The sequence below is a fragment of the Lactuca saligna genome, chromosome 4 (assembly GCF_052625555.1).
Source record: "Lactuca saligna cultivar CGN05327 chromosome 4, ASM5262555v1, whole genome shotgun sequence".
In the NCBI taxonomy this organism is placed as follows: domain Eukaryota; kingdom Viridiplantae; phylum Streptophyta; class Magnoliopsida; order Asterales; family Asteraceae; genus Lactuca; species Lactuca saligna.
Window position 1 is genome coordinate 72,409,449 of NC_136420.1, and position 72,089 is coordinate 72,481,537.

General features: G+C 33.9%; 1 protein-coding gene across 1 annotated transcript; it reads right to left on the reverse strand.

Annotated features, from left to right (window-relative positions):
* Positions 1–2,526: 2,526 nt before the first annotated feature.
* LOC145042131 (cysteine-rich receptor-like protein kinase 15) lies at positions 2,527–27,582 on the reverse strand. Its single transcript, XM_078990509.1, has 7 exons — positions 26,645–27,582; positions 18,596–18,751; positions 18,335–18,459; positions 18,030–18,240; positions 8,084–8,321; positions 3,231–3,381; positions 2,527–3,029 (listed from the first exon to the last, which is right to left on the reverse strand). Exons 1-7 carry the CDS (start codon positions 27,477–27,479, stop codon positions 2,652–2,654), a joined length of 2,094 nt encoding a protein of 697 aa, XP_078846635.1. The 5' UTR covers positions 27,480–27,582; the 3' UTR covers positions 2,527–2,651.
* Positions 27,583–72,089: the final 44,507 nt, after the last annotated feature.

A 72,089-nucleotide genomic window follows, 5' to 3' on the forward strand; every position in this document is an offset into this window, starting at 1 on the left:
AGCCAATTTCCATGGATTTTCTTCCCACATGCCTTACCCCCTTCACTCTTTCTCTTTTCTTACACTCCATCGCAAAGGTACATGAATAGTACCTGATTTGACTTAGAGAGAACGGCCTTCTTGGCCAGAAGGTGTTTCCTTCTACTATAAATAGAAGTCACCTCCTCCTTCAACCATCACTATCTCAACTCTCTCTTCCTACTCTCTTAAATCTCTCTCACTTCTTCCTCTCCCAAACCACTCTTTCTTCTTTCTCTCTCCAATATCCCAAGTCTTCCATATCTCTCTCAAGTCTTGCAATTCTCTCCCGAATCTCTCTTAGTAACAAACACCACAATTCTAACCTCTCCTTTAAACACCAACATCATCCCATCTCTACCTTTGTTGAAATCAGATCGAAACAGAAGAAGAAAACCAAGAACATCAAGCCCATTTCAGAATTTCCTTTTCTGCCTCAGAACCATTCAGCCTCGAAACCACTCAAACTTGGAACCATCCAGAGGTATGGAATCTTCTGCTTCAGAACTGCTCACCTTCGAAATTCACTGCTGAGCTTCGGAACCTGCCACTTCGGATCCTTCAACCTTATGAACTTCTACCACTTTTGGAGCTTTTGACATCGGATTTTATACCCATCTCAGAACTTTTATAGCTTTGGATTTTTCCTTTCTCGGAATTTCAACAAGCCTCGGGACTTTTTCATCTCGGAACATCTACACCTTTGAATTTCTACCACTTTGGGTGTCCTCCATCATCATCAAAGGCTTCTATAGTCTGTTCATTCATGAAGGCTAAGCTAACCTCGGAAATTCAAATTCACAACAACACGCCACAATTCTCATAATCTAATACTTAAAAATAACCAGTTAACCGCATATCGAGGTGAGTGTTACGACCCCACTTTTACATTTTTTTTTTTTGGGGGTGGGGGGGGGGGGGGAGTACATGTACTACTTGTAATATATATTATATATTTCCTAAATGCTTTGTTTATACAAACACCATCACTATTTTTATGCAAAATAAATCACAAAAAAAAAAAAAATTACTACGCTACTACTTACGGTATGGGGAATCTGGTTTGAAGGGTCGCATGAGTTGTTGGATTTTAGAACAACTTAATTTCCAAAATGATCCTGCCTCGGTGTTTCATGGTTGGCCCTCATCTGTATATGGTAGTATGTGTACTAAGTAATATTTATCATACAAAATACACATGAAATAGCATTGTTTTGTGTAAACACTTTACCAATTTGAGAGTTAATTGTTTAAACACTTACATGTTATGTAAAAAAATTGTTTTAAACATCAATATTTACATATGTAATATTGTTAAGATAATACAACTAATAAAAATAACATATATATTTCGACTACAAATGTGCTTGACTGTATAGACGGTTATCAACATGGTAGTTTCAATATATCTCATACATACACAAAAATATATAAGTTTATATTTTTATATGAGTTATAGAACTCTTATCTTAGGCTTGTTTATGTGCTTGTACTCAAAGTTTTATGAACTGTTTAACCAAGTATTGTACATTGTTACACTTATGCTTATCAAATATACTTGTCAACCATTTGTTTATCCGAATTTAAAGTGCTAAGTACAAGCTTGGCAGATAACTTTATCCGTATATATGTATGTCTTTTTATCCGTTATCCGTACAGTTCCAATACGATAAACTTAACTAGATTTCATTATCTAGAAACCATAATTCATATGTCTATCCATACTGTTTCGTTACTATACATTTGACTAGATGTTTGTCACCTGGAAACCATAATTTATATGTCCATCCATACCATTGCGTTACTATAAACTTAACTATATGTTTATTACCTAGAAACTATATTTTATATGTTTATCTGTACAAATCCATTACTATACACTGGACTACACTTTTATTACCTAGCAACCATGTTTTATATTTCTATCTTTGTCAAGCATTCTTCCAAAAATAGTTTCCTCACAAAGGAAATATTTTTAGTCTTTTTAAATGTATTATATTGCGGTTATGCAGAAAACCTATGACACTCACCAACCTTTGTGTTGACCCTCAAACTTACATGTATTCTCAGGGGATCATTAGACAAGCTTTCAGATGGAAGATTTGCCGTGGATTACAAACGATTTAGCTATCTAGTTTTTGTTATCTGCCTACTTATTTAAGGAAACTACAATCTATTATCACTTCTAAGAACCTTGTATTCAAACCTTATATATGTTGTTTTGTTTATCATTGTACTTGTACTATATATTCAATTTATTTGTGATCCATGAACTTTGTTACACTCCCGGTGTGTTCCGTTGGTGTCGTGGGTGTAATAATAAAGGTCTATGATAGGGATTGAAAGGGTGGAATCAAAAACCAAACATGAGATATCAGATTCACTGAGTTGTGTTCTATATACTATGAGATATCAGATTGAAAGGGTGTAATAATAAAGGTCTATGAGTTGTGTTCTATATACTATGATAGGTGGCTTAGTCAAAGCCAAGAAGTAGGAAGAAGGAAATTAAAAATTATTTTTTATGCTATATATTACATCCAGGTTTAAACTAGCAAGTTCAAAATAGTAGCCTTAATGAAAATGAAATAAATAAGAAATATATGTAACCATATCAAGTGCAATGTAAAAGCTTATCTAGGAATGATCTCGGATATTGAAACATCATTTACTGAAACTTGAGACGATCTTGATTTTGATTTTGATATTTGAGGTTTTCCAAAACCACTACTTCCTGAATTCGATGAACTAAATTCCTTAAGAAGTGGCATTTCAGGATCAATGGTACTATGCATGAAAAAAGCTGGTTTTGATGGTAGGGGAAGCGTGAGAGAGAAGCTATTAAGCATAAGAACAACTGAAGCCATGGTTGGCCTATCGATAACATTTTCTTGGACACATAATAACCCAATGTGTATACTTCTAATGACGTCACGTAATGAACCTGATCCTGTTTTCAATGTAGCATCTATTATATCTGCCACCGTCCCATTTCGCCAACTTTTCCATGCCTAAAACACATCCAAAAAGTTGTTAACATTATGATTTGTACAACTTCGCAATTCTAAAAATAACAATGTAAAAAATTCTTTCGAAAAACTAACAATTCATAAAAAATAAGTGTAATGTTTTGTATCTCTTTTATTAAAAAAAATTTATACACTTCTAAATATTTTAATTTTTAGTTATGTTGTGAAAAGGTGGATACTTACAAAGCTCATAAGATCTTCAACGTTATCTCCACTCCGAAAGCATTGGTTTTTTTGACCTGTTACCATCTCGAGTACTAATACTCCAAAACTAAACACATCCGACTTCACTGAGAATTGCCCATGCATGGCATATTCAGGTGCCATGTAACCGCTATATAAAAGAGAACAGTGAATGAGAAAAAAAATTAGTATGTGCATACGTTACTAGAAGAAAAAACCTAATTTTTTCAGAACCCATCGCAAATGGATTTACAGACATATTTCATTGGAATTTTTCTGTTGGCAAAAGCCTTTAGTTAATTGTTTGTGATGGATTTCTGATAGAATTTGTGACACACACACGCACGCATGCACGCACACACACACACATTTCCGATAGAATTTGTCACTGTTTTTGCTCCTCCCATGAAAAAACAGGTTCTGCATAAGAGCTATAGCTGGTTTGTTGTCTACATACATCCTGACACATTCTTCTTTCTAAACTGTCAATTCTTTTAGAAGACTCCTTAGCCAAAGTGCTTGGCATGTTGTCGTATTTACTGCCATAAATTTTGCCTCGCAAGAAGATAGAGCCACATTGTGTTGTTTTTTAGACGACCATGTGATTGGATTTCCAGATAGATAGAAAAGCATTCTTGTTGTACCCTTTCTACCATCAATATCCATTCCATAACTACTACCGTTGAATCCAATAAGCTTTCTATCACCACTTTTATTGTACATTAAAACAAAGTTAGTCGTCCCCTTTATGTACCTTAAAATATGTTTGTCTGCTTTGAGATGACTCTCCATTGGTCACTCCATGTATCTGCTTACTACTCCAACTGAGTAGCTCAAATCCGGTCTTGAGTGAATGAGGTAACGAAGGCTACCAATGAGGCATCAGTAGTCGGTGGCATTGACTGGTACTACATCTTCATCTTGCGTTAATGTGAGCCTTGGTTCCATTGGGTATTTCGATAGGTTACAATCTCCCATACCGACTATTTGTAATATGTTCTTAGCATACCCGGTTTGGCTAATTGCTATACCCTGTTTGTCTTGTTGGACTTCTATACCTAGGTAGGAGGATAAAGTTCCCAAATCACTCATGTCAAAGATCTTTAGCATCCGCCTTTTGAACTCAACCACCAACTCCTTACTTGTACTTATCACGATTAATTTGTCGACATAAACACCAACAATCAAGGTGTTGTTTGACTTCTAGACCTTGTATACGACATATTCCTATGGGCGTCTTTGAAATCCCATCTCTTTCAAGGTCTTGTCAAGTCGTTCATTCCAAGCTCTTAGAGCTTAACGCAAACCATATAGTGCCTTGTTAAGCTTGTAGACCATGTTTTATATTCTTGCAATGTCAAAACCTGTTGGTTGGGTAACATACACCTCTTCCTATAGGATTCCACTCAAGAACACGGATTTTACATCCAAGTGATGGACTTTCCACCCTTCACTTGCTGCCAATGCCAATAACATGCAAATTTTTTCCGAACGAGCCATCGGTGCAAAGGCCTCATCAAAATCGACAACCTTTTGTTGTACATAGCCATTGCAACAATTATTGCTTTCTATTTTGTGACTCTCCCTTCTGTATTCTTCTTCGATTTGAATACCCGCTTCAATGCTATTGCCTTTTGCCTTTTTGGAAGGTGAGTTAACTTCCATGTATTGTTGTTTTCAACCAATTTCGTCTCTTGTTCCATTAAATTTCTCCAATCCTTATCAGTTTAAGCTTCTTCATAGGTAGTGGGTTCTTTAACTACATACATCAGAATTTCTAAATCGTCTTCCAGCTCCTGTGTTTCATTGTAGATATCTGTCAAGGAACAAAATCCTCAAACAAGTGTATCGTCGTATGGTGTTTGGTCTATGAGTTCTTCTAATGATGGTGTCATAGAGTCTCCAGGGCTAATTGGGATTTAACTCACGAGAGGCAATTAATCATACGGTGTCGATGATGACTGATCTCCACTGGATGGCAAAATAGGGCTTCCACTTTCTCCTAATACTAGATCGAATTCCTCCATCCTATTTTGGGCTATTCCTTCACTCGGAAATTTGAACCCAAACATTTCTTAGAATTGGGCCTTCATAATGGACCTTAGCCCAATCCCATTGTCTTTTTTCTTTGAATAACACATCTCTTGCTACATATATTCTATTTCATTTAAGGAAATATAGTTGGAAAGCCTTGCTTCCTTCTTTGTTTCCCAAACACACCATTCTTTCACTTTTATCACGCAAATTTAGGAGTTTGTTCGTTGGTATCTTTGTGTGAGCAACGCAACCAAACACCTTAAAATGCTACAGAGTTGGTTTATTCCCTTGTAAACCATCATATGGGGTCATATCTTTTACACCTCTTATTGGGACTCGATTGAGATTTTATACATCATGGCGAATAGCATCTACCTCTAATGTTTTAGGGACATTCATGGCCTTCAATAAAGATCTTGTGGCTTCAAGGAATGTTTGATTTCTATGTTCTACTACTCCGTTATGTTGTGGGGAGTAGGGTGTTGCCAGTTGTCTCTTAATTCCTTCCTTTCTAAAAAAACCAATGAATTCATTGGACGTGAATTCACCTCCTCGGTCTGTACATAGTGTTTTCAGCTTGTTTTGCCCTTCACTTTTGACCAACGTCTAGAATCTCTTGAAGGCATAGAAGGCTTCATTTTTGGTTTTGATCATCAACACCCACATGTACCTACTATAGATGTCTATAATTAGAAGGAAGTATCAGTTGCCTGCTCGTGCTTGGGGTGTTATAGGACCATACAAGTGTGCATGTACCAGTTCAAGTGGAGAACTAGCTCGCCACTATGCTTCTTTTGGTAACGGATATCGAGTCTATTTGGCAACTAGACATCCTTCACAAATCTATGTCGGATGGTGAATTTTTGTCACTCTCCGTACTAGATCCTTTTCAACCATAGACTTGATGAAGGAAGTTCATGTGACCTAATCTTGCATGACATAGCCACGCAGTATCACCTAGGATCGCACTGAGACACACAGATTGTGTTGTATGCAAAGCTATTATACAACCTATTCTTTAAACGTTATACCTTCATTTTTAACTGGTTTCCTGCATCATGGACCCTTAAAAATTCATGAAGCATCTTGATCTTGTATCCCACTTCTGTCATCTATCCTAGGCTAAGTATATTACCTTGAAAATCTAGGATGTAATATTCTTCATAGATGAGTTGTTACTCTTCATTTTTATATTCCAAGAGAATATACCTCTTCCTTTGATCTGAATTGTAGACCTGTCCCTAAATCGCACATGTCCTATTACTCTTTGATTAAGTTCTGCAAAGTAATCTCACACCCCCGTCATGTTATTGCTTGCACCATTATCCAAGTACCATCTATCCTTCTAATTTCCTTTTGTTGCTGGGAAAACTTTATATTTATTGAGCAATACCCAGTCATCTATATCTTCACCCCATACAGTTAACAAAAGATCATGCTCCACTTCATGTACCTGTGTGAGATTAACATCGGCTCCCTTCCTCTTGGGATTTGGGCACTCTGATGCAAAATGCCCAAACAAGTGACAGTTGAAGCGCTTTATGTGACTCTTATCTCTTCCCTTTCCTTGACTATTGTTTATATCTTGTGATGGTTAGTGATTTCCTCAACCTCTTCTACACCTTGAGCCTCTTCTTTTATAGTAGCCTCATCGACCTCCCACTCACTATGAGATGAGCCACGACCTCTTCCAACCGAACAGCAGAGGCTTTATTTGATTTTTGACCCATTTTCCATTCAGATCAAGTGAGCAACAAAACCAGTTCAACATTAGTGTTTTCACTAAAAACTTTCAACCGATCCTCATAAGCTTTGAGTCTTCCTATAGCTTCTTCAAATGAAATCGTATCGAAATCTGATGTATCCAAATCTAAATATTGTTCAATCAAGACCACAAATTCTAGATACTTTTCAGGGAAAGAATCAAGTAGTTTCCTCACCAAAGTACTATCTTCTATTGTTGCACCAAGGATGATGTATTTCAAGTTTATCCAACTCAACTTTCCTACAAATTCTTCTATGGAATCTCCTACTTTCATCTTCAGTGCATCAACCTCACTTTTGAGTGTGTTTAATCTCTCCTTTTGCACTCGATTTGCACCCAGGTACCGAATACTTAATGATTCCTACACTTCTTTTGTAGTTTACTTCTTGGATACATGCATGATAATATCCTCTGTTATTGCTTGGAAGATGTAGGCACATGCCATCTTATTCTTCTTCTCTTCCTCAATCACACTCCAACTGTTAGTTCTATGGATTCCCAAATATCTTGAGCATCCATAATGGCCTCCCTCTTGTTTGCCCTTGTGGTATAGTTTGTTGAAGTCAGCACTGGCACTAGAATGACACTCCACCGTTATCTTTTCTGACCTGCTAGCTAGAACCTATCATGTTATTGTATCTAATGTATTTTGGCATAAATCGGAAAGATCTGATGCCAAGTTATGGTTTAGGCCCTTTGTCTGGATCAATAAAAGGTTACACCCAAACTGAGTAAGTAACAGAGGTGCAGAAAAGATTCCACCTTTTTTTTATTGTTGAATTCGATTAAAACAAAAAGAAAGCTACAATACTTAAATAAAGGACAAAGCAAAACTGAAAAACTAAACTGCACCAATCGTGTGCTCCTAAAAAGGTGGCAATTAAGCCACTTATTCCTATTGACAAGGGCAACCAAGAGACCAAGTTAGAATTAATTTTCCCATTATAGTCATAAAAAATAAACCACCTATTTTTTGATGAGGTTTGTAGCAGAAGGGAAAAAAAATCATAAAGATGGTGTATTTAATTTCATATGAATGAAGTGTACTTACTAGGTTCCGACAATTCGACTAGTGTCACCTTGAGTTTCTTCTGGTTTAAACAGTCTGGCCATCCCAAAATCCGCAATTTTAGGAATCATTTCTGCATCTAACAAAACATTACTAGCTTTCATATCACGGTGAATTATCCTTAAACGAGAATCTTCATGAAGGTATAAAAGTCCCTTCGCAATGCCTTTGATGATCTTGTATCTCTTTTCCCAATCAAGAAGTGTGCGTTTAGTTGGATCTACAAGTGCCATCATATATTAGAGATTGTATATTAATGATATTTATAACATTAAAATTACAAAACTGTTGTAAAGAAATTGATAAACACAATAATAAAACACAATTGATTAAGGGTAAGCTCTTATTATAGCATAGAGAATTGCTCAAACTATGTTACAATCATTCATTGCTAAAACCTCTCGTATTCGATATCCTAATCTTGATATTTATATATAGTAATCTACTTATAGTCTTACTCGATCTCTAATTATCATATGGAGGTATCGTTGCTTGATCCATAAGAAACCTCTATTGACTTGAACACTAAGCAACTTCCAAGGATTCATTCTTGTAGAACGATCGACCCTCCTATACCTCATCATGTAAGGAATGGTATTATTGGAAATTAGCCAACATTCACCCTCTAATTTTCAAATGGAAATTGAGAGATCTTTCATACCTAGAAGCTTATGCATTTCAACAAATTTTATCGTTGCAAGTGCTTTTGTTGAAATTTAAGCTTGTTTCTCTTTCCTGCTAATATGCTCCATTGTAACTTCTTTTAATTCAACTCTTTTGCATATGTAATGAAAACGAGATTTGATATACTTACTTCAATCATAAAAGACTGGAGTTTTGACCAACGTGATTGCATATGTGTTGCCTACTTTAATCACCATTTCTTGTACTTGCGATTAATTATTTCGTCAAGAAGGTCTTATAACTAAACTTCTTGAAAACTTGTTGCAGACATGACCATGTACTCAACTTCATAAGGTGATAATGCCACAGTCTCTTGTTTCTATGAACACCATATAATAAGTGACTCACCAAAGTAAAAAACTATCATGTGGTACTTCTTCAATCATCTTGTTCGATATTATGATTGCTATCACTATATCCGACTAGCTTTACTAGTTGATTACGACTATAATGAATTCCATACACAACAGTTCCTCTTACATACTGTAGTATCTACTTTATGGCTACCATACACGATTTTTTGGGGAATTGAATATATATAGTGACTAGTAATACCTACTACATATGCAACATTAGGCCTTGTTTGAAGAAGATATCTTAGCTTCCTACAAAACTTCGATATTCAGTTGTGTCAATTTCTCCCTCTTCGTCACCTTTCTAGAATTTAATATTGGTATCCATTGGAACTATTGTAGGATTCCTATCATACATACATGCATCTTTGAGCACCTTTTCGTAGACCCTTGTCATGTAATATGAATGTTGCCTTTTTTTTATATATACATATAACTCTATTTGTAGATAGTATCTTAGCAATATGAGATAACTTATATCAAAATTTATGGCCATAACTTGCTTGAACTTGGATATGATCGCAATTCTTGTTCCTATAGCAGCAAGATCATCAACATAAACTCCAACAATGATTAGATCAGACTATATGTTTCTTTGATATACGGCTTGTTCTTGCACACAACGTCTAACTTCATGTTTTTAAAGATTATATCTAGCTTCATATTCCATGTGTGTAGAGCTTGTCTTACACAATACAAATCTTTTATGAGTTTATATATGAGATTCTCACATTCATTCCTTTAAGAAACTAATAGTTAATTGACATAAACTCCGTCCTGTATTTCTCTTTGCAAGAATGCTGATATTACATCAAGATGGTGTAGTTTCTAACCTTTCAAAGTAACAAGAGTTATGAGTATCCAGACAGGCTAGATACGAGCTACTAGTCCAAAAACTTCTTTGAAATAGATATCGGGTTGTTGAAGATAACCTTTAGCCACGATTCTATCCTTATACTTTGTTGATCGATCAACTTGCATCTATTTTAACTTTGTAGACCCCTTTTAAACCAATGATAATTTTTTTACTTGGTCGTTTTACTAGTTTCCAAGTTCTTTTTTTTTTCAATAGAGTCAATCTCTTCTCATAATGCTTTTACCCATAATGGATTCAATTGGCTTCATAATAAGTTGTTCGTTCATCTTTATTGAGAGCTAAAAGGAGCTCGCATTCTCATCGTAAAGTCTTACCTCAAATTCATCATATCTTCTTTGAAGTTGTATGTTGTGATTTGACCTTCGTAGTTGCAAAACATCATCTTGTACCTCAGTTTCAATACTTTCTAGAGCTACTTGCGGTTCTGGTTGTAAACTTCGCTCGATATCACCACTGTTCACATCGTCACCTATCTCGTGATTCTCTCCACATGCTACTGGTCTATTTCCTATGTCAGCTAAACTCGTCCAGTTGATCCAAAAAAATATAGGGTTTTACCGTAGACTCTGTTGCAATGATAATAATGTTTGTATGGGGTTGAATGCTTTATAGGCCATGTTGGAACTAGGTTTATAACGTAGGTTTCAAGTCAAATGGCTTCACACCAAATGAAGTTAAGGATATGTTTGGCTTTCAACATGCTTCGTTTCATCTCAAGAAGTGTCTAATTTTTTCTCTCTACCACCCAGTTTTATTGTGTTGTGTACGGATCTTTAAGGCGGTGTATCTTCCCATTATATTCAAATAGCTTATTAAATTCTTGTTTAACTGAATTCACCTCCTCTATCTGTCTGGAAAACTTATATAATATTTCTTGATCCTTTTTCTACCTTAACTTTGATTTTCTTGAAATAGATAATAGCTATGCTTTTTTCTTCATGAGATAAATCCACATAAATCTTGAATAATCATTAATAAGCACGTGTATATACCTATTTCCAGCAATTATCGATGGTGAAATTGGCCCATAAAGATCTCCATGAACAAGTTCTAAGACCTTTCCATCGTGATATAAAGATTTCTTAAAAAAACTGCTTTGTGTGTGTGTGTTTTCCCACAAGGCATGACAATAAGATTCGTTGGCTCTGGTGATAGTTGGTAGCCTGGTGATAAGATATTTTTCTTAACATCTTTGAGATAGTTTCAAAGTTGGTATGCCTAATTTTTCATGCCACAACCATACGTTTTCTCTAAGGTGACTATGTAGGAGAACTGGTTTTCCCACTGTGATCTTTGTTTTGTAGAGCCTGTTCAACGAACACTTTACTTTGAATAGAAACGTTTTTTCGGCTAATATGAAGAAACAAATCATCACCTTTCGTAGATATTTCACATCCACTTTCAATTGCTTGTCCAAAATGATTACGTTTGTTTTAAGGAGCGGGATGTAATAAATATTTGTGTGTCAATTTTGATTTCCTCCTTCGCTCTCGAACATAATGGATCATTTTCCATGTATCTTGACAACGAAATCATCTCCAGATTTTACTCTCTCCCTAATTTGAATATTAATTTTGATAAAGAAAGAGAGATTACATGTCATCAGTTTACACGTGTCATTGTCTAAGTACCATATGGAGTTATTGTTTTCTTGAGTTTCATATCTACTTGTTATTACACCTTCTATGTTTAAGAAAGCAGTTTCGTAGTGGGTCTGAACCATGAATAGTTATAAATCATGGCCATCAAATTTGGATACATGAACTTTTTTTTTTTGTCTGGATTTACGTTCCATACACTATGATTCAAAGTGACCAAACTTGTCACACCTATAGCATTGAACTTTAGAATGATCTTTATTCTTTCCTTTTTGACTTGTCAAATACTTGATGATGTGGATCTATAATCTTGATGGAACAAGTTATTGTGATGATCCCCATCACATCATCCATAGCCTCAGCCTCCTCTAACTCTTCGACCTGTTTTCAATTTCCGATTGTAAGATCCGCTAGTAGGTTCCCTCTCACGGATGCATTCTTCCTATGCTTTTAAACATCCAAACATGTCTATGAATCCTAATTTTTTGAGATCAATTACTCGTTCAATTGATGCAATGATGTGAATGAACCTTCTTTATACACATGTAAGAAATTTATTGACGAGTTTACTTTTGTTGAGGGTTTCACTAAGAGATGACGCTTTTGACATGATACATGACCGTTGACTTTCAAATTTGCGAATGGTGCTCGTTTCCTTCATCTTCAAGTTATCGAACTCGCTAATGAGGGTTTGTAAACATGCCTCCCTCGCCCTGTATACACCAAGGTGATGGGTCTTGATAGCTTCCCATATTTCCTTTGTTGTACTAATCGTGCCTACTTGCAGGATTAAGTATTTAGGAATTCCTTGCAAAATAATAGTTATGGCAACGTTATTTCTCTTTGGTTCATTATGCCCTGGATCAACGAAATCCTAGATTTGGTGTACATTGAGTATTACTTTCATTCGAATAGCCCAAATACTGTAGTTAGTTATGGTGAGCATCGGTACATTAAACGATAGAGATTATTCATCCTTCATGTTGCTTATACTTCCTTGGTTTTCTGCGTCCAATACAATACTTGTCTTCGTTAATTATTGTGTTTTATCAAAGCTTTTAGAATCTATGATACTAATTGTTGTAAAGAAATTGATAGAAACAATAATAAAACACAATGGATTTAGTAATAAACTCTTATTGTACACATAAAATTGCTCAAAACTATGTTATAACCATTCCTTGCTAAAAGCTCTAATATTCGATATCCTAAGCTCGATATATAGCAACGTACTTAGAGTCTTAATCGATCTCTAATTACCATATAGAAGTATAATTACTTCATCCCTAAGCAATCTTTATTGACTTGAACCTAAAGCAACTTTTAAGGATTCCTTCTTGCACAAGGATCAATCCTCCTATACCTCATCGTGTAAAGAAGGGTATTATCGGAAATTAGCTAACATTACATCATCTCTCATCCATGTAAAATTAGTGAAAATAAATATTATATATATATATATATACAAAGAGAGAGAGAGAGAGAGAGGGAAGAGGTAATTTCAATTGAGAAAAATAAAAAATATTGAGAATGCGGGAATCACTCTCAACTAATCATTTATTTTTGCCGCGAAACCCTCTACCATACCAACAGAAAGGGAAAATGAATACATATGTGTTTTCCAGACAAAAATGTTGGCTTAAACTATGTTAATCCTTACCTTAATATATACAAAAACATAGTTTTCTTCGTTATTTTATTTTATTTTTTAGGAGCTATTTTTATCGAAAAACTATTTTAAAATATCAAAATTCATAATTCTTTATTTTCAATAAATAGATGTTCATATTGATATGGTTTTAAGATAATATAAAAGTTTTATTTTTTATAGTTTCAGCTCTCGTTATTCATAAGTGAATAAAAATGCATCAGATTTTTATTACAGTACATTCGTTAATCACTTATAAATGAAAAGTATGTTTAATTTTTTTTTTTTATACTTTAACTATCATTCATATATAAATACAACATGTAATAAACTTTTTAGAGTTTACATTACTTTTGTCACACGTTATATTCACATATGAATAAAACACACACTTGCTCTTTTTACAAATCAGATTCATATATGAATAACACATTTATCAGAATTTTTTTATTGTTTATTTGTTATTCATATATGAATAAGGAGTTCGAGTTTTCAAAAAAATTTGCCTTTTATTAATATACTACATATTCATATATAAATAACAATTGAACTATAGCAAAAAATTTGAAAAATATTTTATTCATTTATGAATATAATATATTACGAGAGCTAATAAACATTATATATATATATATATATATATATATATATATATATATATATATATATATATATATATATATATATAAACACACACAAAACATAGAAGACGGTTCAATTAAGAAAACACAAATATTGAGAATGTTGTAAGGGATAAACAAGTTCTTTCAAACCAAATATGTTTATTTAAAATTTGTTAATCCTTACATTAATATATTTACAAAAACATAGATAGTTTTGTTATTTTTTTTTTTTAATTTTTAAAGAGCCATTTTTATCAGAAAATTATTTTAAATATATCAAAATTCAAAATATTTTATACTTTATAAACAGAGATCTATATTGATATAGTTTTATGATAAAATAAAATAAAATTATTTTTCCTTATAGTTTCAGCTCTCATTATACGTAAGTTAATAAAAATACATCACATTTTTATTAAAATACATTCTTTAATAACATATGAATAAAACATATTCTTAATTTTTTTTTTTTTTTTTTTTTTTTTGCAGTTTAAATATTATTCATATATGAATATAACACGGAATAATCTTTTTTACCTAAGATATATTTTTAACATCAACTTTCATGTTATATATATATATATATATATATATATATATATATATATATATATATATATATATATATATATATATATATATATATATATATATATATATAGGGTAAAGTGAATATACCTAACAACCTTATATAAGCTTAGTTACCTAATCACATTATACTACATTGTTTTGCTTTATATTTCCATTGCAATCGTCTAAGGTTCTTAAACTTCAACCGTTAACTTGATTTACTTCCAACATTTTCAAACATTCATCATTATATTCCTCCTACACCATTTGATTTGTAACGGTAGTATATGAAGCCCACCAGGGGGGTCTCCGATAGAAAGACGTCATTTGAAGGAAGATAATGGTGAAAGTCTAAAGATTTGGGGAACAATCAAGTTATGAGGTTGAATTTAAAGAACTTTGGGTGATTACAATGCAAATATGATACAAAATTATGTAATATGATGTGGTTAGGTACCTAAGCTTATATAAGGTTGTTAGGTATATTCACTTTACCGATATATAAGCTTATATAAGCTTATATATATATATATATATATATATATATATATATATATATATATATATATATATACATATATATATATATATATATATAATGTTAGGTTCATTTAAGACCACTCTATTTTATAAGACACGGGTACGTAATCATAGGCACTCATTTTGAAGAACAAAAAAAATATTTTTAAAATGCAAAATAATTGAAAATTTTCAAAAAAAAATTAAATATTATTTTAGTCAATTATATTTTCCGAAAAAATAAATAAAAATATATAATGAATAAATAAATAAATTTACCAATTTTTTGAATATATCTATGAAATATTCTAATAGAATATTCTAGTATAAAAATTTATAATAAAATTTTTCGAATATTCATATATTTACTAGAATATTAGACTACAAATATTCAATCAATTTTAATAGAATATTATATTGTTCTAGAAATTCTAACAATTTTTGTAGAATATTAGAGCACTAGTTGTGATACCCATTTATTACATAGATTAATTTTTAAATAATAAGTTAAGTATAAATGTTAAAATATTTGACAACTTTGAATTTATAAGAAAATAAGAAAAATAATAAATTATTATAACTGAAATATTTTTTATCGTTTAAATTTAAACAAATAATTTACATAAATAAACAAAATAAACTAATAAGCTTTAATTTGAAAATTTTGAAATTAAAAGCTAAGTTGATTAATTATATTTTTATCCATTTATTACTACATTTATTGAAATTATTGTGTTAAAATATTATATGAAATTTAATAAAATAATTTTTTTTTTCATAAAATGACATGTGAAAAAATTAATTCAAAATAGCCACAAAATTACATTTGGCAAATTGAATAAGAATGTGACATGTGGCCAAAAAACTTTTATTTATTAGAATACTAGATGTGAGATCCGTGTAATACATGATTTTTTTTTTAAAAAATAATATATTTTGTTAAGCATTATATTTTTAATAATTTATAAAACTGAATTTGTAAATAATATTAGTATAAGCTGTGAATAAACCAATTTTCGCAAGGTTTCTGCAAATGATTGTGAATTCAAAAAGGAATGGTTGAAAATTATGTTTTCAAATAAGAAGGCTGATTTGAATTTAAATTAAATTTAAACATTAATTGATAAATTACGTGAGAATTTATGAACACATTTAAGTTTCTTTATTTGCTTTATTATATTTTTAGATTAGATTTTTTTTTAATTTAATAACAAAGCTAAAAAAACACAATTTGTGAAGTGGATTTAAATGAAATTAAAAAAAAATTAAAAAAAAATGTGATGTAGCATATTGAATTAGTTGATGATATGTGACAAAAAAACATTTATTTATTAGGTAGGATTTTAACATATTTTACAACTCTAGTGAAATAATATAATATTCAAACATTATATAAGTTACATTTGAATATTTACGGTATAAGATTCTATAATAAAATTTCACGTATATTTAAAAAAAACGATAACCTTTTTTTGTATATTATTTAAATATTCTTTATTTTTTATTTGGGTAAACAAAATAACGAAAATAATAATTAACAAAAAGAGTTTTCGGATTTTTCTTTTAATATGCATTATATATATATTTTTTATTTTTATTCTCCAAGATGATTGGTTACGATCGCGTCCCGTTTCTCAGAAAAATAACATGGTCTCTCTCGTTTCTCTCTCTCTCTCTCTCTCTATATATATATATATATATATATGTATATATATATATATATATATATATATATATATATATATATATATATATATATATATATATATATATATAAACATAATTACCAAATATAAACTAATCGAGACTTGCATTTGGCAAGTACTCGTAAATGAGTAGTCGTTAGCTCCCCATATATATATATATATATATATATATATATATATATATATATATATATATATATATATATATATATATATATATATATATATATATTAAAGTGAATATACCTAACAACCTTATATAACCTTAGGTACCTAACTTCATATTTAAATTGTAATTGCTCAAAATTCTTAAACTTCAACCTCAAACTTGATTACTACCAAAATCGTTGGACTTTCACCGTTATCTTCCTTTTAGATAACATCTTTATGTCGAATACCTCCTTATGGGCCTAATATACTACCGCCACAAATGAAATGATGTACCACGAATATAATGGTGAATGTCCAATTTTTTTTGAAGTAAATCAAGTTTAGGGATGATGTTTATGAACCTTGGACGATTGCAATGAAAATTTAATGCAAAATGATGTATGATAAGGTTAGTTACCTAAGCTTATGTAAGGTTGTTAGGTATATTCACTTATATATATATATATATATATATATATATATATATATATATATATATATATATATATATATACACACACACACACACACACACACACATATATATATATATATATGTGTGTGTGTGTGTGTGTGTGTGTGTATATATATATATATATATATATATATATATATATATATATATATATATATATATATATATAGATATATATATTGGTTCAGGTTCATTTGAGATCATACTAATTTTGTGAGACCGTAAGACGCAATCTAAAAACAATTTTAAAATGCAAAATAAAGGAAAATCTGAAATTTCCTTTTTTAATTATTATTTTCATCATTTTATTTTACCTAAAAAATAAAAATAAATTAAAAATAAATAATAGTACCGTTTTCTTTTAAAAATATGTGAAATATTCTAATAGAATATTAAACTGTAAATATTATAATGTGATTTTTAGAATGTTAGAATATTTACTAAATTTGTCAAATATGTAAAATATTGTAATATTCTACTAGAATATGTAAAAAAGTAGTAATTTTAATTTTTTTTTTGGAAAACATAAATGACGAAAATAATAATTAAAAAAAATCAACAATTTTCAATTATTTTGCATTTTAAAAATGTGTTTTTATCTACAAAATTAATGGCTAGAATTACGTCTCATGGTCTTAATAAATTAGGTTGTCTTATATATATATGTGTTTGTGTGTGTGTGTGCGCGCGCGTATGTATGTATGTATGTATATAAATTTAATTACCAAATATAAACTGATCGAGACTTGCATTTGGCAAGTACTCGTAAATGAGAAGTCGTTCACTCCCTTCTATGCTGAAACCAAGTAGTCTAACCAAATTACGATGTTGAAGTTTTGCAACTAGCAAAACCTCATTCTTGAATTCCACATCACCTTGCCCAGAATCCCTTCCTAGCCTCTTTACGGCAACTTCCTGTCCATCTCCAAGCTTACCCTAAATATGAAAAGATATCATATATCAACATGTAAGTAATAGCAAGACTCTCATATTTTGAATCATAATACAAGATCTTATTGGGTATATATACCTTGTAAACTACACCAAATCCACCTTTTCCAAGCTTATTCTCTTCAGAGAAGTCATTGGTTGCTGCTCTCACCAGGTTAAAGTTGTATTGCAAAGCATCAGCAGTTCCAATATCCATCATTCCAGCTAGTATTTAGAGGAACAAAATTGGAGATAGGATTAGTTTCAGCAAGTTAATGTCTTAATTAATACTTCAATATTTTAAACAAGGGGTTTGTTATTTTTGCCACAATAAGTTTTAGGATGTGAAAATGAAACATACTCTCACTATTTTCAAGAGGCGGAAGTGGCGGCGGCAAGATTTTCTTTTTCTTTCTCTTCAATACTATGAAGATACATATTGAGGCAATTATTATGACAGTGCCGACTGTTATAAGAACAATTATTAGGACAGTGCGTGTCGTGTTATTCCTTTTCCCTGCAAAATAGAAAGTGATACCAAAATTAAAGTTCGAAACATATAAATAAAAAATAATTAGTTGAAAACTTTATTAAAAGTAATCAAATTCATTTCAACAATAAGATATATGTAACAAGTTTACGATTGAATTTTAAGGAAGCTCTTTTTTTAGAACAATCATAATGATTTATAAAACGAATACCTAGCAATACAAAACTGGCAAAAACCTGGAAGAAAGAAGAACAAATATGGAAACTCTTTTCACCATGATGAAATAAAATTTGACTAGCTATAAGCATGATGCCCTTGTCGAAACTATATGTGTGAAGTTAGAAAGACTATCGTAGAGGCAATGTGGTGGAATAATAATATGCATTTATGTTCGTGATGGAGTTCACATGAATAGAGGGAGTTGGTTTTCATAAGACTCCTAGTATGGTCGCTAAACTAGTAATTTGATACTTATAAAAAGCCACTCCCGATCAAGGTATTTTCCATATGGTGGACGAATGTATTGATTTTATGGAGTTTTGTGATGAGATCGGTTCATATGTGCTTTTACAAGCCAACAAGGAACACATTACCTCATGATAAATGTCTCGATTTCCATTTGTATTTGAACAAAAAAGTTGCCAATGGTTTCATGGCTAACTTCTGGAAAGATGCTTGGACTAATGATGTTTATTTACGGATTCAATTCTCAACACGTTTCTTGTTGGACATTGACACAACTTAATTGATTAGGGATCTATTCACTTAACGATGAATGAGCTTGGAATTGACATTGAATTATAGGTAGGGAACAAAGCTTCACAACTTTCTAATCTCCTTCAACATGAATGTTGTGCTTTTAGATCAATCAAATTTGTTGTGATTGGAATTGGGGACTATAGGGGATTTCACGACTAGTGTTACTAGGAATCACAAGGAACTAAGGGGTACAATTTGTCAGTCAAAATGAGAACCATGACATTAATTCAGGGGCCCGTGATGAAAGTCCACATGATTGTTCTTTTGATCTACCTTCCCAACGAACATTAGAATCAAACTACCTAGTACTCAACACTTTTCACATGATGAATGTGAGACTATTCACGAAGAGCATACTGAACCGGCTCAAACCAAAAGGACCGGAACACAACCAAGACATCTAAAGGATTTTGTGGTTCAACTATCCCCATCAGTCGACCATGCATAAACACCGCTAAGTCAAAAAGCCTTTTTAGCGACCATCGGTTCGAAAGATGAGCCCAAATATTTTCATCAGGCTATTAAAAATGATAGATGGAAAGACGCCATAAAGAAAGAAATTCAGGATCCTAAAGAAAATGGCACACGGACTCGTGAAGAATTACCTAAAGATAATGATGTCATCGATTCTAAGTGGGTGTATAAGGTGAAATGCAAGCCAAATGGAGAAGTTGAAAGGTATAAAGCTCGTTTTGTGGCAAAGGGTTTTACTCAAATGGAGGGGTCGACTACCATGATTCATTTGCACAGGTAGCCAAGTTAGTTACCGTTGGAACTTTATTGGCTGTCGTTGTTAAATGAGAATGGGCAATTCACCAACTCGATGTCAACATTGCATTTCTACACGGAGATTTGAATGAAGAAATGTACATGAAGATACCACAAGGCTTTGCCAAGGAAAGAGAAACAAGAGTTTATCGGTTGCGAAAATCTCTTTACGCCTTGAAGAAAGCATCAAGAAATTGGTATTAAAAATTCACAAGTGCCTTAATTAATCTTGACTTCATTCGATCTAAAGCCAACCATTCCCTTTTCACTTAATGAAAGAAAAGTGATTTTATGGCAACCCTAATATATGTGGATGACGTCATATTGGTTGGCAGCAACCCTACCATAATTCAAAACATCAAAGACGAGCTTGACAAACTTTTTAGCAAAAAAGACCTTGGTAACCTCGAGTATTTTCTTGGGATCGAAGTGTCTCGCACCTTATAGGGATTGGTTCTTAGTCAAAGAAAATACGCCCTGGACATCCTTAAAGATTGTGGTCTTCAAGGATGTAAACCAAGCTTATTTGCAATCGAACAAAATCACAAGTTGGACAAACGTGAAAGCGAACCAAAAGTTGATGCTAATCGATATCATCACATCGTCGGTAGGCACCTTTACTTAAAAGCGACTCGGCTCGATATAGCTTACTCTGTAAATGTGTAAAACCAATTTGTTGTCGACCCACGACAGCCTCATTTGGATGCTACGTATAGAGTTTTGTGATATCTCAAAGCCACCGTTGGTCAAGGCATTCTTTTTCCTCGAAATGGAGGTTGTAACCTCATGGCGTATTGTGATTCCGACTGTTGGGATTCCCGTATACGAGAAAATCCAGAAACGGTTTCTTACTACTTCTAGGAGGTGCTCTTGTATCGTGGAAAACTAAAAAGCAATCTGTAGTTTCTCGTTCGTCCGCGAAGTGGAATATTAGTCCATGGGTTTCACTGTTAGCGAAGTTCTTTGGCTCCGTTGGTAGTTGAAGAAGCTTGAGGTAACTTCTTCCAGACCGTCCCCATTATTTTGTGACAACCAAGCTGCTCATCACATAGCTAACAATCCAATTTTCCACGAACGAACTAAACATGTGGAAATGGATTGTTAATTCGTTCGGGAACGTTAGAAATTCAGCCACATCACATAAATATTATAAAGCAAATTGCATACCTCCTCACGAAAGGTTTGGGAACTCATCGAGACTTACATGCTCCAACTTGAGGGGGTATTGGAAATAAAATCTTCTCACTATTTTGCTTTATTTCCTTTCTTTGTTTAGCATTTTAGTTTTACCTTTGCCTTGTTTTAGCTACGTTCCTATGTTCTGTTTATTCAATTGTATACTCTCTTTTGATTTAAGAGTGAAATACAAAAAATCTCTTTCATGCTATTGTTATTTTAGAGAAAATGGTGGTGTTGATATGGAGTAGATTATGTGTCATAATAACCTGGAATTGTTGACTCACAATTTACTCCTTCATTGTAAAGTGGTTTCTATTATGTTGTCTCTTTCTAGTTGGCGACGATATGGATGCAAAGGTGTGCCTTAGCCCACTCTATACAAACAAATTTGAGGTAAGATATATATTATATAGATAAATATATATTTCTTTTAAATAAAAAACGTTTAAGGTGGTGAATTGTGGCATGTTTCATCTTATTTAAAACTTAAATTCATAATAAACGAAATAATTTATGTGTTGTGTCATGTCGATTAATGAACTGTGGCAACAACTTTTTGAATAGATCAAATTGCATTTCAATCTCTACAATGAATTGCTCGTTTATCGGGTTCGTAGATTAATATTTTTTTATTATCTTAATTAATCAATTATTTGCAACTTAAACGAACAATGTACTATAAAATCATACATTGATACATTTTGCTACAATTTGAAGTATTTGACTATTTGTTCATATTTTGTAAGTTATTTGGTTTATTTTAATTAATCAGTTATTTGCAACTTAAACGAACAATGTACTATAAAATCATACATTGATATATTTTGCTACAATTTAAAGTATTTGACTATTTGTTTATATTTTGTAAGTTATTTGGTTTAGCATTAAAAAAAATCCTGACTAAAACATTGGTTGGTGGTGGAACATTCATTGGTTTTATTAGAGATTAGAGAATAGATGTCTTATGTGAATATATGGGAAATTATGTTTTGCAACATAACTTCTTTGATATGAAAAACTAGATGCTTTGTGAGGTGTACTTGGTTATCATAATGTAGAACATAAATTTATTGTTTCAAGCTTTCTGATAATTAATTTGTTCTTCAATAATAGTAAAAACCAATTAAGTAAGTAAATACATAAATATGAATCTATACAAAATCACTCTTATATTAGAGGTGCTCTAATTATCTAATGACGATATATATCGATTTTTTTTTTCTTTTTTGGATTGTTGCATTCTTAACTAACCACATATTTGAGGTGTGATTGTCCGACTAACTTTCTCTTCATGTGTACTACAGTTATACCTAAAGTAATAAAGTGATTAATTCATAACAATTAAAACGTAAATTTATTTGTAGAGAAACTAAAATTAATCCTTCTATAAGTAGAAATTAAAAAACTATTTAAGCAATTTCGATCGTAATTATTTTCAATAGAAAAAAAAAATGAATTAGTCCATAACATGTCTTAAGTAATTTATAAAAAAAAGTCTAAACGTCAATCTCGTACAGTTGACCTGAGCACTTTTCTTCTATAATAGAATAGCTATCATTATTGCGACGTGGTCCTCCCTCATCCATTACATGTGTGACACCATGATATTTGTTGTTTGGTTATATATATATATAAAGTAATGTTCTCACGGTATACTATAATACTATACATATTAAATTTATAGTAGAATAGTAACATAAAGTAATATTCTTACGTTCTCATATTAAATTGTGTTCTCATTTGAATATATATATATATATATATATAAAGTTAAATGGGAAAGAAATATAATGCTAATTTAAAATATACATGAAAGAAACAGTAGTTTGGGGAGAAATGTTTTTGGCGAAGTTCATCATTGTTAACAAATATAATTTTTTTTGTTAAGAAAATACTTATATTTTCAATCTTAACCTAATTTCAGTAATCTTATTGGGGATTTAGCAAGATGCATATTATTATGTTATTAAAGGGTAATTAGTTATCAAACAATATTGTTCCATACTTGATGATTTACAACAAAAATCTCACTCAAGTCATTATCTATTTGACAACGTTAAATGTGTTATGTGTCACGGGCATGTTGATATTTTGGTTACATGTATTTTTAACGAGATTTAAATATTATTATTTTCAATTTTTGTACATAAATGATAAATGATCAAAGATTCCCGACGACTCAGGTTTTTTCCAATGGACTCAACATTAATTTTCCAACAACTTATCACATCCAATATTTATTATGAATTGATGTTTTTGATGTTTACTAGGAAGCCTATGATCATTTATATGAAGCGGGAAAAGACTTCTGTATATATAAAACATAAATTAAATATCTTCTATATTTTTTTTGTTCTTACTTATCTTAATACAATATAAAATGATAATAATCGTTATATTTTAATAATATTTTAAAATATTTTTAGTCATTTTACATTATTAAAAATATAAAAAATAAATAAAACAATATTTAATTAGAAGGGGCCCAAAAATATATCAAAGGTTGCACCGATTGCATAAACTTTGTTAAGGTTGCATTTATTTTAAATGCAAATTTAAAAAAAAAAAAAAAAATACATTAAGCCTGAAAACATAACATGGTTTTGATATAGAAAATAATACATATATAAGTTTCAAATTAGGTGCATTTGAAATCAAGCGAAGAAAATTCACGAATGAACAGGACAAGTAGATGTCATGTAATCGTTTACAATATACATTTCATCTGGACAACTTGTCAACATAACTTACATGTTAAATTGGTCCACAAGTTAACATGTCCCCTTTTTCTTAAAGGTACAATGATTTCATATTTATATAAAAAAATAGATAACCAATAAATAACAATGGTGGAATTAGATGGAGCGTTGGGTACTACAGTATCCCAAAAAATTATTTTATATATATAGAAAAATATTATTTGTAAACATGTTTCATCTTATTGTATCCCAACTAAAATAGATTATAACATGTTTTTTAATGTTCTATATTGGATACCTCTATATATATATATATATATATATATATATATATATATATATATATATATATATATATATATATATATATATATATAATGTTTGTATCTCATATCCAAAATATCTGGTTCAGCCACTAACAAATAGCACTAATAAATAAATAGATAAAATCATGTTATATTGTGTGACCAATGAGTACATGAATTTTCTTATAATAATACAGTTATAGTTTGATGCAATATTAGTAATCATGTTATTAAAAAGAAAAAAAAAAAAAAAAACAAATAGGAAAAACCATCATGACATCTTTATGGTCCATTACAATTAAGGTTTATAGAAATTATGTTAAATATAATGTTTTCATGTACAACAAAAATTCCAAATTGATATTTTAAAAAAACTCGTTTGTACATAACAGTTTTTTTTTTTTTTTTTTTTGGTATATAAAAATTTATGTTCTAAAATGTTGTATTTTATAATTTTATAAAGTTTTATGTTTTAGAAACGGGACAAATCTTATTAGTTTTATTAGAGCTCATGAGCTCTATTGTGCTTCGTGAAATGTCTTATTAGTTGTTTTGGGATTTAGCAAATAGGGCAAAAATTTTGGTTAAAACATACACATTTGTTCATGACGAGGCTATTTTACTTCATGGTGACTTACAAAAAAAGAGTTAAATATTTTAAAACGTCTTTGGATGTTCATCTTAAAAATAATTTGTTAATTTATTGATTTTTTGAAAAGTCAATAAGTTCAAAAAAACTTGCTAGATATCTAATAAGAACTTTTAAAACAATTTTTTAGTTTATCTTTTGAAAATAAGTTTTAAAAATATAACAATCTGTGATTGTTTTGAAATGATATATAATAAAAGACAATTTTAAGTCAATTTTTTTTTTTAATTTATTGATTTATTGGCTTTTGTTACTAAAAAACTCATTCAAACATTTTTTAAAAACTTTTTTTTCCCACAATCATATAAGTTAATAAGTCTTTTTTTTTTGACAAAAATCATTTTTAACTTCAAAACCAAACTTAATTCCCATTAAATTGAAAATTTTCCGTCGGAGGGTCTTGTGAGATGCCTTCCTACAAAAAATAATATTATTGCATGTGGTATTGATATATGTCATATCTTCTATCGAGGATGTAAAGCATTTGTTCATGGGTGTGAAGTTGCAAATTTTGTGATGGGTAAGATTGTGCAATTGTGTGATCTTTATACTCCGCATTTGTTCAAAGGCTCGAAAGACCGTTTTGGATGCGATTATTTTAACAACATAGTGGTCTCTTTGAAACTTTACGAAGAAGTGGAACTTTTATCTTCTTAGACCTAAAAATGATCGTGTATAGGAAGCATAAATTTCATACATGCTACAATTTATGCCTTCAAAACCCTATTATGTATACTTTTGATGTAACAGGTTCTATTTTCCACTAGCTCCTTGCAACTTATTATTATTATTATTATTATTATTATTATTATTATTATTATTATTATTATTATTATTATTCGAAACTAAATCATTTATCATGAAGAAATTTAGGAGATACTTAATAATCTTGAATACACTATAACTTTAGCATTTAATTATATACTTAAACAGTGTTTTTATGTTGTTTTGCATTTTATATCTAATTTATCAGTTAGTTTTAAGGAAAATATATTATTTATCAGCTATTAAATTAGTAACCGGCTATTAATCAGAACAAAATTTGAATTTTCAGTTAAAAGTTTGTTTTCCAACTAGTCTATCAAACGCATATATATTTACGTTGTAAAAGTTATTTTTTTTTTAACAATTAGTACAATATTGTTTACAAATTTTTAAACTTATTATAAATTTCTATAATTTTTTTACAACTTTTTCCCTAACTCCATATTTAGATTTTATAAATTTCCTAATAAATTTTTCGATCCTACTAATTACTATTTATTTTTCAATTCATTCTCAATCTTTTTTTTTAATATATCATTATATATTACATATTAGAATGTTAATATAACTCTTTAATATGCAACACAAATATGTAAAGCCTATTTTAAAGCTTACGCTGTCCCCATTTTCATATTGTAAAGTCTACAATATGATATTATATTATATTATTTAGATAAGGACATTAGTGAATATTTTGGCACTTGTTGCTTTTGTTAGGTCAAGGTCAACGAAATTTTGTTTTGAAGTTTACATAGAAAATGCTACTATTCATTTATAAAGAAAATTCTATTCATACCTGGTGGCGGTGGAATGGCCGGAGATTGCGGCAAAATCGGTGGTTGTGGTGGCGAAGACGGCGGTGATGGAACCACTATATTACTCATATTAAAAAACCGATATATCTCATACCTGAAATTACACTTAGTTTGTAAAATTCTCCCTCCTACTTTCCCATATATAGGCGGCATCCCGATTAGATTAATTGCTTCCTCCAAACAGTCACTACATTGAAGCTCCGACAAGTCTGGTGTACACTGCACAAGCCCATAGATCGTTGTGAAATCCGGCCCCGTCATGTTGTTGCCGGCAAATTTCCTTAACCGGCCGCCGGAAGCCGCCGTGCTTCTCAAGTCATTCATTAACTGTCTAAGAGCACTATTAAACCGTTGAATATCGGACACGTTATTAATGTTGTACAACGTCACATAACTCCTTATCCTAGTGTTTACGCCTCCCAATATTGTGAGGTTGGAGTATTTCAACAAACAGTTGTCGTAGTATCCTACTGCTTCTTTTTGATTAGGGCAGGTTTCTCGCAACTTAACGATGGAGTCATTTACACAACTGCGACAAGCATCTGGATTGACGTCGCCTCGACAAAGGGCGAAGGAGTTGGCTCTGTCGTTTCCGTTGCCGCTGGAGCTGTTGAAGAAACCGAAGCCGGAGTTTGTGGTGGGGAGGGCGGTGAGGGTGGCGTTTAGATTTCTTCCGTATGTACTGGTTGCTGTAAAGTTAGCAGCGGTGTCGCAGATTGAGTAAAGGAAATCGGGTTGAGATAAGGTGAGGGTGGTGATCAAGTATATGAAAATAAAGGAGAACGAGGAGATGAGTTTTCCGGCGAGGATGGACATGGTTTGTTGTGGCGGAGGAGGGAGGAGATGGGAGGGGATATAAAGAGATGGGTTATATAAAGAAAGCAATACCTATTGGATTGACTGGGTCCAAACTCAGGAAAAAAAAAAGGTCTACAAAGATATTGATGGTAAATAGTCCCATCAAAATCAAAGGAAATTTCCTTTCATTTTCCTTCGTATAAACAAAACTTTATGCGTATTTTCAAACATTTTATAGAATGTAATCAATTTCATTAAGAAAAATAAAAATAGCAAGAAATCAAATTTGGAGAACCAAAGAAAACTCACCTTACCCTATTACAATACCAATATATCTTGTTAGGATACGAATTTTCCGATCGATACATGAGCAAAAAAAAAAAAAAAAAAAAAAAAAAAAAGTTGGTTCTCATCTAAAAATATAAGATTAGATTTCCTAGTGTTCTTGATCAAATCAAAAACACTCATTCTATACCAATTGTAAAAGCTATTTAATCTCTATACTAATAAAAGAGTAGTTTTTTTGTAATTCATACTAATAAATAAAACTCATTTCCTGCCACATGTCATGTCCTCATTGATTTGGACACATAACATTTTAATAGATTTTTAAAATTTACTTATTTTCACATGTAATTTTCTGATTTGTTCACATATCACAACTTATTTCGGTTACAATATTGAGAGAAATAAATGCTTCCTTGAAAAAGAATTGATATATTTATAATGTAATAAATATCATAATTAATGAGAGCTCTAAAATTGATATTAAAATTGATATTGATATTAAATATTGATTTTAAATTTAAAGTTTAAATATTGATATTGAATTTTTATTTTTAATACCTAGTGTGTCACTATATTAGACATCTTAATTAATGTCTTGTCACTTGTTAATTTATTAGTTCTTCATTTTAAGTTTATTAGACCTCCTCATTAATATGATGCTATTTGTCAATATATTTATTCTTTATTTTAAATTTTAAAATTTTTTATTATTGTTTTTATTAATTCACAAATAAAAAATATTTAGTATATATTAAAAAATTAATTTGACATATTTATTTGAATCAACGATTATAATTTCACATAAGTAAGAAAAAAACTCTCTTAAATTAATAATTTATTTACAATAACTGATTAATAATTTTGAGTTTTTACTATAAAAATTTAATTAATTTTAAAATTATGGTTCCCACGGGTTATAAACTAGTCGAGTAATAAAACGATATCAGAATTGAAATGAATTAAGAACACAGAGTAATGTAATATGGTTTCAGCTCTATTATGCTTTCAAAATACAAAGAGTGTTTAGACAGAAGAGTTACATAAGTTTTATTTATCTAATGTATCATTTCCTATTTATAGGAAAAATAAAAAGCGCACAAAAAATACAAATGGCTATAACATTCCAGCTTCGAAATAACTATGTCTTTGTAACAACATTACATAACCATCGGATACAATATAACCTTCGACACCTTACAACATACTTCGACTCTTACAATCTCCCTCTTTGTAAGCAGTGTCGAAATTAGGTTATCAAAAATTGAGCAACCAAATGCAATTTTCTTCTTATCTCCGCATACCAATCCATTACTTTCTTCAGTTCCACTTTATCCCCATTATTATTATTCTTACAACTATTCATACGTACAATTAAGTTTATATGTTGAGCAATTGTGTATCTTTCAACATCACATGATTGGAATAAAAACATTGTTTACTTGCCCTTTTTGCTTTTTCCAATGAAAACAATCCCTAATGGCTTCAAACATATCTCCCCATCTACATACACCTTTAAATCAGCTTGACTCTGCAACACTAACTAAGGAACATTAATTTCTTTTCCCATTGACAAAGCTAATTCAACATATGTCAATGCTAGACAATTATAGTAATTGTCTTTGAAAAGCTTGATATGACCTAACCCCAAATGTAACACATCTTTACTGGTTCCTTGAAGTTTCGAAGCATCCATGTCTTTGAGAATGTTCGCAACTTGAATAAGGTCATTTAAATTCATCAAGGGAAAATCAGAAATTTTGAAGTCAAAAGAAACATTATTTGCCCTCACAACATGGTATCGAAAATTCTACAGCATATTCTCGAATATCACATCCTTGGTTATACTCAACACCCGAACAATCTTAATGAGTGACCAAACCTCTTCATGTTCCTTTCCCAACACAGCATGAAATCTCAACTTCATATGAATAAAATCATCTTTATTCTTAAATTGATCAACAATTTTATACTGAGTTGTAACAAACATCATCTCATTGACTGGAAAATCAAGCTGATTCATGTTAGAATTCTCGATGGCATAACTCTTCCTTGGTTTCTTTTCGAACTCATACATTTCATTGTAAGCTACTTGCTTCTATATTCTCATAAATGTGTAGCTTCTTTGGATCATCTTTGTTGAAAGTAGGAGGATCATTTTGACGAAGTCTCAAGATACTTTGAATTTGGCGCTGCTTTTCTATTTCTCCATCGATTTCAGCTTTTCTTTCTTCTTTTGATTTTTCTACAACAATCCCTTTTCCTCTCCCTTGATTTATTTCAGGTTGCTTGGTTTTTGAAGAACTACCTTCACCTGTTGACCCAATTACAATGCCTTTAGCAATCAGCCTTGTAGTTGTTGTAGTTGCCATCACCGGATCAACCATCGAAATTATTGGTTTTGGTGTTGGAATATGACTTGAAAGACTTTACCAATAACCTTTGGGTTTTCATTAGTTTTCCCAGAAGCACCTTCTCCTTTACCAACACTCCTCCTTTCTCCCCCTTGCAATCCTGTGACAACAGGTGGGGCATTTGTTGGTAAGAGATTAAAAGCTGAGATAATGGGGCTAACTCCTTCTGAATGGTAGTTTCAAATAAACGAAACTTCTGAGTTAAGAACTCAGGAGTTAAGAACTCATGAGTTAAGAGAGATGTAGACCCAGACTTCAAAACCTGCTCTTTCAATTCACAAAGCATGACATCAAGCTTCCCAAAACTTGTAATATCACTAGTTGCTTTGTCTTCAATCTTAGGAACAAGAGATTGATAAGACTCCACCACTTTTGCTACAGCACCTGCAATAATATCTACTTTCGAAAGTAGAGAATAGTAATTGGTACTCAACTCATTGATCTCTTTTTCCATGTCGACCCTCTATTCCTCAAGCTTTCGATTCACGTCTTCTCTTACAGTCTTTGCATCCTTAACGAAGAGAACATGTCGTTCCTTCACAAACATTCTCAACTCCTTGATTTCATTATTGAAAGTATCAGATTGAGCTTTGACTCGGAGCTCATTGTTTTTATTCATTACATCCAGCTTGTGTTGAAGTCGAAACTCTTGAGCTTTTAGCATGACATCGACTGCAATGCCAAATATAGAGTGTTTACCTCCTGTATCTGCTTGTGACTGCAATAAGGAATTGAGCTTTCTGTTGAGAATCTTGAATTGTTTCCCCGACATGAGCGTATAATCTGGGATTTCTTCTTCGTCAGTATCAAATTCTAGGTTAGCAAATAATCCTCTAAACCCTCCATCATCAGTTTCATCATCAATTATCGTTTCGGCTGGTTCAGTTGATTGAGACAGAAAGAGAGAAGTAATTGGTTGATTCATGACTTGATCAAAAGTTGGTGAATGAGTGGTTGTAGAAACAATTGTGAAAAATGGTGGTAAAGAAGTAGTGGTAGTTATGGTAGTGGTATCGAAAACACCTTGAGTAGTAGAAAATGGGTTTTTTTTGTTCGAGACTCCTTCACTCATGTTGACATTTACATATGTATCAGATACGTGTGCAGGGATGCCTGAGGTTCGAACCTCCTCATTAGATGACTTGGTTGACGAAACCTCGGGTGGTATCACCGAAGTCTTCTTAGGAGTCTATATTTTTGTTGAGTCACCAAGAATAGTAGATGTGTTCACGATTGAAGTTTTCACAGGATTACTTGAAATTCCTATCTCCTCGAAATTCAATTTGACAGGAGATTTATTATTAGATGAAACATTACACATTGGTGTTTCAAGACCTTCTTCGTCTTCCATGGAGTCTTTCTGAATAATCAACTTTCTCTTCTTTTGTTTCTTTGAAATATGTTTAGCAACATCCTCAGCCCTTCATTTCTTATAAAATGGAGAAACAGGTACGGGTACATCACGAATGATATGACCTTTCCGAGTTACATGAGGCTTTTGAACCATTGAAGGTGAAAAGTTGGATGACCTTTCAGGAGAATTTGTTGACTGATGAGCTATCTTTTTAAGGTGCTTGAACACACCAGATTTCGAAGGAACTATCTCCTTTGAAAGCTCAATTGTTTTAGTTACAATAGGCTTTTCCGATTTCTTCAAAACTTTGATTCCTTCTCCAGCCTTTTGCTTTGGTGACTTAGTCATTTTTTCCTATTGAATAGGTTTCGTAGGACTTGTTTCAACAAACTTCCTGGGCTTTCATGATTTATTTAAAGGACCTTCAGCAGAACATGATAGTAAAAGTCTAGTCTCGACAATAGGACAAATTGTCTATAAATATGCCTTTAACACAATATTCAACGGATCAAACTTTTTAAGCATTGCATCCGGAATTCGAGAAACTAATGGAAAAACATTCACATCATCTTCTATAGCCTTTGGGTAGTGATACTTTACAAACTCAACCTTTAGTTCATCAGCATCCACCTAAATACATTCCTTCACATATGCATATTGAATAATTAGACTCCAATATCTAGCACAAGAAACCCCATCCATAGCGTTGGTATTCTTAACGCTCTTCAAGAACTCCTTCCATATCTAAGTTGCATAATCTATCGATAGATCATAATATATGCCAGCAACCATAGCATACACCTCCAGTCTTCCTTTATCTAAACCAACACTTCGACCAGTCAGGCATCGAAGATAAATGGCAAAGAGAAATTTCCAGATACATGGAAGGCTTGATTTCTTGAACTCGCTAATCTTGGTAAGAATGGGTTGATAACCCATCTCATTGAACATGTGAATCATCTGTTCATTAATAACCTTATAGAATGGTGGAGAATTAGAGATTTCTAGAATCTTAGCAAAAAGCTTGTTGGACAAGCAAAACTTCTTGTCATTCACTAGATTGAATGTAACAGTGTCCAATGCCTTTTGTATATGGCAGTGGAACCAGCAATTGAGAGCCAAGACATCCGAACTTCAAAACAAACTAAACATCACAGTAGACAAAACTGAGTGTTTTAGAGCAACAATTAACCTCCTGAGGTCCTCTAGATAAACAGAAACATCACCATCAACTTGATAACTCGTACTTTGGATCTTCATAATGGGTTGAGAATATCCATCTTTAGTGGTGTTATATTGAGGAGCAACCATTTTTAGGGTTTTCTTGAAAGCTTTGAAGAACAGACTAAAAAGAGGGCACAAATCGTCTTTGAGTATATTAGGAAAGCGTAAAGTTGGAATGAATACCCAATTGCCCTTTTTATATGTATCCCTAATTTGAATCTCAAATGGTTCCTATCAATTAACATTACACGTGACCCTTGAAAATTGCACCATTAGTCGTAAAAGACACCATGTTAGATAAAGTGATTGTCATAATTTGCTAGAAACGCACACAGTTATCAAACCATCCCATTAAAAGTCTCTTTGTGAGTACCCAGTAGATAACGACCAAAACCTTCGGTATGGAGGTTGGGTTCTTTCACTTTTGGGTTTGAAAACGAAGTCATATGTTAGACTTTCGAAATCATCAGCCTAAGTTGGTAATACTCAGAACCTTAAGGATTTCATGAGTGCAGTGTGCCAAGGAAAAAGATAAGAAGTAAAATAAGAAAATTTTGGATCTTTGAGGTCGAAAATATAATTTCGACATAAAAGCAGATAAATACCAGAAAAAAGATTGATTCGCTAATTATCAAGAGAGATGGTCAACAGCTTGTGTAATTTCCCGTGAATTACAATCGAATACTTGTTGAGAAGTATCAAAGGGCTTCTTTTAGCATGGCTTCGAAGGTGGCTTAAAATTTTCTTTACAATGTACAACTAAACATAAGTCTAACATCCATAAAGTTCGAGTCAATTTAAAACTTTTTAAATAATATAAAACCTTTCAATTATTACAATTTGTTTTCAAAATAGTATAAACATCAGAGTTCCCAGAAATCATAATCATCCATCGAGGAAGCGTACGGTCATGCCTTCGCCTTCCCACAGTCATCCGCTGAACCTGAAACAATAAACTGAAACTGTAATCCTGAAAGCTTAGTTAGTTACTCCAAAAATACCAACCTCAACCATACCATAACAATATCATATCAACAAATACAGAATAACCATCCATCTGGAGTGTGCAGTGTGACTGGTCCGCCCGCACCGGGCCTTCAATCCACCTGGTCCACTCCTTGAGTCTACAGTTTGACTGACCGCCCGCACCGGGCCTTCAGTATGTCTGATCCACTCTTCGAGCCTCAATAAGTATGGACTGCCCTCTCGGGCCTTCAGCTTATCCGGACCGCTCGCTGGGCCTTCGGCCATACTATGTGCCCTTTCGGGTCTGCAATCTATCCGGTCCACCCTGGGTATGTTGGCCTACAACACAAAGCAGAACTCATCTCAACCCAACCCCAAACAAACAACCATGTGCACATATAACAGATAATCACATAACAGTCCATAGATAAACAAACCGATCTAACATATCATATAACATAGCAACATCCTAACCAGGATACCGACCTAACCGGTCACTAACAATATACCATCCTAACTACTAGGATGCAGATCGAACAAATCAATAAGCATATCAAAGAAAACCGATATACAATCCGAGAAAGGGCCAACCTTGGTGCCTTAGACCCTGTTGATATAGTGAGGATAACTCACCTCGCAACGCCGATCTGAAGTGAAGAAACGAATTCCCGAACCGCTATCTCACTAGAAATCCCGAACTATCACATAATACATATCAAGTCATTACACGACATAACAATCTTGGGAAAAGGGTCCACTCAATCCATCATGTCCATTCCCTTTTATTAGGCCAAGGCCTAATTACAAATCCATAACTTTGATAGTCTTTATACAAGGCCCATTATTGGCCCAATTTACTAAATTGGGCCCAACTTCCTTATTGGGCTTAACCCCATGATCCACTATCACTGAAACTGCTCCAAGACATATCTACTAAGAAAGTCCAGCAAGACCCAAACCCTACTAGCCCCAAAAAATAGCCCAAACTCAAAGCCAAAATCACCAAAAGTCCATAGAAGACGTACGTTGGGGGTACCCCAAGGCTATGCGGGGCATACGCGAGTCTCGCATTGACTGGAAAATGGTCCATTGACTTAGTACGTTGGGCATACAGAACCTTACGTTGGGTGTATGCATGGATTCACCAAAACCTTAATAAATGCTTAATGGCTTAAGCACTTAAACCCAAACTCCAGATCCAGTGACTAGATGTGCCTAGGACTCATAAAGTCTTGAACTTTATCACTTTGGACATCCATAAAGCTCTTAATCTACTAAGACCCTTCTATGTCATGCATGGGACATCGTAAGCCATTGGGGCCTCATTTTTATCACTTGAGACCTCTTCAAGGTCCAGAAAGGACAACTTCTCTTGTCCAAAATGCATAATGCACCATATTGGGGTTTTTAGGACAAGAAATGGTTCCATAATGCTAGAAAGGCTAGATCTATGACCTACAAGCACATAGTTTGAAGCTTTTTTACCTTCTGGAGCTTCTAGAGCACAACACAACCTCATATCTACAAACCAATTTCCTTCTTCAACTATTTGTTGCAATGGCTTCATCTCAAGAGCTCAAAATACCCACCAACTCATTCTTACACACAAGAACTAGGGTTTTCGGACGTTTCGAGAAGATGGAGGCTAAGAAGGAGGAGAGAAAATGAGCCATAAGGATGTTTATATAGCCCCCAAGCCGAGATATTAGGGTTTTCATCATTTATGAGTACGCCCAGCGTACAAAAGTGTACGCCCAAGATACTAGGGCGTGCCCTAATATGCCCTGCGTACCCTTATGTACGCGCAACGTACTCCTCCTGGTCCTAAAATTACAATTTAGCCCTTAGGCTCTTCATGTGTTTACCCTTCCATCCCCAGGGACTACAATTGATAAAACTTAGGATGTTACAATAAGAGTGACAAGTTGTAAACGAAACTACCTACTTGACCAATATAGTCAGTGACAAGTAAGCTTTGAAAATTTTATCAAGTAGCGAAGGTTGAGAATGATACTCAGAGAGAAATCATATTCTTGAAACCAAAATTAGTCCTAAATCTTGTTGGGTAACAAATGTCGTGGGTGTCGAACATTTGATCAAGATTACTACAAATGAAAGAATATGATTTTGAGTATTGAAAATAGGTACATAAACAAATGTTTTGTTAATTCTGGAATAAAGTTCCCCATCAATTGCTTAAAGTGGTTCGACATTTAGGGTTTCACTTTCATCACGATCTCATGATGTTAGTGTTGGAATAGTGTCTAAGGCTGCAACTATATTAGGCAAGTATTTGACCCGGTTGTGCATGGTCCTTTTGGGTTGCCTTCACCATAGCAACTTGATAGGATGATTTGTTAAGAGAGAGTAAATATTATAAAGAATAATATATAGTTATTTGATTAATATAAGTCATAGAATTAATTGGAATTAATTTGGTGACTTAAAGAGATTAATTAAATAAGAGGGTATAAACTGTCAATTGTTTGATAGTTAAACTTGAGACTGTAAATCCATATAGATATGGATTGGACGAATCCTAGGAGCTAAAGGATAGCTCAAAATCGTCCATGATGTTATCTAGGAATGGATTTGGATAGCCTTAAGAGAAGATTATCCAATTAGGGTTTAGACTGTAACCCTTAAGGAGTCTACAAGTATAAATAGACCCCATGGGTAAGGGAAATCGGTATCTCATCTAAAGTAAGAGAACTCTGGCCGATTTCCTCCCCTCTCCTCTCTCCTAAATCATCTTCCTTGCTATTGGTGTTTGTAAGCCATTAGAGGAGTAACATTTGTGACTCTAGAAGCTTCAAGACAACAAGATCAACAAGGAATTCAAAGGTATGGTTCTAGATCTGTTTCAATGTTGTTATTTAACCTAATTAGGCATTAGAAGTCTTGGTTTCAAAGCATGTTTAATTAGAAAGCCTAGATCCAAGCATTAGGGTTTTGCATGCACACATAGGAAAGTTCTTATGGCTAAAACCCATTAGTGATATCAGAGACTAGCTTGGTTTTCTTTAAATTGTTGCTTGATTAACTGAAACAAACCTGAAAAATTCGATTTTTTGGGTTCTGAGTCATGGACTCGGCGAGTTCCAAAGTGGACTCGGCAAGTAGGCCTGACTCGACGAGTCCCTTTGTGTACTCGGCGAGTCCGGGCGTCAGGATTAGCCAAAACCGGGATTTTTCATGTTTATCTTATGAAAACTTACCTTAATCATATTAGATCAACCCTAATCTGATTTTTTGATATATATGACTATAATCTTGATCCAATTAAAGATATTTATCATCTAATAAAATATTTAATTTCCTTATATGATAATTAATTAATTATTTTGATTATTTTGGTAATTATCTTAAAAGAAATCTTGAATAAATCAAATATAGATAATTAGGATATTAATTATTAATTGGAATTATTTGTTATTTGATCCTCCATGTTTTAAATGTTTAAAACTTGCCCTCACGTTTTGAAATTTATATTTGTGATTCAAAGTTTTAATTTAGACAACTTAAATTTCAAACCCTATTTTTAAAAAGGCTTAAAACACAACCCTAAACTAATATGATATTACTAGAATAATATATATATGTATAACTAAATGCTAGTCTTACCGTTAGTAGGCCTCATTCACGAAGCCGATCTATAAGGTGGGTATAAGGTTGCGGCCTATAAAATGGCGCTTAATGGTTGTACACTCACACCCACCGCTTGCTTGATTGGTGGAGGGTCGTTAGCCGAACGGGTAGGATAGGGAAACCTCATCCTCTCATTAAAAGTATAATAAGTAATACAAAGTAACTACACGTTTTTAAAATTTCCCAATCTTAGTTACTTTAGGAAAAGTGAATTGATGCAATCCCATGAAATTACACTTTGCACCCTTGCTAAGAAGTTAGTGGAGCGTGTGTGGTTTACGGGCACACTAATTGGTTCTAAGCAAAGGTGGCAAAGGGTGATTCATTGTTTATCATAGTTCGATGGAGTGTGTGTGGTTTACCGGCACATCGAATAGGTGATCATTACAATGAAGGCACCATGTGAATTTGCATGGTAATTCACACCCGCTTTGTGATCCTCGGTATCCCAGTCACAAACAAGAGGGGCATATCGAGATTTAAACATGCCATTGAATAGTTTCAATGAATCTCATCCGAACCTAGGAATTCTCAATACACTTAGGACTAATAGTTTAGGTTTTGTGATGGAGAATTAGTGAATCGTCATTCACTTACCTTCAATTTATTTGCATGCTAGATTACGGCATCCCTTTTCTAGTATGTAAATGTTATTGTTGGATCCTAACCCTAATTTTTCTTATTGGGTGATAATTAGGGATTCTTATTCTAATCTATCTTTGTCCTTTATATAGATGTCGAACGCAAACAACGCTGCTGCTAGTTCTTTCACGTTGATGAGCCTTTGCCAAAAGGTCACCTTCGATGGAATGAACTTTAGCAAATGGATAAGATACATTCGCACCATTGCTCGCTATGACGATAAGGAGTATGTCCTCGATGAAAAGCTTGAGAAGATCAACCCCGAAATCGCTACTCCGGCCGAAATCACCGCTTTTGAGACTCATGAGCGAGATGCAACGAAGGTACATTGCATCATGATTGCCACCATGAACTCCAAATTCCAAAAGTCCTACGAGGACATGTACCCGTACGAGATGCACCAAGACTTATTGGAGAGATACCACCAAAACGCGAGACAAGAGCGATATGAGATCTTCACTAACATGATTTCCGCTAAAATGGATCATGGAGAATCTCTTACCATGCACCTGCAAAAGATGCAAAGGTATGCCGACCGCCTTTGCAAGTTAAATGTTGACTTTGGGGAAGACTTGGCGATCGACATGGTGTTTCACTCTTTGCCTCCGATGTACAACCAATTTAGGATGACCTACCACATGAACAAAGAGGAGGTCACCCTAAGCAAACTCCAAGGTCTCTTGAGGGTCGTTGAGAGAAACTTCAAAGACAAGTCTGCTGCACCTACTCCCAATCCGTCTACTGCTCCTGTCTTGGCAATTGGTCAAGGAAAGGGAAAGAAGAGGAAGGCTTCATCGAAGAACTATCAAAAGGTTAAAGCCCGAGATGGTGCCTCTTCTAGTGGGACCAAAGTTGATCCCACTAAGCCCTATCCTAACCCGAAGGAGGCAGAGTGCCACCACTGCCACACGATAGGACATTGGAAGAGAAGCTACCCAGAATACCTGCAAGCAATCAAAGAAGGAAAGATCAAGCCATCTTTCGCAGGTATATACATAATTAAATCTAACGATTCTAATCATGCTATTTCTTGGATTCTTGATACCGGTTGTGGTTATCACATTTGTTCTAATGTGCAGGGACTAAGAAGAAGTAGGGATGTGGAGCTAGGAAGGATCAATCTAATCATGGGGAATAGAAGATCGTCGGCTGTGACCAAGATTGGAGTGTATTCTTTAGTGATTAGGGATAATTTATGTTTAGATTTGAACAATTGTTGGTATTCGCCAGAAATGGCTAGAAACATCATTTCATTTCACGGTTTATATAGACAAGGATTTAGATTTTCTTTTAATAATGAGAATGGTTCTATATTGGCTTATCTAAATGGTGTCTTTTACTTTGAAGCCATACCATGTAATGGAATATATGAAACTGTTATGATTGTTGATAACTTAGGAAATGATGTTTTGAATATTGATTCTTCCACTAGTATGGATAAAGCATCCTTGTGGCATTGTAGTCTTGGACATGTCAACAAGAAACGCATAGCCCAACTCCAAAAGGATGGAGTGTTGGAGTGTTTCAACCTTAGGGAAGATGACACATGCGAGTCTTGTTTACTTGGAAAGATGACTAAGTCACCCTTCACGAGTACTTGTGAAAGGGGTGAGGGGCTATTGGACCTAATACATACCGATGTATGTGGACCCTTTAGATCAACCACGAAGGATGGGAACCGCTTCTATGTGAATTTTACCGATGATTATAGTAGATATGGTTATATCTATTTAATCAAGCAAAAGTCAGAAACCTTTGAAAAGTTCAAAGAGTTCAAGAATGAAGTGGAGAATCAATTGGGCAGGAAAATCAAGATGCTTCGATCCGATCGAGGAGGAGAGTACCTAAGTCTTGAATTCCACGATTGTCTCAAGGAGTGTGGAATAGTTTCGCAATTGACGCCTCCTAGGACACCGCAATTGAATGGTGTGGTAGAAAGGCGTAATCGAACCTTATTGGATATGGTTCGCTCTATGATGAGTCGTGCTTCACTACCTATCTTCTTTTGGGGGTATGCCTTAGAGACTGCCGCCCATATCCTTAACCGAGTCCCTACTAAGAAGGTTGCCAAAACACCTCACGAGATGTGGACAGGGAAAGCTCCCTCGTTGGCACACATCAAGGTTTGGGGTTGCGAGGCTTTCGTAAGACGAGATACTCACGACAAGCTTGAACCTCGAAGTGAGAGATGTATTTTCATCGGCTACCCGCAGACATCCTTTCGATATCTCTTCTATAGACCGAAGGACAACGTTGTCTTTGTTGCGAGGAGAGGAGTTTTCCGAGAGCGAGAACTCATAAGCCAAGGAGACAGTGGGAGGCAAATCGAACTTGAAGAGATTCAAGAGTCGATAGATGAAGGAACCTCTACCGCTGGCACTCAACCCGAGGAGGAAACTCCGGTTAAACCGATTGACGAGTCCTTACCTCTTAGATGTTCCGATAGAGTTAAAGTTCATCCCCAGTTTTGTGGTTTTCATATTACTACCGAAGGGGACACGTATATTAGTGATGGTACACTAGTAAATCTTGATGAACCTAATAGCTATAAGGAAGCCATGGCAGGCCCGGAGTCTGCGAAATGGAAAGAGGCAATGGATAGTGAGATCCAATCCATGTATGATAACCAAGTTTGGAATTTGGTTGATTATGTGCCCGGACGTAAGACCGTTGGGTGCAAATGGATCTTCAAGAAGAAGACCGACGTGGATGGGAACGTACACACGTATAAAGCGCGATTGGTTGCGAAGGGCTTTACTCAAACTCCAGGAGTTGACTATGATGAGACCTTCTCACCAGTTGCGAAGATTAAATCTATTAGAGTGATGCTAGTAATTGCCGCATTTCATGATTATGAAATTTGGCAAATGGATGTCAAGACCGCCTTCCTTAACGGAAAGTTGGCTGAGGATGTTTACATGGATCAGCTAGAGGGGTTTGTGGATCCGAAGCATCCAAATAGAGTGTGTAAGCTTGAGAAGTCCATTTATGGACTTAAGCAAGCGTCTCGCAGATGGAATCTTTGCTTCAATGAGAAAGTCAAAGAGTTTGGATTTGTACGAAGCGAAGATGAATCTTGTGTATATGTCAAAGCCAGTGGGAGTGTAGTAAGCTTCCTCGTTCTATATGTCGATGACATATTACTCATAGGAAACGACATCCCGACTCTGCAGGAAGTCAAGTCCTGGCTCGGGAAGTGTTTCTCTATGAAGGATCTCGGAGAGGCTTCTTACATTTTGGGAATAAGGATAGTAAGAGAAAGAAGTAAGAGACTAATTGGACTCAGTTAGAATACTTACTTAGAGAAGGTACTAATACGTTTTAGTATGGAAAACTCAAAGAAGGGAGAACTACCAATACAAAGTAATGCCAAGTTGAGTAAGACTCAAAGTCCGAGTACCGAAGCTGAAATAGCATAAATGAGCCGAGTACCATACGCTTCCGCAGTTGGCTCAATCATGTATGCTATGACATGTACTCGCCCTGATGTAGCCTTCGCTTTGAGCATGGTTAGCAGATATCAAGGGAACCCTGGCAAAGCACATTGGATTGCGGTGAAGAACATCCTTAAGTACCTTCGGAGGATGATGGAATGGTTCTTAGTCCTTGGAGGGAGTGACGACTTGAAGGTGCGAGGGTATAGTGACGCCAGTTTTCAGACCGACAGGGACAGCTACCGTTCGCAGTCGGGCTGGGTCTTTACCAAAAATGGAGGAGCAGTAACTTGGAAGAGTTCCAAGCAGGAAACCGTAGCTGATTCAACATGCGAATCAGAGTACATTGCAGCGAGCGAAGCGTCAAAGGAGGCAATATGGCTAAAGAACTTCATTGGAGATCTTGGAGTTGTACCTATCATAAAGGAGCCCGTGGAGATTTTCTGTGATAACAAAGGTGCGGTTGCCTTAACCAAGGAACCGAGGGATCATGGTAGATCAAGACATATCAACAGAAAATATCACTTCATTAGACATCGTGTAGAATAAGGACAACTCATAGTTAAGAGGATATCATCAGAAGATAACCCAGCAGATCCGCTTACGAAGGGACTGAGTAGGGTTAAGCACTTGCAGCATGCTAGGAGTATTGGGTTGAAGGATGATATTAGTATAGATTAGATAGTATTAGAAACGAGTAATAGATAAATGTAATTAACATTTGACGATTAAATAAAGGAGTTTTATTTATGAGTAATGTTACTGTCTTATGTTGATCGTTTAAATATTGTTTCACTTTGCATGTTTTGACTTCCAGAATAATTGAGTTTATTAGGAATAATCGAATTGTTCAAATTGTCCACAATCGTTCATATGTTGGAAGTAGATATGAATGAAGATTGTCATGAATTGGTGTGTAGATTGTCTAAATGGTGTTAGAAATAGCAAAGGGTTGCTCCAACGTTCATGAGTGCTTATGAACTAGTTTTGAGCATTGGAACAAACCCGCGCTTGCTGGAATCACTTTATGGAATACGATATAAAAGGTGATCGCAAGACGATAATATCATATAGTCTTAAAACCTAGATATATGGTTTATTATTTGTTAATTGATTGTACATTGATAATGCGAAATGCATCAGTAACTCGATGTTATAAAACGCATTGTTGTGTGTAGTTGGTTAATGAATAAGTAAATGCATATAAGTCGAAGTTTATCTGTAACTTTTATCCTAAGAAGGAAAAAGCGATATCTCGGCCACTCGATGATTTGATTTGACTTATGTGTCGGGCCTGGTCAGAACTGAATTGATGTGTTCGATTAAGTTGTATGTCGAATAAATCGGAGATCGAGAAATAAAATGCTAGACTAACCATTCCATAGGATTGTCAACATGATATCTAACAGAGGACTGTACGATCCCTTATCTAAAGGACAAGATTGATTAGATCAGAGTTTGACAGCGTCTTTGAGAGCTACGATTGCAAACCGAATTGTACTTGTATAGATACTAGACTTATCCAAGTGGGAGACTGTTGGAATAGTGTCTAAGGCTGCAACTATATTAGGCAAGTATTTGACCCGGTTGTGCATGGTCCTTTTGGGTTGCCTTCACCATAGCAACTTGATGGGATGATTTGTTAAGAGAGAGTAAATATTATAAAGAATAATATATAGTTATTTGATTAATATAATTCATAGAATTAATTGGAATTAATTTGGTGACTTAAAGAGATTAATTAAATAAGAGGGTATAAACTGTCAATTGTTTGATAGTTAAACTTGAGACTGTAAATCCATATAGATATGGATTGGACGAATCCTAGGAGCTAAAGGATAGCTCAAAATCGTCGATGATGTTATCTAGGAATGGATTTGGATAGCCTTAAGAGAAGATTATCCAATTAGGGTTTAGACTGTAACCCTTAAGTAGTCTACAAGTATAAATAGACCCCATGGGTAAGGGAAATCGGTATCTCATCTAAAGTAAGAGAACTCTGGCCGATTTCCTCCCTTCTCCTCTCTCCTAAATCATCTTCCTTGCTATTGGTGTTTGTAAGCCATTAGAGGAGTGACATTTGTGACTCTAGAAGCTTCAAGACAACAAGATCAACAAGGAATTCAAAGGTATGGTTCTAGATCTGTTTCAATGTTGTTATTTAACCTAATTAGGCATTAGAAGTCTTAGATTCAAAGCATGTTTAATTAGAAAGCCTAGATCCAAGCATTAGGGTTTTGCATGCGCACATAGGAAAGTTCTTATGGCTAAAACCCATCAGTTAGATCATAAAGACAGTTTTGATATGTCTAGATCCTGATTGGTTTATACTAGAAATGTCTTGTACATATGTCATAGTTTGTGATCGTGTAAGAACTTCAGGATGAAAATGGTTGGTGTAGTGATTCGAATGTACCACTGCTATATATGAACCAAGCAAATAACTCTAAACTCATTTTAGTAGAGTATGGTAGCTCATTAACTAATGGGAATATAGCCTAGTTGGGAAGAATTCTCAGAATGAAAAATTCATTAAGGCTTCGAAACCCATTGAGTCTTGGAGGCTTGGATTGACATGCTGCAACATACTTCTAGTGACATCCTAACTAGGACAAAGTTTCGAAAATATACCTGTCCCTTAAGCAGCCAGCATGAACCTTTGCAAATCTTCTCTAACACTTGCACCTAAAAAGATTATCAAAAACAAAACAATTTTTTTTTTTGATTTTAAAGTTTTTTAAAGAAAAGAACAAAAATAACGAAAAATCTTTTTGGTATTTTTGATATTTGAAAAATAAAAAAAATGAAAATATTGTTGTAGTTTTTGATTTTTCAAAAATGAAAACAAAAAAATATACCTGACTAACGAAAAGATGTACAAAAGAATCTAAAAAATAAGATAACGAAGATTTTATCAAATCGTGATACACAATGTTGAAAACGAAGCATGTCGAAGCTTTAACTGTGAACAGTAACCGTTGAATCTGACACCTGTTCTCTATGTCCGCTATATCAATCTTTCAAATCTAATCCAGGAACTGAATTTCCTTCGATCATTCGAAGACCCGCCAAAATTGTCACAAATGACTTTTCATCTAATGGCTTTGTAAAAATATCAGCAAGTTGATATGCGGTTTTTACAAAGTGAATTTCAATATTTCCATCCTCGACATGATCTTTAATGAAATAATACCGAAGATCAATGAGCTTAGTTTTTGAATGTTGCGCAGGGTTATGACAAATGCGTATGGCACTTTGTGAATCTCAATACAATGGAATTTTCTTCATATCAATTGCATAATCACACAGTTGACTTTGGATACATATGATTTGAGAAGTGCAAGCTGCGGCAGCCACGTATTCTGCTTCTGCTGTCGAAATCAAAACACAAGTTTGTTTCTTAGATTGCCAATTCAAAAGCTTCTCAACCCCCCAAATCTGCATCTGAAAATGCTTGAATAAAGAACCCGATTATTAAAGGATACCATAAACCTAACGAAATTGTCCCTTTGAGGTAACGAAAAATATTCTTGATTGTAGTGAGATGTGATTCTCTTGGGTTTGATTGGTACCTGGCATAATTGCACACAGAAAACTTGATATTAGGTCGACTTCCCATAAGGTAAAGTGATGAACCTATCATGCTTCGATACAAAGTTATGTCCACAGTGGGTTTATCTAACGAAGGACTCAGCTTCGTTCCAACCACCATTGGTACTCTAAGCTTGGTGTTATTCGTCATGCAAATTTTTTCAAGAAGATTGCATGTATACTTCTCTTGATTTATGAAAATGCCTTCCTTGCTTTGACGAATATTTAAACCCAGAAAGTTGTTGATTTTTCCCATCATACTCATTTGAAACTTAGTTTTCATCAAGTTTTCAAATTCACTAGACAGGCCAGGGTCAATAGAGCCAAAAATGATATCATCAACATAAATTTGAACAAGCATTAGATGATTCCCAACTTTGTTTCGAAAAAGAGTAGGATCAACTGATCCTTGTTTAAATTTCGAAAGCTTTAAAAAGTTGGTTAGAGTTGCATACCAGGCTCACACATTAGAGGATATGCTGGATTAAAATCTAATGGCGCATCTTCGAACATTTCTTTAGTTTCAGATCCATTACCTGCATTCGAAAAATTATCATTAATATCATGAAAAGTTTCATTTTGATTATTATTCGACATATTAACTCCTCCCCCTCAACATGAGAATTCGAATGCAAGTGCTTCCCCTCCACTTGATCATACGGTATACTTTCGTTATTTCTAGGAGAATGAGATGTCGAATTTAATTCAACATCATCCTGAGTATGTGTCGAAAAGTCAGAATGTTTTGATGATTCAGGTAGTGGATTATCCTTAGCATTGATGTCAACATCAGCAACCCTATCTGGAACACCAAAAATTAAATCATAATCAAAATCAGACGAATCAATACTAGCAGATTCATCTTTTGATTCATTAATAATTGGTTTTTGTTCAAAACACTTTTCAACTTGCTTGATATAATAATCATCGAAAGTTAGATTGAAAGTTTTTTCAATTTTCCGAGTTCGTCTATTCAATACTTGATATGCAACCGAATTATGAGAATAACCCAAGAAAATTCCTCCATCAACTTTGGACTGAAATTTCGAAAGATTATCCTTAAGATTCATGATAAAACACCTGCAACAAAAAACATGAAAGAATTTGACATTAGCTTTTCGGTTATTGATAATTTCATAAGGAGTAATGTTGAATCTTTGATGAATAAATGATCTATTCTTTGTAAAACATGCAGTGGAGACTGCTTCAGTCCAAAGATATTGAGGAAGATTCGCATATGTGAGCATCGTTCTTGCTGCTTCACAAAGAGAACAATTTCTCCTTTCAACAACACCATTCTGTTGAGGTGTATTGGGTGAAGAAAAATTATGCGAAATTCCTTTTTCAGTTAAACACGAATCAAACACATTTTTCTGAAATTCTAAACCATTGTCACTCTTGAGTTTTTGAACTTTCTTCTTCAAACTTGTTTCAGTTTTTTTGATAAAATCAGTCATTACTTGAGTAACTTCAGATTTTAACATGAGAAAATAAACCCAAGTAAATCGACAAAAATCATCAATAATAACTAAAATATATTGTTTTTTGTTAAGAGTTTCAATAATTGATGGTCCACAAAGATCAATATGAAAAAGTTCCAATGATTCAACAATGTTCGAATTGATGACAATTGGATGTCCTTAACAATGTTGTTTCCACCAGTTTATTAATATTTCAAAAGTTCAAATGTGAAAGTCGACAATGCTATAGCCAGCTAACATCAGATGAAGCTTTCGATAGTAAGCAAACCGAAGGTTTCCCAATAATGGGATTGATTTCGAGAGTAAACATGTCGCCTTTTCGTTTTGATTTGAGCAATATTTCCTTTGTCTGAATGTTCAAAATCACACTGCCTTCATCGTTAAACACCACTTGATTGCCAGTGCCCACAACAAGTTGTGAAACACTTATCAAGTTAGGTTGAAAACCTTCGACATATGCCACTATGTTGACTGTGAAACTCTCATTAGTGACTTTCCTGTAGCCTCGAACATAGCCTTTTTTGTTGTTTCCAAACTTCACGACACCAACATTCTCTAAAGACCTCTAATCACAAAGATTCTCCTTTCGACCAGTCATGTGACGAGAGCAACCACTATCGATATACCATTGTTCATCATATTGCTCGTCACACAAAACCTGAAATTAATGAAAGAATTTAGGTCACCAGTGTCACACCCCCAAACCGGAACGGCGGAAACGTTCGGAGGCGGATGACTTCATGTGGTAGCGTAACAAATGAATACATAGTAAAGAAAGAAATACAACCATCATATATATAATTGAAAGTTTACATTTGTCAAAAGTTACATGTTCAAAACCAATTACAATATGATGTCAAAAATATGAGATTAAACTGTCGCCGCAGCATCTCTTCTTCAAAAGCATATTAGTACCTGAAATTACTGAATCCCTAGGACATACAAGTAATTTTGAAAGAGTTGATCAGCATTTAAGCTGGTGAATTTCATAAGTATTTAAGTGACAATGTTTGAATGAAATGAAATGTTTTCTCTTTGTTCGTTTGTTTAGAAAATCCTATATTTTTTACTAGTGTAAAAGTAGCCTTCACTCAAGACCAATGCTTGTTTCCAAAATGTATGTAAATGTAAAATAACCAATGAGTTTGAAAACCTTGTAAATCAATGCATTTTTAATACCCCTTGTGAGTTTTATAACCATACTATTGACTCTGAATGCCTATACACAACGTTCTTCAGGCGTTGGAATGTTATGACGTTTGTCACCCCAAACGGTGGACTGTAGCTAACAGTCAGGGCGCGGGTTGTCAAGCCCGTATAGATCTATACACAAACACCACGCTCCCCCTCCAAGGGATTCTGGTATATAATACAAGACTTGAAATGTGTACTCGAACGTACATGAAGTTAGTGTCTCACAAAACCGTGGTATAAAAACAAATCTACTTGTTTAAAATGTTACGTTTGTTCTTGTATACGAAGGTAATCTTCTTGAAGTATATGTTTCTAGTACATAAGGGTTAGAAATCTGTTCGTAAAACTATACCTATTATAGTTTTCAAAAAGTGTGTCTTGTTTGTTTAGAAATACCTAGAGAAAGAATCACTTGTTTATGAAAGCATAAAATTTTGGTGTAGAGTCTAAGATAGACTAGAATAATCTAAGAATAGTTTAGTTTATACATGCATTACAATAACTTTATATTCTAAAAGATAGAATACTATTGTAATCTATGTTATATATATAAAAGTTTCCTTAAAGGTTTATAAATCGCATGATTTGAATATATATCAGCATATAAAAGAGTTTCTTTATGTAACACACGATAATACTCGTGTGTTTTACTTGTAATCCCCCCCTTGAAAGCATATAAAAACGTTTAGAATAATTAAAAAGGTTGATTAAGGGGTATGAAACTCACCTTGAAAGTTTGAAGATAGCGAGATGGAAAACCGGGCAGAGTTTTGTCTCGGGAAACGGATTTTCCTCGGGATCCTCGGGAATTTCGGGAGTAAAATTGACCTTCGGGACTTGAGCCAAAAAGACCAGAGCTTCGGGTTTGAACGGACACGGAAAACGAGGCAAGGTTGTGAGAGAGAGGAGAGAAATGAGCCCTTTTCTTGGAAGCCTTCGCATCCTATTTATAGTAAGGCTGGTCTGCCTCGGTACGCGGGGCGTACGCTCGTACGCAGCGTGTACGCGTACGTCATGCATGACCGGAGCCTCGACTGCCTCGGCCTCGGATGGGACGGGTCCCTGGGTACGCGGGTCGGATGGGACAGCGGGTCGGGTTCTCCGGATCGTGCGACGTGGACGGTTTGAGGCCAAGCTCCTCGGGTACGCGGGGCGTACAGGAATACGCAGCGCGTACCTCGGATGCTGACTCCCCTTCGGATAATATCCGAATTTTGAATAAAATAATTAATTAATTTATTTAATAAACTTCAAAAATTCATATCTTCTTCATACGAACTCCGTTTTCGATGGTCTTTATATCCTCGCGTAGGTGAGACTACGCTCTTCAACTTTCGTTTAGACTCCGTCGGCAAATTCCGAAATTATTTTTTTATTAAATATTAAAAATCTATCGTGTTTAAGGAATTTCTTTTAAAATTCGTAACTTCTTTATCTAATGTCGGTTTTTGCTAGACTTTTTACCGCTGGAATACCATTGTCGAGACCTTCGATTCTCGTTTAGGTCATTCCGGCCAAAAGTCGCTCGATTTCTGATTCGAGTTTTTAGCTGTCTGTTGCTAAGTCGAACTTGGAAAAATCATAACTTCGCTAAATGAAGTCGGATTTGGGCGTTCTTTTCACGTACGATCATGGTTCAAAGACATTTAATCATAGAAGGAAATTAAATAGAACTTATTTGTACATTTTATTATGAAAGTAAATTTTATTACTCAGAAGCGGTTACAATACTTGACCCACTTTGGTCGTTACAAAGAGTTGAAATATCGGGTTGTCACAACCAGGGTTATTTGGGTCCTTGCTTATTAGTTTGAAAAATATTATGAAACAAAGATCCTTTAATCCAATTACTAACTTTAGACTTGAGACTATCAACTAAGTCTACTTCATTAGCCAAAGGCACAGAAAAGTTAATATTCGTTGATTTAAAATCTTCCTTGACTTTTTCCTTTACCTTCTCAGCTTGTTTCACAATAACCGATGCCTTTGGAAGAGCGTTCCATTGTTTGACAGAAATATTCGACTCTTGTGAAGATGAACTTTCTTACGATGAGTCATTCAAATACTTCTCATACTCCATATTGATCATTTCTTGCAAAAATTTCGAAAATTGAAATTTCTTTCCTTTTCCTTCTGACCAGTGATTAATATTCTTCACAATTTTTTCCCTTTAACAAATGAAGATTTGACAGTTTGTTTCGAGGGTGGATATGGAAACGAAGTTGGAGCATGCTTGAAAGATTCAAATTTTCGACCTTGAACATGTAACTTCTCAAAGTGTCTTGTTAGTTTTCGTGTGGAAACATGAGGAGTATAACAATTTTGAAAACGCATTTGATAACCAACATGATTTCTTTGAAAAAACGTTTAAGATTTCATGAATATTATGGATGAGAAACTTGATGACAATTTGTTTTGTTATTTGATTGAAAATCTTTTCTTTGAAAATTATTTTTGGAAAACCTTTGAGTTGACGAATTCTTATGAAAATTCTTGGTTTGGTTACTTTTCGCATAATTCTCATGAAAAGATGTTTGAGCATTAAAATTTGAGGTGGATTTTGAAACATGCTCCTTGTTGATAAAAGAATCTTTTCATGATTTTTGAGTAAACGAATTCTTTGATTTTGGATTGTGATTTGGCTTATTTAATGGTTTCTTTTCAAAAGATGTCTGAACACATTTAGACATTTAGTGTTCAAAAGATTTGTTAAGCAAAACATGTTGTTTCTTTCGAGACTTAATGTTATTCCAAAACATTTTCTTTCAAGCTTGTCTCTTTGAAATGTTGTTATCTTTCGAAACTTTGTCAACTAGATCTTTAAAATCTTGAGAATTGAGTTTGACATTTTAAGAAAAACTTCATCTGTCATAGAAACTTCTTTTGATTTTAAGATTTTTCAACCCAGACTTGTTTTGATTTTTCAGGGTTTTCAGTTACTTTGACATTTGTTTATTTTTCTTAAGATTTGTCATTGTTAACAATCCAGTTTCGACTTGGTTTTTGACGTTGAAAGGTGTAATAACTTTTGGTAAGGTTATTTTCAACAATGCTTTAATTCGAAAAGAATCCTTCATTTGACATGTGCTTGTTATCTTCTTTAACTAACTTTTTAAATTCGGGTTTGATGTTATCGACATTCCCAGATGTGACAAACACCTAATTGGGGAAGATGACATCATCTATGCATTTAGAATTTAGATACACAACCGAATTTGTTTCAAGATAATGAGCTCCTTTTACTTTCATCACTTTTTCGAATTTGTCTGTTTCACCATACACTTGATCTTCAACTATTTGAGGAATTTTCATTTCTTTTGAAACATTTGGATCAATTGTTTCCTTTGAAACCTCGTCATCATCATCACTGTCTGTCTAACTATCTTCGACAATCACATGGTTATAATAAAAAACTTATGAAGTTTTTCAATTTTAACCTCAGAATCTTGACATTTTTCTTTGCCTTTAACCATTGAAGTGATATTAATGATAGACAACTGAGAACAATCGATAACTTCCTATTCCTCAATTTCACTGATTTCGCTAATAGTATTAGAATTATCTTCGAGATCAGCAAAATTAGATTGAGAGTCAGATTTCGATTTCTCAGTTCTTTTCAAAATCTTGATTTGTTCATTTTTGGTCAAAGTTTCCTTCACAATATCAACTAATTCATTTGCATCCAGATATTCATCTATTTTCACAATTCCATAAGAAAACCTATTGTCAGGAACTCTATTAAATTCAACCATAGTGTTTTCACAATCATAGGATATTCAATTAACCTTTTCTCTTTCAAAAGCTAAGAAAGGTAATAACTTCCTATGTTGTTCTTTTCTTATGTCCTAAGAGTAATGTAAAGCAATTAACTTAGCATATAATCTCTTTGCAGAATTACAATATATGTTTCGTTGTGCTAACAACATTCAAACATCACTATTCAAATTTTCCCTATCACACATGATATTAGTTATTTGCAATTCTAGATATTCTACTTTCATTTTCTTCGAATCCAACTGCTTATGTGTCTCTAGTAATTGTGTACTAGATTTCTTAGCCTCATTGCTAGCAGAGATAACCAAATTATCAAAATAAGCAATAGTATCATCAAAAGCAGTTAATTCAGAATCTTAAGCATTCAAAGGAATATTAAAAGACTGAAGTATAAAATATACATTCATGGTCATTGGTGATTTGTCTCCTTTTGTTGTCACAAAACAACGACCAGTCATGTTCCCTTCATCTTCTTCCTCAAACTTTGTATACATCACTCCATGCGTAGGATTACGTATCTCTTCATCATCTAAACCTAAGGACCAAATCTGATAAGTCCCATCTTAATTCCCTTCTCATCTCGCCACCAATGTGTGACCTTCAGTTTTGCTCTCACCTCTTCTAGACATTCGACATAGTAAGCTTCGTCTTTGATCTTATTCTTCTTTTCGTATTTCTTTCGAAGCATACAATCATTTGCCAGGTGATTTGCGCCATGAAAATAGTGACAGTCGACACCAGAGTCACCTTTGAATTCTTTTAGACTTTCAAATCTTCAGACCTTGATTCTTTCTTTTCGAAATTCTTCTCCTCATTCACTTTTCCATCAAAACTCACTTTTGCTTCACGAATCCTTACTTTCGAACGAAATGGCTTTTTATAAAATTTCATCACTTTGTTGTTCGAGTAAAAAGCAATGGCTTCATCATCTGAGTTAACAATCAGGCTTTCATCATCAGTTATCTCTTTTTCAGTAGCTTCTTTCTCAGATACTTTTGAAATTAAAGCAAGTGGTCCTCCCAAGCTTATCTTTGATTCTTCAGCCATTTCAATAACTTCTGGCTCATGAGTTTTCATCAAATTGTAAAGATCATTCAGAGTTGAGGTATCGAAGGTCTGTTGAGTTTTCACCACTAAACTAACATTTCCCCATTATTTTCATAGTCCCATAATAAAAGTGAGATTAAACTCCATGGTTGATGTGACAACCGTCAAATTTCGGTCAAGTCAAAGTCAACTAAAGTCAACAAGTCAAACCGTTTGACTCAATTTTCCCGTGGGTACTAGAATTTACATTATGAAACTTCTACACAACTCTCTATTCTAATGAGAGATCATAAAGCAAAAAGTGCGAACATCTAGATCTCCTTAACCTAAAACTGTGGTACGTGGCGAGCCAAACCGATAAAACAATGTTGCATACTCATCGGGAGTGTGTAAGATCCTTAAACAAGGCTTAATAGGGTTTATGAACCATACATTGCGATGCCGGACGCTCGCAAATGCCACACATGAAACCTCTCTCAATCATTTTCACTCTATCTCTTCTTATCAAGAATCTCTCCCAAATCTCTCTAAGAATGTCAAATCTCTCTAAGAATGTCAAATCTCTCTAAGAATGTCAAATCTCTCCAAGTATGTGAAATATCTCCCAAATATCTCTTTGTGTGAGAAATCTCTCCAAGTATGTGAAATCTCTCCCAAATATCTCTTTGTATGAGAAATCTCTCCAAGTATGTGAAATCTCTCCCAAATCTCTCTCAAAAGTTTCCATAACTTTTTGAAGTCATTTGGGTCATTCTAACCCTTAACCGGGTAAAAAACGGCTTAAAACGGGGTAAAAACGAGTAAAATAGGCTTAAGGACCCGAAACCCTCTTATAAGAGGCGAAACCTCTTAGAACTGAAGGTCCCTATAGGGACCGAACCTGATAAGAACCGAAACCAAGAGGACCGAATCTAGGAGACCCGAAACCGAAGGTCCTCTCAGGGCCGAACCTCGCCCAGGAAGAACCGAACCCGAAAGGTCCTTGCAGGCTCGAACCTCATTTCTCTCATTTGCTCTCATTTCACTAAGTATCAAACACCACTTTTCTCTCAAACTTTTTCTACACCAATTTCGAGATTCAAGGCTGATTTTCAAGTGTTCTTGCACTCTTAGTAAGTATAATTCATCCTCCTTATGATTATTTCACTCCATTCTACTCAAATCATTGATTGCTTACACAAACTCCATAACTATGATGTTAGATTCTCGAAAATCTTCAAGGCATCTCCAAGTGTTCTTCAGTTAAACACTTCCATTCTTCAACAATCATCTACTGAAATCACATAAGGTGAGTTCATAACCCTACATTTTCATGTTTTCTCAAGTTTTTAGGGGGGGTGGGGGTGGGGGGGGGGGGAATACAAGTTAAAACACCAAGAACATAACTAAGTTTTTCTAACAACCTTCATCAGAAAAGTTCAACTCCATTCACGGACTGTTTTGGGCAACTTAAACATTTTTGTTTTCACAGCTGTATAAGGTGCAAATAGTTCAAGTTCTTATCTTTAAAATGACTACTTGCACATCTCCATACGATTTTTCTACAATTTATGGTGATATTTAGAAAACTGCCTATCATTTCAAACAACAATCCGGACCAGTCTGTGATTTTGGACTTATTCAGCCAAGTTGGAGGTCATTAAAAATCGTAATAAAAATTATGAGTAAACTAGACACATTTTGTGAACTCTCAGAATTTACAGATCTAGTTTTCGACTTTGTATGATTTTTCTATGATTTTTCCAAAACAGTGCAGAATGGCTAAAGTTAGCCAACAAAATATAAATATCATAACACTTTGTATTATGTTGAGCAAAGTGTATAATCATAAGTTCTAATTATTGAACATGTTTCTTTGTTAGTTTATCATCATGAACTGAAACTAAGTCATTCATAATAAATATTATACATTCATTTTAGAACACGTATAATAAACTATAAAAAGTATAGTTTAATGGATTCATAACATTAATGCATTTCCATAAAAGAGTTCTTACATATTACAAACGTTTTAGATAAACTATAATAGGTATAGTTTATGATACATCACACAAAACACTCGTACAAAAAGGGTACGTTCATACAGAAAAGATTTACATTCACACACATTTCACGTAAACTTGTTAACCTAAATTGTGAGACATTCTCTCCCCGTACGTCCGAGTGCGGGATATAATTCCTGGTACATATAATCAGAATCTCCTGGAGGGAGAACGTGATACTTGTATATAGATCTATATTGGGTTTGACACCCCACACCTTGCTGCTAGCTACAGTGGGACCTGCAGGTCTACGGGTGACAAATGTCATTTCAGTTTCGCGACGCCTGAGAAACATCGTGGCAGGTTCACATAGTCATAGTATGATTATAGCGACTCACATAGGGATATAACAATCCATAACGTTTACGGGATTTTATTTATAAAACCTAATTGGGTTTTATGTCGATTTAGAATCACTTTTTATCTAAATGAGTACAGATATTACTGTACACTTTCGGTTTTGGTAATTATGACTACACATCATTTGAAACCACATTCATACCTTTAAGTATGTCCAATACTTGTTATTTCTCAGTCCTCGGATTTATGACTACATATACATAAAGTATTAACAAACATAAGAACATACAAAAATTTCATTTAATTCAAACGCGTCCATGTCCATTTAAACACATAAGATTTTCTATTAGTAAGAAAGGTTACTTATACATTTTGGTCTTCGGTCATAAGACTACATTACACAGATTTTAAAGAAAATATCGGATTTTCTAGATACATATTCTAACGCTTTTACAAGGAAAACGGTTTACTTTTCTAATGAAATCTCTTATGAACTTACCAACCTTTGTGTTGACACTTTTTCAAAACTACTTGTATTCTCAGGAATTCAGTGAAAACAAGAAATCAACAACGTTTTGAGGATGGGACGATACCACTGATGGGTTTTATACAAACAATCCTAAGTGTGCATGCAACCCTAGTTTGGATCTATGTTTTCACTATTAGATACACAACATTATGAACACAAGAATAAAACCCTAATGTGCATTGCTATTTTTGAAATTAACATACAAAGGTTGATTTACATACCTCTTGTTGTTATATTGCAATAACAACTTAAATCTTCAAATCCTAAGTCTTGAAAGCAAGCACCACAAGTGTAGTGCCTCTAATGGCTCACAAACACCACAAGCAATTGGAGAGGCTTAAGATAGAGGAGGGAGGAGTTGGAATTCATCCTTGGGACCTCTTAGGAGCATGTACACGAATTCACAAGGCCTAAGGGTCTTTATATAGGGTTTATGTTAGGGTTTAAGTCCTTATCCTTATACAGTTACTTGCCCACCAAGCAACCACAAGATAAACCTTGAAAAACCCTTATCCTCTTATCCTTGGACGATTTTAAGGATATCCTTATCCTTAAATTCGTTCATCCTTTAACAAGGATAAATATTGCCCTATCTTGCAACTATCTTATAATTACAATTCAACCCCTCTAGTTTAATTAATTACACTTGATCACAAAATTAATTCCTAATTAATTATTGACCAATATTAATTAAACAAATATGATTTTCCTTTAATATATTATTCTTATAACATATTAATAAATCACAATAACGTCTCTCTCTATTTAATTTCTCCAGTCAAGTTGCTTTGGTGAAGGCAACCCAAAAGGACCATGCACAACCGGGTCAAGTACTTACCAAATATGGTTACGGGCTTAGACATTAATCCAACAAAATCGTCAAACAGTTCATTTTGTATCATAATGTAATTGATGTGAATCATGTCAACATGTACTTTGATGTAACTTTTTCAATTATAATTGTGATGGTTGTATTTACTTTGAGCACTATTATACTCGTTTTTGTGATACTCTACATGAAGTCCTCCACCCCCGGACGTTTCCGCCATCCTTTGTTTGGGGGTGTGACAGTTGAGCTGGTTATTCCATTGCAATTGCATTTGTAGATGAGTTCATTCAGACAATCGTAATAAAGTTCGATAGATTCACCTTCCTTTTGTTTGAACTCTTTCAATTCTACCAAACAATGCTTCGCATAATTAATTTTCGTCTTTTCACTCCCTTGAAACTTCTCCTTGAGAGTATTCCAGATTTCTTTTGCTGATTTAAAACTATGAACGTAGTTATCAACAATTGGAGGAAGAGCACCACGAAGCTCTCTCGTACACCTCTTCTCATTCTTTTTTAGTCTTGCAGTTTGATCATAAACACTTTGAGTTGAAGAAGATGAACCAATAGTTTGAACATTCATTGGAGGAAGAATGTTTCCATTAATACAATACCAAAGCTCTTCATCCAGTCCATTCAAGTAGTCTTCCATGCGATCAACCCATTGATCATCATACTCTAGAATAAGAATAAGAATCTTTGTTGAAGATCCTACCAAATGAGAAAAAGACGTCATCGTGTTCATATTGAAATTCACCATTGATGTACGGATGAATTCTCAGAAAAGCTTTTGAAATTTGATAATTAATGGATGAATTGTTCAAAAAAAGCAAACAGAACACTCGATTAAACAAACTTGTTGCATAATCGAATCACAACAAAAGATCAAAGATGATTTTCATTATCAAAAGTGCGGAAACTTTTGAATCCAAGACGAGACTCAAAATACGATCGATACAAGATGAAAATCAGATCATTGCAGTATGATTCCTGCTCTGATACCAATTATAGTAGTGTTGATTATGATGGCTTGAGCGGAATTAGAAAAGATCTTGTGAATCATCATGTAAACTATGAACACATGGAGTACATAAATCTTGTTAAGCTCTAATTCAATATAGAAAGAACAAACAAATGGGTCTTGTAAAAATTCTCTCTCTAGTCTAACACTCCAAATGATCATCCCTAAATATAAGTTTCACTCGCTTCCTTATAAAGGAAAGACAACTCATTACACATACAAGTGAGTAAAGTACAAATACATCCAAGCGTGACTTTACACCCAAACACCATTTTTGCAGTTCTAAAAAATAACTTAACATCATTTGGGAATAGCCAATTACTTTATAGCTTTCTGAAAAAACCATAAAGAAAAAAAAATGGCACCGAAAAACAACAACAAACTGTTAAGGGTGTGTTCGCCACGCAACATTTGAGAGCTTCTGGCTTTTAACATTTAAGAAAAATTCTCGTAAAAAAGAAAAAAGTTTCGTTCGACGATCAGAACATTTAACTTTTAGCTTAAATACATTGAGAAGCTTTTAACAAAACGCTCGAAAATCAAACGTTACCCGCTACTAACTACCATTACGAGCTACTTTTGCTAAATATGCCCTCATATCTTTTTGATATTTACATTATCTATTAACAAGTTGAATTATTAATTTATGTGTTATAAACAATAATATGTTTCAAATCCTGTCATCCTTACCTATTACTGCTCCTTTGGGTAGTAACGAGGGATTTTTTGTGATCAATTCACATTGGAGATATCATATAGAGTATTTCATTATTATGATACTATTATAGTCTATGAATACAAGATGTATTAGGGCCAATACTTTTATTTATAGACTTATCTTTTATGATAAGAAAGCGATCTTAGTTCAGTTCAGTAGAACGTTGGTCTCCAAAACCCGATGTCGTAGGTTCAAATCCTACAAAGCGTGTTTCGGATCTTCTTCTATCGAATTCGGTTGAAGCACTAATTGGAACAGCAATCGTGTATCATTAGTAAACTCAATATAGGCCACACAAGAAGAACATGAAGAATTGCTAATTAATGTACTATAAAAATTAATATGTTTGATGTAGTATTCATAAACTCGTTTGGTTGTATTAAAACATCAAAAGTAATTCCCAGTCCATAGTAAAAATATCGAATACTTGTACTTGATTGTAAGTTAATCTACAATTTTAACTTGACAAACTAAGAAATTCAATCAAATATCAAATTATACTAGAATATAGAAAACATCAGTTTTTGTCACTTAACAATCTGGAATGACGGTTAAATATCATACGTCATGTCATGGTGAGATGATATAATTTTGCTCAGTAGTTTGAGAATTTTTTCCCGTTCGGATACCAATAGAAATTGTTGCTCAATTATTATTATTACTAACGGCTTAGCCTTCTGATCATCTCAACGTTTAATCTTGACCATGTTAAACTAGTGTTATAAGCATCCGATGGATGGGTTAAATGTGTTTATATGTGAGTGTGTGAGTTTGTGTAATTGTATGTTTATAGAAAATAAAATGAATTATTTGTGAGTCATTTTAAATGAGCTCTGAAAGTAATATGTTGGAATAAATAAAACAATGTGTCACGCCCTGTTTCTCAGGTATTGATTTAATCGGTGAATTTCTTGATTTCAAGGGCTACTCGACGAGTTGATTGCCCTACTCGTCGAGTAGCAGCAGGCTGGTCAAGGTATTTTAATGACCTACTCGCCGAGTCTAGGAAAAGAATCGACGAGTAGGAGTTGGCAAATGAAACCCTATATCTCGGGGTTTTGCACCTTATTTAAGGATCATTGGGCTCCCCCATCCTCCCCTTTATTGCTTCTTGTCCTTCTCAAACCCTAAGTGAGTGTGTGTGTTCCATTTGTGTGCTTTTGAGCTTGGAAGAGGATTTTGTGGAGAAAGGGAGCTTGGAGAGCAAGTATTCAGAAGCAAGGAGCTTGTGGGATCTGAAATCTGCCTTTTTGGGCATCATCTGGAAGGTATAAATCATTACCCTAACCTCATTTCATTCTAGATCCCCTCTTTAGACAAATCCTAGGGTTTTCATGGCATGATTGGAAGTTATTCTTGTGTGAAAGCTAAGATCCGAAGTTTCAACTTTAGAACTGAGATCCCTTGGGCTTCTTAGTCCATAAAGTTTCCAGCTTGTGCAAGGATGAGACTCTCCCAAGGTGTGAAGTTCCATTGAAAGCTTAGATTAGTCATTTTAGGCCTTTAGAGCCTTGCATGCGTGTAAATTTTACAAGTTTACGTGATAAACGTGCCTTAGAAGCTTAGATCTGTAATCTGGAACCTTGCCATGGCTTAAAAATTGTTTGAATGGGTAGAGGTCTGCAATGACTCACTGAGTTGGGTGAAAAACTTGACGAGCCCATTGAAGATGGTCATGGACTCGACGAGTTGATGAACAACTCGACGAGCCCGTTGAATATTGCCTTGAAATAGGCGAGTCATTCGAAGAATCGACGAGTTGGCTAGGGTTTCTCCCAATTCTTGGCCACGTATGAACTCGGCAAGTTAAAGGGGAACTCAACAAGCCAATTAAGGATTTCCCGACTTCTCAAGTTCAGGAAGGACTCGACGATTCGGTGAATTGCACTCGACGAGTCGAGTCAACATGGACTGTTGACTTTGACTGTGGACTTTGACTTAGAAGAAGGGTTGACCGGTTGACTTTTTAAGGGTATTATGGTAATTTAGAGATTTATGAAAAGCGGTTTTATGGTAACTATAGGCGGTGAAGTTCGTGTTGGTGATTCGGGAGTTGAGCTTTAGTTTATACGACAGTTGTGAGGTGAGTTATCCTCACTATACTAAGGGGTCTAAGGCACCAAGGCCGGCCCAATTGATATGTCACCTTGAGCTGTGTTAGATGCTGAGTACGACTTAGTGTTGCATGCTAGTGGTTATGCCTATTAGGTAGGTTGGTAGGACTACTTGTGATGTTATCTGAATATTGCATGCTCGATTCTTATGATTTATGTGTTGTTATATGGGATAGGTTGAGGTTGTACTGCTTCGTGTGGTAGCCATCAAACCCTGGGAGCATTGCAGTTACGGGCTAAGGGGGACTCGTACTGTGGGCTCGGGAGCATTCCAGTTACGGGCTAAGGGAGACTCGTACTGTGGGCTCGTGGGTATTACAGTCTGTAGGGCTATGGACTCGTTACGTGTTGTCTATTCCGTTTGTTATGATATGTTATTATTTGACATGGTTATGTGGATTGTATATGTATCAGTATTTTGGGGGTAACTCACTAAGTTTTTGAGCTTATAGTTTCAGTTTATTGTCTCAGGTACATCAGGGGATCGTGGCAAGACAAAGGCGTGATCGTACAGCTCCTCCTATTATGTTTATGTTTCTGGGAAAACTCTGATAATTAACATTTTGAAAACAAAGATGTAATGCTTGATGAATTTGACATGTCTTTTAAAAGTTTAAATTGTTTTGAAATTTTGGGTGTTACACAATGAAAATATGTTGTAAATTTTAGGTTAAAATAACAACGCACTTTTAATTTTGTGTTTAATATAACTTCTTACTTAAAGTTGAATGCCCGAACATGAAAAAATAAAAAATAAAGTAGAATGTTATAACTGACTAAAATATTAAAGCTAAAAACAAATTCTTACTCCAACTATTTATCATTTTCTTAAAAGTTAATTTGAAACACATTTACATTCCATTGTACCACTTGATATATTTTTTTCTTTTTCTGAGAATCCAATTTCCATCCAATGTAATATTAAATATAAAAATATTTTAACATGAATTAATAGAAATAAAAAGGATACTTGAAAATGGCTGTAAGATCCAAAATTACCATAAATAAATAAAATAATTATCAAGTTTAAAGAGCAAAATAGCTAGTCAAGATAATGATTAACTTTACCATTTTTACGAAAAATGGTGGTTTAAGGTACTAAAAAGAAACCAAAGAATCGAGGAATAAGTAAATTATAATATCTCACTTTCTATCCATTTTTTTAAAAATAACATACTCTTTTTTCTCAAAAATTGCATGAGAGTAATAGGATGAAGTTGATGGTTTCCTTTTAGAAAGTATATACTCATCAACCTTTTAAACAAGTTAGTTTGATTTTTTTTAATGTAAAGTGAAAATTGGTAATCTAATAATGCCGGAAAAATGTCGCCATCAGTGTGAGGGACAAAATACTCAATAAGATCTATATTAAATTACAAATTTAAAAGTGCACTACATGAATATATCTTGTTGATTCATCCAGAAGGTTAGAGAAGAAATCATTTTTAGTCTCTCCTTATACGGTTGTTGATCGTAATGGTGGTGGTGGTGCACTAATCTTGCCATAAACGTGATTGGTATTTTTTGGTCAATGAAAAGGAACAAAGAGTTTCTTAGGTGAGTATGTATAAAGAGGAAGAGAGATTTTTTTGAAGGTTTCACTACAAAATGGGAATTCATATCAATTAGTTGAGTCGTAAGAAACATCTATCTTTTATTATCGAGTTGTTGACACTGTAGCACATCAATGTTTTGTAAATTTGCACATTTTATCACTAACATTTTTTTGTACTCAATTGATCATTAATGTTAGTAAATATTGGCTACTTAAAGGAATGTGAAAAAATGTTATTGGTTTAGGGGTCACTGCTGATGTGTATTGGCTTATGTGGACAACCATTTGACCATGTGATCTTATAACGTGGAAACTTCCTTCAATGGAACCCTCATTTGAACCATCGACGATACATTGTTACCCCAAATTAGGTCAGTGCCTCCCTCTTGATACTTTGCATTCAATCGATATAACCAGATCAATATTTGTCTCCTCTGGTCGATCAATCAACTTCCTGCATATCAGAAACCTTCTTGATGATGAACCTTGTCCCCCTTGTGATTGTAAAGATGCATTTAGCATGAAAAGGACTGTCTGAACTGATGATAACGTAGCTCGAAGGTTTTGGAACTGTAAAAACTCTTTGGTGAATATTCCTTTTGTTTATTTACATCATATTTCTTATTTTGAGTCAGAAATGTACACATTTTTGTTAATTGTAATCCTAACCCTAATTTTGGTATTCCCTTTTAATCAGTCAGCTGAAGTTCCAAAATGCAAGTTTTTTATGTGGAAAGAAAAAGAAATGGAAGAGGGTTACTACAAAGACCAGCTTCACAAGATGAGGTTTGAGCTGAAAAGGAAAAAAGACTTTAGTGATGTTTTGAAGATTCAAAAGAAGTTGGTTAAGCTGCAGCAAGCTATTGAAGCAGATAAGCAAGTGTTTAAGACACAGTTTATAGAGTTGATGAAGCAATACAGTCTGCTGAAGTGTGGGATATTTGTTATGGTTATTGTAGTCATTGACATGTGGTTGAAGTGCCCTTGAAAAGTGTAGATGATCAATAGGTATTTATGGTTGATGGTATATAATTCCAACCAGTTTTTTGGAAAGTGTAAGGATGGATCTAGAAAGTTGTTTGCTTTTAGGAAGTGTATGGGTGTACGGGTACATGGTCATGGTTAGATCCTAGTTGTAATGTATAGTTAGGTTTTTGGTTGAATGCTTATTTGATTAGTGTGTGTATGGGATGGTAGATGTAATGGGATGGCAGTAGATAGGAACAATTGTAATGAATTTTTGTAGATTCAATGAATGGTATGAAAGATTCTACTTGTTATATACCTTGATAAATTTAATGATATGCATGTGCTCCTTTTAAAAATTAAAGTGTGGGTACCACATTATTGCCTATAAGATCACACTTGGTATATTTAAAAGTGTATTGTGGTCTAAGTTCTATGCAGGTGTCCTTTTTGTGCAAAAATAAGGCCATATGTGTTGAGGTCGAAAGTTGTTGTGAGGTGTCGAATTTTGTCTGAGTCATTGTATGTGTCAAAGTGTATTTATATGTTTGTTTATTATAAGGGCATTTTGTATCGATGCTTAAGAGTCTTAGTCCCTTATCTTTTTTTATGCTTTCCTTATCCCTATATATATGGGATGAGTACTAGAGTTAGTGAGTAGCTTTGGCATTCAACTTGTACTCTTTGATATTTCTCTGTATCTCCAAAAAGTGTAATCGAGCCAACCAGATTATAATTAGATCTTGTCTTATTAATTCTTTCTTGAATCCAATCTCGTATTACATGCTCTATTAAATCACAACTACATTTGGTTTCAGTGTAGGATTCATTCAGTTTTGATGTGATTTTCTTAGGTTTTCAAATGGTTTTGAATCTTGTTCTAGATTCAAAATATTCTGCTCTTTTGATTCTAGAAATCATCACAGATAATCTGTTTTGACTCATTTCTGCCTACAGTTTGTTTGATCGAGTATTTAGTGTTAATTTTCTAGAAGTTTTGTCAATCAAATCTTAATTTCTGAAGTTTTTCTCAAATTTTGTCCATACAAAAATGGAAAACTTTAACATAAACACCATGAATTCATACCCTCATCTTCTTGGCTCATCCACAAAAATTCCTATGTTGTTCCTGAGTTCTACGATCAATGGGCTGATCGTATGGAGGACTATTTGAATGGAGTATGGGATATCTGGAAATCCAAACATTGGTGATGTTCATCCTCCTACTGTTGTACAAAGTGTTGGAACTACTACCAATAATCCAAATGTTGTAGAACATGCTGAGAAACTACAGAAAAATGAAAAGAAATGGATGCATGAACTCTGTGGTGCTCTTCCACCAGTTGTATACAATTATGTGCGCAGCTATAAAACTTCATAGGAGATTTGGGATTCACTGAAGGAGAAGTATCAAGCCAGTAAGAAGACAAGGATTAGCTCAGTCAAATAATGTATGTTAGACTTGGGAGAGTTTAAACAGAAGGAAAGGAGATTCATTGAGCTGTACTATGACCGTTTAAATGAACTCACTTTCAAATGCAACATATATGGAGTTACAAGGTGTAAAATGGAGTTCAATCTAACATTTATCATGGGAATTCGCAAACAATGGCAAAATGTCAGCCTTATGATAAACACATGGCAAAGTTTCGAATATTTTTCACTGAATGATCTCTTCAATGTGTTAAAAGCACATGAATTTGAAGTAAGAGATTGCTGAGGAAACAAGGATCTGTCTGGGAGGTCCTCTTGCTCTTGTGTCGAAGGTTGCTGGAAGAGAGATTGAGAAAGAAATTGATGAGAAGGAAAATTTAGAAGATGAAGGCTTAATCGTCAATTCTGATGACGAAGTAGTGGCTTTTTACTCGAACAATTGAGTGAAGAAATTCTTCCAAAAGCCTTTTAATGCGAAGCCACAAGCAAGTTAAGTGAAATGAAGTTTTTTTGGAAAGACTGCAGATGAGAAAAAAAAGTGGAAAAGAAGGATGTCAAGGCTGAAGATGTGAAGGTGGAGAAAAAGCTTAAAGGTGACTTAGGATTCGACTGCCATTACTGTAATGGAGCAAATCACATGGAAAGTGATTGTATTCTTAAGAAGAGGAATGGGAAAAAGAATAGAGTAAAGGAAGAAGTCTACTACATTGAGAGGCTTGATGATGTGAGAGCAAAGGCGAAGGGAATATCCTTAGTTGCGAAGGGATGACAGATGAAGAAGGGACATATCAAGTATGGTTATCAGCTTCAGATGATGATGAGATGTGAAATCCAACTCACGGAGTGATGTTAGCAAGTTTGGGGGAAGAGGATGAGGAGAAAGTCAATGGGAGATGTTTTGTTTCGATATCCACTTACAAGTCTACCATGACTTCACAAGGACATTCTTTTTTTCAATCTTTTAATATTCCCTCTAGTGCATATAATTCGATATTATCTGAGTTTGATGGAGCTATTTCTTACGTTAATGATCTACTTATTTCTACTAGTAGTGATGCCAAAAAGTTCATTACACAACTACTAGAAACTCATAGGATTTTGGAGACCAAGAAAACTATGATAGATCAATTAGATATACAATTGACTCATGTAATGTGTGACCGATATAGTCTCGGATCTGATATCAAGATTTTCATAAACAACGAAACATTTATTGTTATACTATTAAAAGGTTGTATGGGAAGTTAACTGCTTTACATCATTCGTCTGATATTAGCAAAGAACAACATAGGAAACTTCTGACCTTTTTACCTTTCGGAAGGGAGAAAATAGATTCAACTTCCTATGACCGTGAAAAGAAATTTTCTAAATATGATAAGGTCCCAGTAGATTCTTATGCATATGGTGTTGTGAAAAATGAGGATTGTTTAGATGCAAATGATCTTGTTGACATTATAAATGAGACATTGACCAAAAACGAACAAATTGAAATTTTGAAAAGAACTAAGAATTAAACATCTAACTCTCAGAACAATATTGCTGATATGGAAGATGATTCTAATGATATGAGTGAATTTGAGGCAGAGGAAATTGTTGACTGTTCTTAGTAATCTGTCATTAATGTCACTTCTCTAGCGAAGGATAAAGAAATAGGTAATGATTCTTTGGTTAAAATTGACACTGTCCAACCCTTGACATTTACAGTTCATGATCCTAATCATGTGATTGTTGAAGATAGTTAGACAGACAGTGATGATGATAATGATGATGTTTCGAAAGAAACAACCATACCCCAAGTTTTTGTTGATCAGGTGTATGAGGAAACTAAAAAGTTCGACAAAATCCTGAAGAAAAGGGTCCTCGTTATCTTGAATCAAATATTGTTGTGTATCCTAATTTGAAATGCTCAGATGAAGTTATCTTCCCAAATCAGGTGTTTGTTACCTCAAGAAATGGTGAAAATGTTAAACCTGAAATTAACAAAATTGTTTAAGAGTATAACAAGAAAGTTTCAAAAGAAAGATTTTTCTTAAATCAAAGCATGTCGAAAATAATCTTAACAAGAACTCGTCCACTTTTCAAAGACAAAAACCACAAAGAAACCGGGTTGTTAAAACTTTTAAACCAAAAGAAGAAAAACAATCGAAAGAAATAGTTTTTCAAAAGTCAAAACAAAAAGTTCAAAATTTCAAAGAAGAAATTGAAAAGATTTCAAAAGTTCATGGAATTTCAATGACTAAAGCGTGAGAGAAGGTTTATTGGAAAAATATTGAGCCTCGAAAGAAACAAAATGTTTTGTCAAATAAATCGTCTGAAACGATTAAGTCTAAATCAGTTCAGACAAACTCTCAAAACAAGTCTTTTGTCAAGAAAACACCCACTCAAACTCAAAAGGGTTGGTCAAAAAGTCAATCACAAAAATGTCTGTTAAGAAGTCCACCACAAGTTTCAACATCCCAATCAAAACGAAAACAAAAAGAATTTTCTAAAACATCAAAAGTCAAAGAATTTTGTTCATCATTCTCAAAACAAAAGGTTTTCATAAAATAATTTTCAAAGAAATGGTTTTCAACCAAATAAACAAAGGAATTCTTCTCAATTTTCTAATCAACAAAGGTTTTTGAATGGTCCAGAAGTTTTTCATCAATCAAATATTGGTTATCACAAACATTTTCAAAATCGTTTTCAATCACGAGTAAAACCAAGTTTTGCAAAACAACATTTTGAAAAGTTACATGTCAATGCAAAGAGAAATGTGACGTTTAAACCCACACAACCTCATTTTACCAATCCATCTTGGAAGAAGTCAATTAATGTTTCGTTTTCAAGAGGAACAAACAATGTCAAACACATCAATCACTGGTTAGAAGCGAAATGCAAAGTTTATCAAATTGGGAAGTTTTCACACGAAGAAATCAAGGTTTCATATGAAAGTTACTTGAATAATTCTTCTAATGGAAGTTCATCATCCAAAGAGTCAAATCCCTCTATTCGACAATGGAAAGTTCTTCCAAAATCAAAATTTAGTGTGCAACAAACTGAGAAGGTTAAAGGGAAAGTCAATGTTGATTCAAAATCAAAGAATGATTTCATTTTAATACCCTCTCCTCACGAAGTGGACTTAATTGACAGTTTGAAATCAAAAGAATGTAATTAGGTTATAGGATCTTCATTTCATTATGCATTTTGTTCTAATAACCAAGGACCCAAACAGTCTTGGGGGCCTAAATTCTTTCAATGATTATAGGTTTTGTGTGACGAGCAATATGATGACAAATGGTACATTGATAGTGGTTGCTCTAGTTACATGATTGGTAGGAAGGAAAATTTGCGTGACTATTGAAGTCAAGATAATGCTGGAGTAGTGAAGTTTGGAAAATATCCCAAATGCTATGTCAAAGGTTATGGTAAAGTTACGAATGTCGAGTTCACTGTTAACAGGGTAGCATATGTTGAAGGTCTTCAACATAACTTGATAAGTGTTTCGCAACTAGTTGTGGGCACTGGTAATCAGGTTGTTTTTGCTGAAGAAGGAAGTGTGATTTCAAACAAAGAAACAAAAGAACTTCTTCTCGATATGTTTACCCTTGATAGTAACCCAATTTTTGGTGTTCCATATGTATGTTTACTTTCAAAAGCTTCATCTGACATCAGTTGGCTCTGGTATCGAAGACTATCTCACCTAAATTTTCAAAATCTTAACAACCTGGTGGTAATAAATGATCTTGCTTGTAGTTTGCCAGTATTAAAATTTGATAATGATACGTTATGTGCAGCTTGCAAACAGGGGAAGCAACATAGGCAATGTCATCCGATAGTCATTGGTTCGAAGATTGTTGAACCTTTGGAACTTCTTCACATTGACCTTTGTGGGCCTTTGACTATTGAAACTGTCAAAAAGAAGAGGTACATATTACTCATTGTAGATGATTTTATCGGTTCACTTGGGTATATTTTCTACAACTGAAGTCAGAAACAACTCCAATGATCGACTTTACCAATCATATTGAAATGAGCTTAGAGAAGAAGGTTTGAAAGATCAAGAGTGAAAATGGCTCAGAGCTCAAGAACAATTTGATTCGTTCTTAACTGACAAAGAAATTTCGCATAAATTTTCATCACCATACATACCTTAACAAAATGGTGTTGTCAAAAGGAGGATAATGCTTACATATGTGAATCTTCCACTGTATCTCTGGGCTGAACCAGTTTTGACGGCTTGTTTTACTCAAAATCGATCTTTTATTCATCGTCGTTTTAACTCCCTTATGAAATCATTAACAACAGAAAACTAAATCTTAAATTTTTCCATGTTTTTGGTTGCAGATGCTTCATTATGAATATCAAGGATAACATTTCGAAGTTTCAGTCAAAAGCTAATGAAGGGATATTCCTGGGATATTTTAATAATTTTGTTACATAAAGGTTGTTAAATAAACGAACCAGGAAAATCAAAGAAACCTTTAATCTTACCTTTGATGATTATTATGTTAAGAGAGTCGAAAAGTTATTTGAAAAAAAGCCAATCATTAATGAATAGAATGAAAACACTCAAAGTTTTAATTATTTAGATTTTGATTATGATTTAATTTTTTGGTGTTGCTGACTGGGCTATTGATGCAGAAGTTCATGCTGTTGATAATCAAGTATCTAAAGCATCAAAGCAGACTGATGATTCGACTATCACACATGATGTTGTTGATATGAAGTGTTTGATGAATTCTCCAATGAACAAGGAAAGTTTAATAGTGGTACCCAATGCTCAAGTGGAAGGGAAGAACTTGAGTTCAATTAGTAGTGTTGATGGGTAGCAAGGTCAAATGAATGATTATGTTGACGAGGAGCATCCTGTTGTTGATTTAATTGTTGAGGGGGAGCAAAATGAATTCTTACCAAATACTTCGCATATTCATACTGATTTTTTTTCATGACATACCTGATAATATGTCCATTGCAGTAGAAGGTTCAGAACCAGATGAATCATTCAAAGATACGCCGTTAGATTATGATCTTGCATATCCACTAATGGATAGATGGACACAAAGTCATCCACACGAACAAATTCTTGGTGATCCTCAAGTTAGTGTTTTGATGAGAGCTAAGCTATGTGTGAAGAATGAGGTATTAAATGCTAATCAAGAGTATTGTATGTTCAATGTGTTCATTTCTAAAATTAAACCAAATCAGTCAAGATTGCTATGGATGATCCTGATTGGATTGTATCTATGCAATCTGAATTGGCTGAGTTTGAACGAAATAAAGTGTGGAGACATGTTTTGAAACCTAAAGATGTATAGTAATAGGTTTAAAATGTATTTTCAAAAATAAAATTGATAAGATGGGAACATTGTTCAAAATAAGGCTAGTCTAGTTGTAAAAGGTTATTCGCAACAAGAAGGGATCAATTATGAAGAAACCTTTCTCCTTGTCGCAAGACTCGAGGCTATTCGAATCTTTTTAGCCTATGTAGCACACAAGGATTTCGATGTATATCAAATGGATGTAAAGTGTGCTTTTCTTAATAGAGTGCTAGAAGTAACGGTGTATGTCAACCAACCCCCAGGTTTTATCAATTCACAATATCCTTGTCACACCCCCAAACCAGAACGGCGGAAACGTTCGGGGGCGGAGGACGTCATATTCAATATCATAACAGTTCATAGAAAGGGAAGTACACACCACCATATATATTAAAGTTTCCAAGATGTTTACATAATTGTATTCATTACATGTTCAAAAGATAAATACATAAACATCATTCAAAAGAAGTAATTAACGCCAGCGCGTTAATCCCAAAAGTTGATTCCCAAACCTGCTTAGCGGTTCCCTGAGAATACAAGTTAATTCAAAGAAAAAGTGTCAACAACTAAGTTGGTGAGTTCGTAAGTAGTTTAGAAAAAAATTGGATGCCATTCCAAAATAGGTGTATGTTTTCCAGAAAACTCAGTATTTCAAGTGTGAAGAATTATGACTTGTTGTGTTGAAAATGAATGTATTAGATCCAGAAAATCCCATATTTTCCCTAATGGTTGAGATATGATTTGTTGTGTCTTCCAAGAAAAACCCTTATTTTCTTATAAAAGTATGAAATGCATATGAATGTTCGTGTCATAAGTTGTAAATAATTGCACCAGGAAAATCCCTTATCTTCCTATTAGTTGTTTGGTTTATATACAGGAAAAACCCTTATTTTCCTAACATGACTGGCAGTCTCTAAGACCGAAAGTTGCAAGAAAACGACGAAGATCGCATTTGTTAGATGAAGAATAGTTTTAACAGTTACTCGTTCATAAAAGCATAATACCACAATAGTTGTATATCCGATGAGTTTTATAACCATACTAAACATAATATGCCTGTAACAACGTTCTTCAGGCGTCGCAGCGTTATGACAACTGTCACCCCAAAGGACGGACTGTAGCTAACAGTCAGGGCGCAGGATCATGACTTCCCGTATAGATCTATACACATTTGACACGTTCTCCGAACGGGAGACTCTGGTTATAGACAATACTTGCAGCATTACTTTCTAATAAAGAAAAGTAACGTTTGAAGATATACACGTCTCATGGATTCTCAACTAAGCCTGTATTAAAGTGATAGTTTTTGTATGCGAAGTTTATCCTTTTTCACAATGTTTCATAAAGCATAAATCATAAGTTTTTAGAATGTATAAAACGACTTAACAATGAAAGGTACTTTGAAATCATTATATACTTTGCATAAGTCTAATGCACACAAAGTATAACAAGATTTTTCCATAATAGTAATGAGTTCCAAGTGATTTATTCGGTAAAACAAGCGAAGTGAAACTTTATAAAATACACGATAATAACCGTATGTTTACTTGTAATCCCCCCCTAAAAGAGTATAAAAGCATTTAAAATGTATTTAAAGTGTGTTTGAAAGGGGTATGAACTCACTTGAAAGTTTGAAGATAGCAAGATGGAAAACCGGACAGAGTTTTGTCTCGGGAAACGGATTTTCCTCGGGATTCTCAGGATTTCTCGGGAGTAAAATCGACCTTCGGGACTTGCACAAAATGACCAGGGCTTCGGGGTAGTGCGAGCACGGAAAATGAGGAAAAATCATGAGAGGAATGAGAGAAATGGGGTGAATTTCCCGGAACCCTCGCAACTCTATTTATAGTGGTCTGAGAAGCCTCGGTACGCGGGGCGTACGCGTGCGTCACCCGTGACCGAGTCCTCGACTGCTTCGCTTCGGATGGGATGGGTCGGGTAGGTTCGTATAGGGGCGACGTGGACGGACCAAGACCAAGGCCCTCGGGTACACGGGGCGTACGAGGTTACGCGACGCGTAACTTGGGTGAGGATGCTGACTCCTCCTTCGGATATTACCGGATTTTTGATTTATTTTTATATATAATTTATTTAATAAACTTCAAAAAATCATATCTTTCTCATACGAACTTCGTTTTCAACGTTCTTTATATCGACGCGAAGGTGAGACTAAGATCTACAACTTTCATTTAGATTCCGTCGGCAAATTCCGAAATTATTTTTATTATTTATTTATTAAAATGACGTGATTAAGGAATTTCTTTAAAAAATCATAACTTTTTCATACGATGTCCGATTTGAGCGTTCTTTTTATGCACGTTTCTAGTTTAACGATATCTATGACTTTCATTTAGATACCTAAGGTCAGAAAGTGTTTTATTGAAACTTTGCGTTTTTACGTAACTTCGTATTGCCGGTTTTTGTCGGAAAACTTAGAATGGTCATAACTTCTTCGTTATAACTCGGATTTTTGTGTCATTTATATGTTTCGAAACCTTAAGACGATACCTACCACATAGCGTACTCCAAATAGAGTTTTTGAATACTTCATTTTTCGATGATATTCTAATTCCTTTCTCAAAGAGGTTACAGGACTCGATTTTTACTGACTTGAAATGACGGGCTGTTACAATCCTGATCATTGTTATGTTTTAGATAAGGTTGTCTATGGTATTAAACAAGCTCCACGAGCCTGGTATGCCACTCGTACTAATTTATTAAAATCATCGAAATTTAAACAAGGATAAGTTGATCCCACTCTTTTTTG

Excerpts from the sequence above, each read along its gene's own strand:
- LOC145042131 (XM_078990509.1), bottom strand. The coding sequence starts at position 27,479 with ATGTCCATCCTCGCCGGAAAACTCATCTCCTCGTTCTCCTTTATTTTC. Across the intron at positions 8,322-18,029 it reads TCTCGATCAGTTTATATTTG|ATCCAACTAAACGCACACTT; the intron begins GTAATTAAATTT and ends TGGCACTTGTAG. Across the intron at positions 3,030-3,230 it reads TTGAAGATCTTATGAGCTTT|GCATGGAAAAGTTGGCGAAA; the intron begins GTAAGTATCCAC and ends GATGTGTTTTAG.